General features: G+C 45.5%; 1 protein-coding gene across 1 annotated transcript; it reads right to left on the minus strand.

The window, feature by feature from the left end:
* Positions 1–13,527: 13,527 nt before the first annotated feature.
* Positions 13,528–34,769, minus strand: LOC147981466 (F-box/LRR-repeat protein At2g43260-like). Its single transcript, XM_087515980.1, has 3 exons — positions 34,720–34,769; positions 33,711–33,730; positions 13,528–14,642 (listed from the first exon to the last, which is right to left on the minus strand). Exons 1-3 carry the CDS (start codon positions 34,767–34,769, stop codon positions 13,528–13,530), a joined length of 1,185 nt encoding a protein of 394 aa, XP_087372106.1.
* Between the last annotated feature and the right edge of the window lie 37,320 nt (positions 34,770–72,089).

Consider the following 72,089-nt stretch of genomic DNA (forward strand, 5'->3'; position numbering starts at 1 on the left):
TACCAGTCATTCCCGTACAGACTATGATGCCACGCATAAAAGAGTTAAATTATCGGTATATATTCACCTAATTTACAAATGAAAAATAAACAAATAGAGAAAATCATTTAGATATCATATAGCGAGGAAAAATAACATTCATAATCACCTGCGCAACGTGTCAGACGAGGTATCTCCTCAGACGTGACACCCACACTGCTAGATCGCGTTTGCTGAAGGTCGGCAACGCTAATAGATGGAGCATTCGAACACCTGACAAGTTATTATTTGAAAAAGGATATAGTGCACGTGAGAAAAATGTTACCGTAGACAAATAACACATGCTTACCAGCATATAACTACTAAAATTATCATGCAAACAAAGTTAAACTACATATTGTTCAAATAAAAAACTGAAGTTATTATCGTGAAAATAGCTACTGAAAGTTATCAGCCTTACCATGATATAATTACTATCCTTTATAGAAAAAAACACAAGCTTGATAAGAAATAGAAACTATCCAGACATATTTACTACTAATTATCAGAAGCTAGGTGCTAGGAAAAGTGATAACACAAAAGAGTAACAACAAGTAAGTATGTACACAAAGAAAAATAAACATGGACATCACCAGCTTATAAAAAACATTAGTTACCAGCTTATATTAACATTAGTTATCAGATTATATTTGCACACAACAACTAAAATATAACATTAGTTACCAGCTTATATTGACAGAAGTTACCAGCTAAGAAATGCAATATAAGAAATGAAAATAAAAAGAAATCAACTAGCAGATGATAAGAAACTCACTTGCGAGGATGTTGCTTCTTCCGCGTGGGATTGGCAATTACTGAGTTAGTGCCCTTATCAGGGCCTACAGTGCCAAGCTCATTGATGACTATTGCCTTGATAGAACGATGTGTATCATCCAACGACGGCTGGTTAGAAACAGTTGTACCAGTGGCCATGGGCGGAGAAGGTAGGCGTAATTTCTTGCGACGCCTGGAATATTGCTTTTCCAAGTTACGGACGAGAGAAGAACCGCACCTCTTCACAGAAGCATCAACAACAGCCTCGTTTTGAGTATCCGTCATATCTGGTTGGTTATGCAATCCATCACTAGATACATTCCCGGAACGTGCAGTAAGCATAATCTGAGACTCGAGAGGCTGATCGGTTCCTGCAGTAGCAGTTGCATCAATTCCAGCTGACCTTACCGACACATTGGCAGTTGCAAACATGGTTGCACCCACATCTGCATTCGCTGCGCCACTACCTGAAGCATCATGGGCATTCAGTCCAGCACTACCCCCACTACCTGAAGCCTCATGGGCGTTCGGCCCACCTCAAGAACCATGGTAATGAACGTGAAAATCTAGATCTTCGTCAGAGTGACCATCACCGAACCATCACTATCCTCATGATCAGAATCTGAAACTTCGACAGCTTGCTTGTCGGTACCTTTTACTTCACGCGAGCGGGATGCAGGACGGGTGCTTGCAGTCTTCCCGGCAGTCTTCCCAGCAGCAGAAGATAAACCCTTTAGTTGGTTCTCTAACACACGGGACATCCATGAGCTGTCTTCAACATCCAAGGACATGAACTCATTAACAAGACCACCCAGGAGGCCAACCATGCCAGACGAAAAGCGACCCACAATAGCAGAAGCTTTAGCAAGTTTCTGATAGAAAATCACGAATGAAAAAACAAATAATCAGGTTGTGAGAGACATTAAGTACCATGCAAAAACAACTAAAAATACCACACAAAGATAAGTTAAAATGAAGTTATTCCAAAGTGAGAATCTAAAAAATAAAAAAGTTACCATCCTAAAAACAGAACAAGTTACCAGGTCTTTATAACAATATTTACCAGGAAAAGGAAAACAAAAATACCCAAACGCACTAAAAAGATTAAAAATACCTGTTCAGAACAGTTTTGCGGTGCATGAACACGCATGAATTTATCTAGACCTTGTAAACCACCAAACAAGCAATATTCTTGACCATATTGGGGCTTAAGCTGAAAAAATATGATAAAAAACAAATTAAGATCTTGATAAAAAAGATGGCAATACATAGAAGGTAAGAAAAATGATGAATGGGAAATCACCGGTAATTTCCCATAAGAAAGCTTGTCCCTCTGGACATCCATCCGGAGAACTTTCGATGCCAACTCATTCATCCACACATTAATTGCAAAAGGACCATTAGGCAATATAATATCAAGGCCAGTTAAGTCAATAGCATCTATATACAGAAGCTGGAAAAACAGAAAAGGTCGTTACAATCTAGTTGTTTGGCGGAATAAGACGTACAATCCAAATATCATGGGAACAAAAAAAGAATAGGGGGACTAACATTGTAGAATAGGAGGCAACCCGTGTAGGCTTTCCTTTTGAAAGTGCTTTGTGAAGCTGATCCGCAATAAATTTGCACCAGTTGAGGTTTTTTACATTGCCAATATTTTGCTGCGAAAAAAAAGAAAGCACATGAAACCTAGAGGAATGTATGCAGACAAGTTAGCAGGGGACATAACTAGATACTTATAACACTGTTAAAGCATTGAATCACCAAGTACATAAGCACACAATTACCACATTATTGAGAAGTAAGTCAAAATTACCATATTGCAAGGCATAAATAAATTATCAGGTGCATTACTAAATAATTACCATACTTTCAGAAAAAGTTATCAGGCGCATTACTACATAATTACCACACCATCAGAAAAAGTTATCACGTGCATCACTATGTAATTACTACACCTTCATAAAATTATCCGGTGCATTACTATATAATTACTACACCTTCATATAAAGTTATCAGGTGCATTACTACATAAATACCACACTTCAGATCACAGGAAAATCAAAGGGACAGAAATTACCACACTCCAAAAATCAGGGAAAGTTATCAAAGTGCATATGTGCATAATCATCAGACTAAGAAGCAAAAAATTACCAGGTAGAAAATCAGAAAAGAAAAGCGATACAAAGCATGAACTAGAAAGATAGCCAGATGTTCTTACCAACACAGGATACCATTTGGTGCTGATCTTGTTCGAAGTCGTCTGCGCCATCACGGTGCTGGCAGCAAGCACAAGCCACAAGCGCTTGAAATTGTCGTCATGACGGTTAGTGCTCAGGATAAGGTTTAATACATCCACAGTTTTAGGAGCATGTCCAAGATCACCAAAAAGATCTCTCACAAGCTTAAGCTCTGCATCTGTAGGAACCTTGAAATCCACCGCAATATCACCTCGGGGCACACCCATTATACGATGCACAGACTCTTCACTGACCGGTAACCTTCCGTGACCGGGTACAACAACTTCACGGGAATCAGGGTCGTATAGACCAGCAAGCCATTGAGAAAGCCGATTGAACAGATTATCACACTTGATATTCCGCAGACTAGTGAAATCCATGTCATCGATCGCGGCCATTCTCTCATCTGACATATCCTTACAGGCAGTCACAAGAGCACTAGGGGAAGCCCTATTCCGATCTGCGGGAGGCTTATGCTTCTTTAAGGGGTTCACCTCCTCAAAGTCATCATCTAATTTGCGCTTCCTTGGCATCTTGACCTGACACACAAGAATAACAAAGAGAAAAAGTGAGCATAGAGGATGCATAGCTGTTGAATTAATAGTCACACACCTATTCTTATGATACATTGGTAACTTGTGAACATACAACAAGATAACTCATCCACAATAGAGAAGGACGAAAAAAAGGACATGTCTGCTTCTACTAGATATTGAATACCTGATTTTTTTGCTTACGATACACCGATAAATTGTATGTATCAGGCAAGATAACTTATGCAAAATAGGGATGGCAACAACTTACACACAAACACATATATTGGACATCACATCACTAAGTATTAAAAAATCAGTGACATGATAAATTTTACAGTGGACTCCTGATAAATTATTCACACCACTGATGGTAATATTCACAATTAAAGTTCAGGTAAGTTAAATGATGGCACATTCATCAGTTAGAAACACAAAATGCATCATGAAACGAGACAGCACTGGTAGTGCTAGAACAAACAATCCATCATGACAATCTAAACACAACGAGATGAACTGCATATAAAACACACAAACAATATGGGATTATCATCAGCAACCTAATTATATTGGTGGTAATTCAATGCCTTCACTGCAACCATAAGAGCATGATAAAACGGAGCCCAACATAGATACAGAGTGAGGAGAGTCGTTGTAAAATCCCCGCACCAAACCCTACCGGCGACCAAAATAACGGCAGAAATCATCATAGGATAACGCCGTCGAATCATGAACAGAGACATAATGGTTATGCATCTAGAGAAAACCCTAGAAATCAGAATCAAGCCGCGTAGCAGAGGGGACCAGTTCAAAAATTACGGCAACTACCCACGACATCAAAAACGGCAAATTAAGCATTAAAACGATGTGCATGCGAAACAGGGACTAACAAATAGCAAATGCACCACGAATTGAACGTATTGGGCGCATTCCTTGTCTGTTCTAACCTGCGACCAACACGACGAACATCCCACCACTAATGGCGTCGAGAAACAAAGCACGAACTACTCGGGCGGATGTGGGGGGAGGGGGGATTGAGTCGAGACTAACCAGTGGAAAAGAACACTGGCGTCGAGAATCGGACGGAGAAGGAGTCGCCGCTCGCCGTCGACAGAGAGAGAGCGCTGGCGGAGCGGCCGAGAACCAAAGAGCGGAGCAGAGCGCGGTTGCCGAATGAATTGAGGGAGTGGTGGGGGAGGGAGGAGTTAAGTCAGCGCATCGGGGGGGGGGGGGGGGGGAGACGGTTCGAGCGATGCGGGCGTGGAGCGATGGCCCACGCAGCAGCGACAGAAAAAAAGAAATGGCTCGCTGGAACGCGTAGCGCGCGTTGGATTAAATTGGACGGCATCCAGGTGGTGTGGCGTTTTTGCAATCTGTCACAGGTGTGCCAAATACATTTTTCGTATATATATATATATATATATATATATATATATATATATATATATATATATATATATATATATATATATATATATATATATATGGACTTGATTGGTTTCGTTTATATATGTATAAATGCACAGAACGAGGCCACTTTTTCACTGATTTCATGTACGTTAATTGTTTTCCAGTCATAACACACATATTTGTATTGCTCTTCCAAGTATTTACGTTTATTTTCTACAACAGGAATGCAGGCACAGCATCCAAGACGGAGGACGGACTCAATGGTAGAATCGCCAGACTCGAGTCATCATTGAAAGCAAAGGGCGGCTGCGTAGAAGGCTTCCGTGAAACTGTAGAGAGTGGATGAATAGACGTCAGTGAATTATCCAGATTTTTTCTTCTTCTTCCTTTCCACGCACACCACACATACATTGCTCTATTAGAACCATCATTGTTCCCCTGCTGAATCGTGTTCGTTAACCGGTTAGAGCTGCTCGAGCCGCGGCTGTGAAAGTCGATGAGCTCACATGTGCCATCGAGGAGGAACTGTTTGGGGAACTTCCCTATCCACCTGCTTCCGGCAGTCCTTTTGTGGATAGATCATTTAGCCGTGAAGTTGCATGTGGTCAACAACGCTATCTGACCAATGGCAATGTTTCTTGAGATTTGTCGACTTTTTTTAGAGAAAAGACACAAAGGCTTGACTTCAAATTAATGAAGCCATCAGCCGGCCGACTAGGATACAAGTGTCGAATTATAAAGTAAAAGACTTGACCAAAAACTAAAATATTACATGCCAAATTCACTACGACCAGGAGTCGCATAGTAAACTATGATCAAGCCACCGAAGGCCTCGCACGGCAAGAACAATAGGGCGGAAGCCACCCGATGACAGAAATTGCCGTGGACATGAAGATCCAAACTGCTTGAAGGAAAATATCGACTCCGCCGCCTGCCGCCTCAGGCCACTGCTGGAGGGAGACCACTATCTCCCCTTTGTCACGACCATGCCAAATGTGCAAACGCCACCATCAGTCGGCAACCAACCATCGAACAAGGCGAGGAACCGCTGAAAGATGCGGAAGAACCCACACGCCACCACCAACGCCAGCAACCAAGGGAGCCGAGCACTGCCGCCCGCCACCCACCACCACGCACTAGACCCACAACCCCCAACCACCCCTTGAACGGCACCTGCAAGGAAAACCGAGCCGCCAGAATGCCTCCTCCGTCCGGTCAAAGACTTTCGCCCAGAGAAGAAGGGAGACAAACTTGGAAGCTCGACCCACCCTCAAGAGGGGGAACTGCACCAGAGCGTTGCCGGCATTGAGGTCAACGAGAAATCGACCAGGGGTTTCCCCCGTTCCAAGACACCACCCCCATCCTTGATGGCCAGATTTGACAGGCCAACCACCAGATCGGCGAGAGGAGACCACCAAGAGGGGAAGGGGTCGGGACGAAGAAGAGATGCTCGCTGTTGTAGCAAAACCTCGCCGCCCACATGGCCAGAAGGGACAACCAGTACCCGTGCTCGCCATCCACCGGAGAGATAGGCGCGATCATCTCCACCCAAGGCTGCCGGCCCGCCGCCCTGGCATACAGAGCCCCTCACACCGGCGCGATGCAGCAGATCCTCGCCGCCACCTTCACGAGAAGACGCGCGCGCGGCAGCTGGCGGGCTCCTCTAGTGGCGGCGTGGAGACGGGAAGGAGGGAGGAGAGAAGGTGGCGTATATGGTTTGGGGCCGCTCCCGTGTTGCCCGTGAGGGGTGACGCAAGACCCAGGGGTCGGTTATTCTACTGGGATTGAAATTTGTCTTGTATTGTCGTCTCGAGGAACATTGTTTCTTATCTAACCAATGCCAATGATACCATAAGCTTATGAAATTTTTGATGATCTGAATCATGATGTTTCGCAGGAGATTAGATGCCATTTGCATGACCGGGCACCTCTACCACTAGGAAGAGCTGCACTACGGCTAATAAGATTTGTGACTTAAGCATGTTTGGCTACTACATACAATGCTAATAGAAATAGAGATGATGATTAGAGGGTTGTGTTGTGATGCTGATCATTATGTTTTCCATTTTGCTTTGTTTTCATGGTAAATTTAAGTCATTAATGCTATCCTACTTTTATCACTAACAGGTCAAAGTGCACCTTCTTGATAATACTATTATTGATGGGTTTTAGGTCTATATGATCAACAAATTGCAATTGTCAAGACCTTGGAGCTACCATCTCTCTACCCTTAGATCTGAATCCTTGTGACCCGGCTCCCTCTCGTGGTGACCGACTAGCTGTCAGGCATGCCTTCTCGCTCAGAACTTTGATGGCCACACATGGGTCTCCACGTGGGTTTCTGATGATCCAGATATCACAGAGGTATGCTGTGGATCCATAGCACTGAGTTTGGAGAGGTGAAATCCATGCTGCGCTCTAGTCTGGGCCTTCGTGAAGAAGTCTGCTAGTTGTAACTCGGAAGGCACATGCTGAAGGCCAATAACATGATCCTGCACAACAGCGCGAACAAAGAAAGCATCAAAACCAATATGCTTGGTAAGCTCATGCTTCACCGGGTCCCGCGCAATACTGATAGCACCTGTACTGTCTGACAAGAGGGTGGTGGGTGTAGTAACAGAAATGCCAAAATCCTCCAGTAACCACCGTAACCAAGTCACCTCTGTCGTCAGAAGAGCCATAGCTCACAACTCGGCCTCTGCACTCGAACGAGAAAATGCAGTTTGTTTCTTCATCTTCCAGGCAATGAGAGAACCACCAAGAAAAACACAGTAAGTAGAAAGTGAACGGCGGTCCGAAGGATCACTAGCCCATGTAGCATCTGAATAGGCCCGAAGCTGTAACGAGCTGGAACGGGGGAAAAGGAGACGACGAGAGATTGTGCCACGAAGATATTGTAGAACACGAAGAAGGTGACTATAGTGAACTGAAGTGGGAGTAGAAACAAACTGACTCAGAATATGGATAGGATAGGAGATATCCGGACGTGTGACAGCAAGATAGACAAGACTCCCAACAAGATGACGATAACGCGTCGGATCAGACAAGGGCTCACCATCAGAAGCACGAAGGTTAAGATTGAGCTCCATAGGAGTCTCAACAGTGCGCTCATCACTAAGAGCCGCACAAGTAAGAAGATCCTGGATATACTTTTCTTGTGAAATAAAAAAGCCATTGGAGGTGGATGAAACCTCAATCCCAAGAAAATAACGAAGAGGACCAAGATCAGACATAAGAAACTGCTCACTGAGGCGGGCCTTGACAAAGGCAATGTACTCAGAATTGTCGCCAGTGATGATCATGTCATCAACATATAGAAGAAGAAGAGTCTTACCACGAGCAGAAAGGTGGACAAACAACGCTGGATCATGAGCACTGGGCAAAAAACCAGCGGCAGTCACCACAGAGGCAAAGCGCTCAAACTAGACACGGGGGCTTGTTTAAGGCCATAGAGAGAGCGACGAAGACGACAAACCATGCCATCAGGAACAGAATACCCAGGTGGTGGCTGCATATAAACCTCCTCGCGCAACTCACCATTTAGAAAGGCATTCTTCACATCAAGCTGAGACACGGACCAATGGCGAACAGAGGCCACGGCGAGAAGTGTACGGACAGTGGTCATATGGGCCACAGGAGCAAAAGTCTCATCGTAATCACGACCATGCTCTTGCTGAAAGCCACGAGCCACAAGACGAGCTTTATAACGCTCAAGAGAACCATTAGAGCGAGTCTTTATCTTATAGACTCACTTACAAGTGATGGGACGAACACCGGGAGGAAGAGAAACCAGATCCCACGTGTCAGTGCGCTTAAGGGCAGCAATCTCCTCTGCCATCGCAAACTGCCATTCAGGATGCACAATAGCATCTCGATAAGAAGTCGGCTCAAGAACGGTCGAAAGACCATAGCGAGAAGGAGAATATCGGTCAGGGGGCGGACAAGGCCGAGAACGAAGACCATAAGTCGGTTGAGAGGAGGAAGACGACACACCAGTAGTGGGCACATCAGTAGACTCATCCACAATACGTGGACGGCGAGTATAATGAAAAGGAAAGGAGGGAAGAGGTGGAACCACTGGAGATGGAGACGGGGAATGTATCGATGAAGGTGACGAAGGGGAAGGTATTGGTGATGAAGGTGTAGAAGGTGAAGATATCGATGATGAAGGTGGTGAGTCATGTGATGAGGGAGGAGAAGAAACCGTAGGAGAGGACGGCATCGAATCTGCAACAGCGGGACGAGGAGTAGGAATAATGGGCACAGATGGAGGTGTATCTGGAAACGTAAGAAAAGAGATATCCTCTGTGGAAAAGGCTGAGGAGGATGGGCGCGGGTAGAAGGGACGAGACTCATCAAAGGTCACATCCCGAGAAATACGCATCCGACGACCGATGGGATCCCAATACCGATAGCCCTTATGCTCATCATTGTATCCGAGAAAGACACACTCAACAGACTGAGCGGTCAGTTTGGTGCGTTCACGAGGAGCAAGCAATACATAGCAAACGCACCCAAACAAGCGAAGCACCGAATAATCAGGAGAACGACCATAAAGACGTTCGAGAGGAATTCCGCCCTGTAGGGGAGCAGATGGCTCAATGTTAATGAGATACGTGGAAGTGGTAACAGCTCAGCCCAGAAGTGAGGCGGAAGAGAGGCAGCGATCATCATCGCGTGTGCCGTCTCAAGAAGGTGACGATGCTTGCGCTCAGCCACACCATTCTGAGCATGAGCACCAGGGCAAGAGCACTAAGGAAGAGTACCTTGCTCAGCAAGGAATCCTCGTAGCGCATGGGAGATATACTCACTAGCTGAATCTGCGCGAAAAACACGAATAGGAGTGGAAAACTGGGTTTGAACCATGGCAGCACATTTTTTGTATATAGATAAGACCTCACTACGAGGAGACATGAAATAGATCCAGGTGTACCGCGAAAAATCGTCTATAAATATAATATAGTAGCGGTGACCCCCTTTTGAAGCAAAGGGAGCCGGACCCCAAACATCAGAGTGAACGAGGTCAAAAGGGCGCTCGGACATCGACTCACTGTGAGGATACGGTAGTTGAATCTGCTTACCAAGCCTACAACCCAGACAATCCAGCGAAGCATTACCGGACACAGACCCCAGAACACCGCGCTGAACCAAAGATGAGAGACGAGAACCACATAAATGGCCAAGACGATGATGCCACTGCTGAAAGGAGCTAGTAGATGCAGCAACAGGGGCTACGGAACTGGCAGCGGTGGCAGCGGAAGGAAGACGTGGCCAGTCAAGCTCCCAGAGACCATCAGAGCGTCGAGGGCCAGCACCAAGTAGAGCGCCCATGCGACGATCCTGGACGGAACACGAATCAAAGTCGAGGATGACCCTACAACTAGAGTCAACAATCTGACCACCAGATATGAGTTGCATGGTAAGTCGAGGAACATGAGCGACAGAGGGAACATTAAATGAAGAAGTGGTAAGAGTGCCTCGACTAGCCACAGGGAGGGGAGTGCCATCAGCTGTAAGAACATGAACAGGAGACTCAACAGGTTGAACGGAAGTCAAAGTGGAAGAATCATATGTCATATGAAAAGATGCTCCGGTATCAAGAATCCATGGGGATGTACCTGAATGAGTAGAAGATGGTTTCTCAATGCCAGAAGAGTCAGTCACGGAACCTGCAGAACTTCTCGGTGAAGAATCCCAAGTAGCAAGCAGAGATTTCAGCTGCGCAATCTCACACGAAGACAAGGATACGGCGGAAGGGGTCGAGGTAGAAACACCAGCCGATAATAAGCAGTCTCCACCACCCGTAGAAGCCGCATGTAGAGTCAGCCCAGAGTGGCGAGTCGACGTAGAGCCATATGTGGGAGCCACTTGGGGAGTCGACATAGAGCGATCACCACCGCGCGCAGAAGCCGCAAGAGGAGTCGATGTAGAGCAGCCAACAACACCGGTCGAAGTCGCAAAAAGTGTCAAAGTAGAGCGACAACCACCATCTCCAAGCGGGTTTTTCTCTGTCTCTTTTACTCTGTCTCTTTTTTTTTCTCTCTCTCTCTTTTTCTTTTACTCACGTGCTAAGGAACCGTGCGGGTCAACTCCCGATGGGATCGAGTGACCGAGAAGCGGACACGCTCGGGGCGACCAACACCAGACAATAGCCACGGCAGAATATGCCACGAACGGCCAGCGGCAGTGGCCGGAATCGGCCGGCGGAGCAGTCGCGGCCGGAGGACGAGGGAGCCAACGGATCGAGGGCGGGGCCGGACAGGCGGCTGGCGGCGACAGGCGGACGGGGCCGGCCTGGGAGCGCCCGCCCGCGGAGAGCAGCGGGACCTGCGAGAGCTGGCCTCCGGCGACAGAGGCCCGACCAGGGAGAGCCAAAGGCCGGCGCGCGGCGGCCGGACCTCAAGCGGTAGTCAGAGACGAGACGGCGGCGGCCCGAACCAAATCCCGGCGGAGGGCGGTAGTGGAAGCCGGCAACGGCCAAATGAAGTCAGTGGCGGACGTCCCGGTCTGGGATGCAGCGGGCTGCCGGAAGCACGGCCGGAACCGACGAGGAACGGCGGCTCGGGTGGAATCTGTGACCTCCTTTGTCCAGATCGAGACCGATCTCGCACGGACAGAACCTGGGAACGATGGACAGGCAAAGTAGAGGAGCGGCAGCAGAGGAAACTGCACGCGTGAGAGGCAACAGCCAAGCGGAGGCAGGAGACGATTTGGAGCAGTGCAGCTGGGAAAGGATGATCACGGCGGCGCGATTGGATCGAGCACGAGTTGCAGCATGCAAAAAAAGAACCAAAGCTCTAATACCATGTTAGGGAATTATGCAACTTGATATTATTAGGAGGCCAAAGCCATCATATATACATGTACAAAGAATGCCAAGAGACTAGAATACAAAAGGCCAAAGGCCATCCTCAATATAACTCTAACAATTTTTATGTTACTTTCTTCGCATGATTGAGAACCTGAAAAAATTTAGTGCATGCAGATATATGTGGCCTTGCTACTTTATCACTGTGTGAGCCAAAGTGAAGATACCATCTTTCCTTTATAAACCCTACCACTTTACTTTTTTTCCTTGGTTGTATTTGGAGGGCCAGTTATAGGAAATGGTGATAGATTTATTGGGCCGAGCCTTCATATTAATGATTCCGATGATTTAAATGGGATTGATGTATACTGGACTACAGATCAACAAAGAGTATGTTCTCAAACGTACGGAGTTGCCTAATTAATCATGGATTGCCTGTTCAAAATCAAATAAACCACCTCACAGCTTAAACTTTTGGGCAAACTGCACCCATAATATCATACAAGATCAATTTGTAGGTCTGTATCAGGTTAGTCGAACTGGGTGGAACCAGGGTGGAGTGAAGCTATTTAATTTGCAGACGATATTCGACATGGAACCTCGCAATCAGTCGTGTTGGAAATAAACCTTGTGGCTTCAGAAACTTCAGTTCAGTAGGTTCAGGTTGAGGTGTCATTTTCTTCAGTTTCATCATTTGGTGGATTAGTTAATTAGTTAGCTGGTTTAGCTCACAGGCTTAACAATCTGGAGTGAGTGTCAGGCTACGTTGATCTGATTGTGCCCCATTTCTACTTTTCTGTAATCTGAATAAATAGAAGAGAAGAAAGAGCAGAAATGCCACGGAAGTTTGAGCAGCACAAATCCTTGTCTTCCACCTTGTTTCACGAGTACGTACCTTTGCTTTGAAAGCAACAAGGAGCTTCTTACCCCCAATGCACTCCTCCCAAAGGTTTATGTAGTAAAAATTGGCAGTTGAGTAGCCTAAATTTGAGCAGCGGAACAATTACCCCTGCACTAGCAAATGATCAGCCAGCATTCAACGGCATAATACAACTGCATCGTCTCATAGTTCCTGGTGTTCTCCCCTGCTTGAGACAAGTAGAAGACTTCCCTTCGATCAACGGTAGTAGAGATGGCCTTGTAATGCCAACAGAGAAATATGGACATGACTTGCAATTTCAATATCACAAGAGGAACACATCGTGGGACCTGCCAAACCATTCTTCGGCTTACCAGTACAGCTTTTACTGCAATTAAATGGTTTGCGGCTAAAGGAAAATGATGGAGATAGCACCTACCGATTCAACAGAAAGACATAAATAGAGCAGAAGATTTCAGTATGTATCAAGAATAATCAAGTGCAACTTGTTGGTCCAACAAGAGTAATGTCGGCTACAACAAAACTTGGAACCAAGAAATTAATTTATGTTGCTAAATGTATTACTAAGAGAACGACTGGATAATCTCCAAAAAAGTAGAAGACCATGATAAAAGCCAAATACATTATTCAGATAAGAAAAAACAGAGACATGTGGCAGATCAACTGGCAAATATTTCAACCACTGACGAAAATGACTTGGTAGCATCAACTTGCACGGTAGCCACTTTAGCACAAAAGGATATTTAAATAAATATGAATGTCATGCAAGATGCAGTCATAATTTTGCTCTCATAATTTTGTATATATCAATAGGTGTCCTTAGTGGATCCAATCCATGCATATTGAAGATCGAGGATATGCTGTTTAGAAGCACTGACGGTTCACAGAATAACCGTCTAGTGTCGTAAAGAAGGTATGTGGAACGAGAGTTTGCTGGAGCTGATGTTGACCGAGATGGAGACCTTCGTGATTGAAACTGGCCACCAACCTGCTATTGGTATCAAAGTGAAGTAGCCACTCGCCAAATCTGACCAGCACGAGCACATCACCATCGCAAGAGTGGACTGCCACTTTCCAATTTTCAACAATCTTACCAAACCGCTCATTGAGATATGCAACCGGCAATTCAACCTGATATTTTAAGGCCCAAACCTCACTTTTGTAATCCTGCATCATCCAGATATCAATGATTTTCACTTCACCATTAAAGATTGACATGCCGAGCTTGTCATGCATCTCAAACAGATTAGCACGCTTAGGATCAAGAACAACCGGAGCATGCATCTCACGGAACGACTCGGCTGTGGTGTCGAATACCATTATATGGCTGCTTTTGCTCTCATGTTTCTGTAGGTGCCAATGCAGGCTACCGCGGAGCAGGACATCATCCCCCCAGACACTCACCTTCTCCCTCGGCCACCCCCCGATGTTCCTCGGTGGCTGGGCTGAGCCCAATGCAAAGATGAAGAAGGCGTTGACCGCGGGATCATCCTTTTCCTGAGTCAGCAGTATCCGGTACTCGCTTGTAGGACGGTGCCGGTACATTCCGAACGGGAGGAAGGCAGAAAGCATGGGCAAACGAGCATGCTCACGAGTGGTCGGGTTGCAGATGGAAAAGCAGGTGCCATACGTGCTGCCATTTTGTTCGAGCTGACTAATCGAGTTGTCAGTGAAAAGGAGGAGGCCGTCACAGGAGGCATCTAGATGGATCGTGTCAGCAAGCTGCACCCGGGCAACGTCTTGGACCTGGGCGTCGGTGGCCCGATTGTTGAAGGTGATGATGTTTTGGTAGTAGCTGTCGCCGCAGTTCATGCTTTGCGAGGCGAGGGGGAGAGCGGGCTGGCGGCCGTGGTGGGCGAGGAGGAAGTTGCGGACGGAGGTGGCGCGGCGCCATGCACGGCAGACGGCACGGCAGAGGAGGAGGGCTTTGGGGGGCAGGCGGACGAGGATCTCCCATATCATGATCTCCTCCGGAAGGCCTTGGTGGACACGCGTCGATCTCGATCTTGCTGTTGCAGGATCCGCCATGGTCGCCGGCTGGATGAGCTCTCGATGTGTTGGTCCGTGTTTCTCTCTGGCAGACGAACAAACAGCGAGGTGCGAGGAGATGTATTTGGGCTGCCAATCTCGAACATCGAACAACGCTTAAACGGGCTGGATAGGAGCTCTCGATCCATGTTGGTTTCGATCGATTGCCTCAGTTATGATTCCCTTGAAACCCCAGACCCTATCTCGCCGGCCGCCGCGGGATCAGTTGCATGCGCGATGTATGTGTCGATTCTCTCGTCTGATTTTTGTTCCGTACTTTCTTTTCATGATAATATGTGTCTTATTCATATCATAAAGAATAAAATACAAGTCACGTAAAAATTGACATGACAAAACTGAAAAGATAGTAGAACATCTCTGAGCTTGACATCAACGTCTGTCACCTGCCTCCGGCACCACCACTGCAGCTACCAAAGAAAAAAACGACGGATCACTTCCTCACTCGAGTTTGACGCGGCTCCATCGCTGATATACAGCTTTGCAGACCTCCAAGATGGCTCACCAAAAGTGAAGCAATTGCCGTTGAACCAATCAGACCGGGGCAACACCCCGGACACGCCATCGAACTCCAGATCTGGCATCCCACTATGACTAAGACGCCGAAGGAGGAAACCATATCTGCCATCCACGAACCACGAACCCAGCACATGTTCCGTCTTCCAGATGTCGTCGATGCAGACCACAATCTGCATCCGCTCCTGGACTACCTTTCAAGCTCCACGCCGACGCTGGAGCAAACGCCATTGCAACGACGAAGCCCGAGGACATAGGTCCACCATGAGGATGCCGCTGTCGCCACATCATCCTTGCTTGAATAGACTAGTTTCCAAATCCATCCCCAACCATAGGACCGATGGCCTCGTTAGAGAAGTAAACGAATAATCTTTATTCACCGCCATCATCGTTGTCGCCGAAGGCAAGACGATGAGCAACCTAAAAACCTAGACTATAAGGAAGTAAAAACGATCCACGCACGTGCATCCAGCAACCTCCCTCAGCACCGACAACCGAGGTCTCCATCGGAGGAGAGCCGCCAGAGGACGGTGCTGAAAGATGGCCTCTTCTGACGGCAGTTAGGGTTCCAGCCGCTAGGAAGGAGAGAAAAACGATCTGGTCTATCGGTCCGCTTCCGTTTTGTTGGCTCGTATACGTTTGAACGCTGGCCGCGTGGATTTCTGTTCTGTACTGCATGGTTTCGTTTTCATATAGATGCACAGAACCAGGCCATATTATACTGATTTCTTTTTTCTTTTGCGGGAAATATTATACTGATTTCATATACATTCTTTTCCCAACAAAGTACATATTGTTTCACTTTTTTTTGCGAAATCACATTTTCGAATTACTGAACCTAAAAACTCATACATTTTTTTGTTCCCAGTTGATGTTTTGGCATTACAATCAAACCCTGCACAAGGCCGGCTTTATGTATTTCCTCTCCAAAGTATTTACGTTTATTTTCTACTACTACAAGACTGCAGGCACGACATCCAAGAGACCAAGACGAAGGACGCACTCAATGATAGAATCGCCAGACTCGGGCCATCCTTTTTTTTAACCTAGACTCGGGCCATCCTTGAAATCAAAGGGAGGTTGCGTAAAAGGCTTCCGTGAAGCCATAGAGAATGGATAAAAGTCAGTAAATGATTCTAGGTTTTCTTTGCTTCTTTCTTTTGTGACGCAGCGGCAGCCCGTTGCTCGATCGGTGGAGGGGTGCACTGAATTCGAGGACAGGGCGGTGGCGGCCGGCGTAGGTCGATGAGCAGTCCAACGCACGGACGACAACCGTGAGGGGCCGCCTGTCGCGCGAGGCCGCCTGGTCGGTGTAGAGGCCGGCCGGTTGCGCCGGTGTCGGAGTAGAGACGCACGATGGTCAACGGCGGCGGTGGATGACGCAAACCGATCAAGCATAGATCAGAAAACCAAAAAAACACCGATCAAAACGACCAATGAGAGAGCGAAAAAATCCGAAGCAAGGGCTCGGGAAAAAGACTCTCTAGGACAGCCGGTCAACACGACCGGCGGACGAACCCTAGGCCGCCGGGTCGGGACGACGGGCGGGCAGATGCACGGACGAGATGGCCGTTCAGGGCCGCCTGTCGCGCGAGGCCGCCTAGTCGGTGTAGAGGCTGGCCGGTTGCGCCGGTGTCGGAGTAGAGGCGCACGGTGGTCGACGGCGGCGGCGGGCGACACAAACCGATCAAGTATAGATCGGAAAACCAAAAAGGAAAATGCCGATCAAAACGGTCGGTGAGAGAGCGAAAAAATCCGGAGCAAGGGCTTGGGAAAAAGACTCTCTAGGACTGCCGGTCAACACGACCGGCGGACGAACCCTAGATACGGGCGGCACGGCCCCCGACGGCGGTCATGGAGGCCGACCGTACCGGGGGCTGCGCGCGGGTGCGGAAGCGGCGGCGGCTAGGGTTTAGAAGCCGGAAACTGATACCATGTTACAAGGGATGAAGAGAATTGGTGAAATAGTTGTTGTATTGCTTGAGCCTCGTGGGCATGTATATATATAGGAGTACAATCATTTACTTGTAGTACAAGACAAGTCAGAACAATTCCTAATCTATCTCGTCTTTTTTAATAAACATTATACTCAACACTCATGATCTGAATGATGATTATTTGCAGGAGATAAGATGATATTTGCATGCTTGGGCATACTATACCGCCAAGAAGAGCTACACTACGACTAACAAGATTTGTGACTTCAGCAAGTTTGGCTACTGCATATACAATGCTAATAGAAATAGAGATGATGATTTGAGCGTAGTGTGTGCTAATCATTATGTTTTCCATTTTGCTTTGTTTTTCAAGCTAAATTGGAGCTCTTTTACGGTAGCCTTGTACTCCACCGGGAGGGTTGGGAGTACCAACTAAATCTGGCCATCTAATGTAAGGGGTATCTTAGTCATTTCCCCTCGTTACTAAAAAAGATTTCATGCTTAATCTCGTCTGATCTAATCTAATCTAATTACCAAAATTAACATGAACCCTTATCGACGTCGTCGTTGTCTCTTCATTGTCCGCCCGGAGTCGCCACCGTCTGCTCCTGGCCAGAATCAATGCATCTGGCGTGCTCGCCGCATGCCCGAATTGGCAAAAGAAAATGGCCTAGTTGATCTTCGTGAAACACACAGGACCGGCTGCGGGACCATGACTAGAGGATACATATCTTCGTCATTAGGAACGAACAAACTCTAGATAGATTATGATGCGGCTACGAGACTGTTCGTCATGTATTGTTTTTGCTGCATCTGTTTGTTGTAAACTGAAATAGCAGTGGATAGATTGATAGCTTGGTACTTGTGTTTGCATATCATGGATTACGAGAAAAGAATACACCGATCGTTTGGGTGTCTCTCGATCTATATACCCAGTCCAGCCATGTCGTCGCCGCCATAAGATCGGAAAATATGGTTTTGACAGTGCGAGGACCACACCACCACAGTCGCCGTCCGTCTGCGCGGCGGCGCCGCCAAGCAAGACTCGTGTTAATTAGCACATCCGGAGTTACAGCTTTACCAATCAAGCCATGATACACCATGATTTTTTATGTTAGTACTCCAAATTAGATTATTGGAGTACCAATCCATCTTATTCGTCAGATTAGAAAGAATAGACGGTCCTGTTTAATTTAAGGGTACTGTAAAGAGCTCACCCGGCATTCTAAACCGATGTATTGCATTTATCACTAACAGGTGAAAGTGCTCCTTCCTGATAATAATATTGCCGACGGGTTGTTGGGTCTATATGATGAACACATTATATGATGAACAAATTGTGATTGTCACGACCTTGGAACTCCCAACTCTCCATGCCGTAGATCTGAATCCTCGGGACCCGGCTCCCTCTCATGGCGACCGTATACTAGCTGTCAGGCGTGCCTTCTCGTCAGGTGGTTTGATGGCCACACGTGGGTCTCTCACTGAAAAACCTCCCACGTGTGTTTCTGATGATCCAGATATCACCGAGGTATGATATTGATTTGTATGTTACTTTCTTGCCATGATGGAGAACTTGAAACAAATACTTGCAAGGTGACATATATGGTCTAATTTATCACTGTGTGCACCAAAGTGAAGATACCATATGTCCATTATGAGCCCTACCACTTTATTTTTTTTTTGTCTAGGTTGTATTTGGAGGGCCAATTATAGGAAATGGTGATAGATTTATTGGGATGAGCCTTCATACGGACGATTCTGATGATGTTGACGAGAGAAATGTTGTCTTCCTTCGACGAGAGATACTTCGTAAATGCTTGAAGAAGTTTGGGATACTCAAGTATGTCTTTCACGCTTCCGGTATCTATGATTCTCCCTAGCAGGCCTATTTCTCTTTGATCCAAACCCATATTGGTGGCATTTTTAGATACCAACAACATTTAACCAAAGGTGTTTCCACATAGTAATATGTGGATTGAAAACTATCTTGTTCTTGGTACCTATATCTTGTGGATACCAGCTTCAAACCACATATTTGTTGTTAATTTAGTGCTCTTTCTTAATATTGAAGCAATATTTCTCTAGATGAGGAGTTAAAATTTTCATTTGGACAGTATGGACATTGCAACTGCATCATTCCAAATGTCTGGATACTCGAATTTTCATTTAAAAAATCAAAATCTGTTCAATCCTCTCATTCTTTTGTCGAATGCTTATGAGGCTGATCCCTGTGTATTTGTTTATACCTTGTTTTCTTTTATAAGATTTAATTGTTGTGTTTGTATGACTGTTGTTCCATTGCAGTCTTAAAAAACTCGACTTCCATGGATATTCATTGCCTTCAGGTGTATCAAGTGCAGTCCCTTCAGGTGTGAATAACCATGCAACTGCATCATTCCAAATGTTACCTAGTGATTATTATGTGAGAGATATTATGTGAATGTTATCACAAATATCATTTGAATACTAAAAGTAATCACCTTCTTGCGGCAGGTTCATGAGAACTATTAACCATTTAAAAGCCTTGAGCTATCCCATGCCACCACCACTTGCGCTTACTTCTCCTTTTGCTATTGCTTACTTCTCCCTCATTTAATTTTTTAGGTAACTTATGATCTTACTTCTTTGACCACACAATGGTCAATTGCTTAATCAATTTAAAGGGTATTTTGGTGAATTGCTAGCGTAGGATGGATATCCTTCCGGTGCTCCCTTTATTGATAATAAGGGAGTCTATGGGCTACTTCATATCCCATCTCGTTTTCTCACTCAAATCATTTTGTGGTGATTTTCATAGTTATATGCTATTTATTTTCCATGCCAGTGTTTCTTCTACATTTACTAATGATAAATTATGATACATAGGACATACGAGGTGTTTTGCATGCACAGGCTTGCTTATATGGTGGCCTGAAAGTAGTGGAGTGGGCTCTATCATTTTGACTTCGGCCAGTTTGGTTAGATGTCATGATAGCGCAAACCATATTGATAACATGATCGTTGTTGATCATAATCCTTTCTCTTGGTCGTTTAAGTTGTATGATGGTCGGGTTAGTTCTTGTTTTTATGATTACAGATTGAAGTGCTTGTCCCACCGAATGAAACCGTCATTGACACATTGGAATGGTATAATTCAAACTATAATATCGCTATTGTCAGTGTCGAGAAGAATTTCGGTGATGGTCGTCCAGAAAATATGTTTGATAAAGTGTGGATGGCATCTCGGAAAGACTTTCCTTTAGGTCAAAGAGAAGTGCCTATAGGGCATGGAAAAGTAATAGCTATAGGGCGTGACGTGGACAAAGGAGTACAAATGGTCTCAATGGGTGAAGCGGAGAAACAAGGGCACCAAACTTGACTGCAAATATCTTAAGATTTCCACTTGTAAAATCAATAAGGTACAGTGTGGTGAAATTCTTTTACTGTTACTTTACATAATAGTGAGTCGAGATAGTCGCCTCACAACTGAGTCATCTCTTTAATCATATTATACATGCATGAAACTTTATCTTTGGAATTATAACTACTTCATCAGTTACTTAGGGATTTTATTTCCATTTTAATGTTGACATAGGCTGGGATTGGAGGACCTCTTATTGATTTTGGTGGGAGTTTTGTTGGAATGAACTTCTATGATGGACGTGAAGAAGTAACATCGTCGAGCTTTTAAAGATAGTGGTTGATCACTCACTACCGTCAAGGTATTCTTCTGCCATTTCTCGGTACTAACTAGGTATGCACCATACTTGCTCTATGAATTTGCAAATGAATTAAATTTGTGTTGTTGACAGACTATGTAACGGTCACAATCCTATGCACATAGAATACGGTTCCCAAGGGAGGACAAGGGAAAATAGGTATACTTTCCGTTTTCAGTGCCCCTTTGTTTGTGGCTGTAATATGGGACAGAGGGAGTACTATTTATCCAACTCTGAATTTACAGTGAAAAAATGTTGTATGATAGGAGGCATGTGCGCGAGCCATATTGATTTCATGGTGAACTTCAAACATATAGGTATTGTGTATCAGAGCTTCCTGGAAGGACTCTGCAATAGACTTTGGTTTTCAGTTCTGATTTAGATGAAGAGCTTTGTTCATACATCGTAATATTTTAGGAAAGAAATTATATATATTACTTTTTTCGCGATTCAAAGATGCCTATATGACAATGTAATGTATGATCTAGGAGCATTCAAAATAGGATGGCCTTAGGCATGCATTGTACCGAACCGCAAATGGACGGAAAGATGTATGGCAGTATTGTCAGATAGGTTCGTGTGGTTGATGTGAAGGTAGGGAGTACTATTTATCCAACTATGAATTTACATTGAAAAATTGTTCTATGATAGGTGGCATGTGCCCGAGCAATTTCGGTTTCATGGTGAACTTCAAACGGATAGGTACTATGTACCATAGCTTCCTGGATGGACTCTGCAATAGACTTCGGTTTTCGGTTTTGATTTAGATGAAGAGCTTTGTTCATATATCATAATATTTTGGGGAAGAAATTATATGTATTGCTTTTTTTGCGATTCAAAGACGCCTCTATGAGGATATAATGCATGATCTAGGAGCATTCAAATTATGAGGGCCTTAGGCATTCATTGTACCGATTCGCTAATGAACGGGAGATGTATGACGGTATTGTCAAATAGGTTCGTGTGGTTGATGAGAAGGTAGGGATAGGCCAGTGGTCACGGAATGGCTCTTGGCTGATGTCCTGCCTTTAAATATGTTGATACATCTGGCATTATCCCCTGATTACACAAAAGCAACCTATATTGGGAGCGACTAACTTCCGAACGTTCCGGTTTTAGCGATAGATCAAAACAACCTTCGGTCGATCCTCCCACTCGTCCCGTTGCAGGTCTCCTGAATAGCTACTAAGCCAACTAACCAACTCAACCATCTTTGTTTGTTGTCCACAATACATAACGAGGCTATTTGAACCCTTCTTTCTACCATATTAGCAAAAATAGTCTTGATAACTTTGGCATCAGCAACGTGATAACTAGGACATGACCATCCTGGTAACTTCAACATTAGCGCCCTGATAAAATTTAAAAATGATAAAAGAAGTTTGATAACTATATCGTTTGAAGGCTGATAACTAGAACGCGAGAAGCATGATAACTTTAGCATGATAAGTGATAACCCACAAGTATAGGGGATCAATTGTAGCCTCTTTCGATAAGTAAGAGTGGCGAACCCAACGACGAGCTAAAGGTAGAACAAATATTCCCTCAAGTTCTATCGACCACTGATACAACTCTACGCACGCTTAACGTTCGCCTTACCTAGAACAAGTATGAAACTAGAAGTACTTTGTTGGTGTTGTAGGCTAAGTTTGTAAGATAATAAAGAGCATGTAAATAAAAGCTAGGGTCTGTTTAGATAAAGACACAACTAAATTAGATTTAGTAGAAAGTTCTTTGTCACGAGAAAGTTATTTGATCCCTAGACAATTGATAACTAGACCGGTAATCATTATTGCAATTTTATTTGACGGAGAGGCATAAGCTAACATACTTTCTCTTCTTGGATCATATGCACTTATGATTGAAACTCTAGCAAGCATCCACAACTACTAAAGATCATTAAGATAAAACCCAACCATAGCATTATAAGGCATCAAGTCATCTTTACTCCCATACACAAACAACCTACTTACTCAGGTATGTGCTTCTGTCACTCATGCCACCCACCATAAACAAATCATGAACATATTGAAAACCCTACAGTGGGGATCCCTCACGCTTGCACGACACGAAGATCACCATTGGACAGCACCAATAATAAAACATGCAACTCAAACCAATCACGATCATCAATTAACCACCCATAGGACAAAACGGATCTACTCAAACATCATAGGATAGCCATACATCATTGGAAAATAATATATAGCGTTGAGCACCATGTTTAAGTAGAGATTACAGCGGGTAAAAGAGGGGTTACACCGCTGCATAGAGGGGGAAGAGTTGGTGATGACGGCGGTGAAGTTGTTGGTGTAGATCGTTGTCGCGATGATGGCCCCGGCGGTGTTCTGGCGCCACCGGGAGAGAGGGGGAGAGAGCCCCCCTTCTTCTTCTTCTTCTTCTTCTTCCTTGACCTTCCCCCTAGATGGGAGAAGGGTTTCCCCTCTGGTCCATGGCCTCCATGGCGGCGGAGGGGTGAGAGCCCCTCCGAGATTGGATCTCTCTCTTTATTTCCTTCTGTTTCTAAGCTCCCTTATTCTGCCCTTTCACCGTTTCTTAAATTCCTGGAGATCCGTAACTCCGATTGGGCTGAAATTTTGACACAATTTTTATCCGGATATTGGCTTTATTGCGGCGAAAGAAGGGAACCAACCGCCTTACGGAGTGGCCACGAGGGCCCTGGGCACGCCCTACCCCCTGGGGCGCGCCCCTCACCCTCATGGGCCCCTCGGGCATCGTCTCGCATTGATTCCACTTCCCAAAATTCACATATATTCCAAAAAAATCTCCGTAAGTTTTTATCCCGTTTGGGCTCCGTTTGATATGAATTTTCTGCGAAACAAAAAACATGCAAGCAACAGGAACAGGCACTAGACACTGGATCAATATGTTAGTCCCAAAAATAGTATAAAAACTTGCCAAAAGTATGTAAAAGTTGTAGAATATTGGCATGGAAGAATAAAAAATTGTAGATACGACGGAGACGTATCAGAATCCCCAAGCTTAATTCCTGCTCGTCCCCGAGTAGGTAAATGGTAAAGATAATTTTTGATGTGGAATACTACCTAGCATAATCTTGATCATGTAATCTAATCATGGCATGAATATTAAGACACGAGTGATTCAAAGCAATAATCTATCATTTGGCATTAAGACAATAATACTTCAAGCATACTAATAAAGCAATCATGTGTTTTCAAAATAACATGGCCAAAGAAAGTTATCCCTACTGAGGGAGTCCTGGATTAGGGGGTGTTCAGATAGCCGGACTATACCTTCAACCGGACTCCAGGACTATGAAGATACAAGATTGAAGACTTCGTCCCGTGTCCAGATGGGACTTTCCTTGGCGTGGAAGGCAAGCTTGGCGATGCGGATATTCAAGATCTCCTACCATTGTAACCGACTCTATGTAACCCTAACCCTATCCGGTGTCTATATAAACCGGAGGGTTGTAGTCCATAGGCAATCAACTCCATATACAACAATCATACCATAGGCTAGCTTCCAGGGTTTAGCCTCCTTGATCTCGTGGTAGATCTACTCTTGTACTACCCATATCATCAATATTAATCAAGCAGGACGTAGGGTTTTACCTCCATCAAGAGGGCCCGAACCTGGGTAAAACTTCGTGTCCCTTGCCTCCTGCTACCATCCGGCCTAGACGCACAGTTCGGGACCCCCTACCCGAGATCCGCCGGTTTTGACACTGACATTGGTGCTTTCATTGAGAGTTCCTCTGTGCCGTCACAATCAGGAAGGATGCCTCCTCCCGTCTTTAAAGACGGCGCCGTTGCTAAGGGAGCCTTGGCTGTCGGCCAAACCCTCCGGCTAGGTGGTTTCCTCATGACCGCCTGTTCGGCTATTGCGCCGACGGTGACCTCTCGGGTCATCAAAAGCAACCTGCACGTCAGCTCGGAGCTCCTCGAGCAGCTAGATCCAATGGAGCTCTCTTTCGTAAACGAGCTCTTGGATCGCATCGCCGCCTTGGGGGTCGCTACGGATTACGACCAGGTTGGGCTTAAACCCGATCTAAGAGAAATTAACTCTCCCCAAGTCATCCACCACGTTGCCGTGGTAGAGATGCAGTGCGGTGACCCTTCATCTATTTTAAAGACTAGCTACGTCCGAATTCCCGGCCCCTCCAAGACGGATACCCGCGGAGGGGGAGATGTAACTCAAGACCTGAGCTTAGGATCAGGCAACGGGCCAGATTCACTGGACAACATCCAAGAATCTGAACTTCAGAGTTCAGAAACTCTTCGGCCTCTGAATCTTGGATTGGGTGAGGTTTCAGATTCAACGACACCCGCCCACCCGATCATAAGCGATCTCTCCCAAATCAGGCAGAGGCCTGAGGAAACAGTACATCATTACTGGGCCAGATTCCTCCTGGTTATGAACAAGATAAAGGATTGCCGCGAGGAAGACGCAATCTCAATTTTCTGCAGTAATTGCACGGACAAGGGAATCCTTAACGCCGTAAGTCGTCGTGATATCACACGCTTCGCTGACTTGGCGTCCATAGTACAAAAATACTGTGCGATGGAAAGCGCCTGGAAAACCGAAATAAATTTTTGGGATAATCCGGCCTTGAATAGTAATCCCGTCCGAACTAAGAGGGTGCATCATTACAGGACACCCGGGATAAACACCAAAAAACCAAAACCCTCTACAGGGCATGGAACCGTACTGGAAAGATGGCTTGATGGACCCTGTAGAATTCACAGTACAGAGGACGCCACACCAACTCACAGCCTTAGAGCATGTTGGATACTCCGGCAGGTGGCCAAAATTGGCGAGGACCTCTTAATTCCGGAGGCCACAGAAAGCCAGCCCAAGGACACCAGTACCGTTCTCACAGTCTTCAAGACTTTCGCATCAAACAATGTGCGAAAAAGAACACTCCGCAGCCTCGCTGAAGTCTATCAAGTTGCAACAATAAATCCATGGAGCGACACTGCCATTACCTTCAACGCAAGTGATGAACCTAGATTCCGAATAGCCCGAGCACCAGCCGCATTGGTCCTCAGTCCCATAGTGGATGGCTTTCGCCTCACCAAGGTGCTCATGGATGGAGGCAGCGGAGTGAACCTCATTTATGAGGAAACCCTTCAAAAAATGGAAGTAGACTGGAACCGCGTCGAGCGAAGCAGCACAACCTTTAGAGGAATAATCCCCAGTCGAGAAGCGCGCTGCACAGGAAAAATCACACTAGATGTGGTGTTCGGCACGCCGGATAATTACAGGTCCGAAGAAGTCACGTTTCAGGTGGCCCCGTTTAAGAGCGGATATCACGCTTTCCTAGGGCGGGAAGCATTCACAATCTTCCAAGCAATACCCCATTACGGGTACATGAAGCTTAAGATGCCCGGGCCGAATGGAATTATCACTCTAGCTAGTGATCCGGACATAGCACTCCGCGCCGAAAACAAGACGGCCGCATTAGCCCTTGAGGCGCTATCCGAAGCCTTAGCGGCCAAGGAACTGACTGCGCTGCGCTCCACGGTTAACAGGGATGATGTGATACTCGATAAGAGATCCAAATCCACGTCCTTCATGCCAGCTGACGAAATAGTCAAATTCCAGGTCCATCCAACGGACCCCAATAAAACAGCTTCCATCGGGGCACGACTGAACCCTGATGCAGACGCCGCACTGCGAGAGTTCCTACGAGAGAACTGGGACATCTTCGCCTGGCACCCTTCAGACATGCCAGGGATCCCACGCAGGCTAGCCGAACACAGCTTAAATATCCTAAAAGGATTTAAACCTGTCAAACAAGCCCTTCGGCGTTTTTCCGAACCCAAGAGACAGGCTATGGGAGAGGAGCTAGCCAAGATATTAGAGGACGGATTCATCAGAGACATAAAACATCCGGACTGGCTAGCAAACCTGGTGATGGTACCAAAGAAGGACAAATCCTGGCACCTGTGTGTCGATTTTAAAGACCTTAACAAGGCTTGCCCAAAGGATCCCTTCCCCCTCCCCCATATCGATCAAATTATCGATGCCACCGCAGGACACGATTTGTTGTGTTTCCTCAACGCATACTCCGGTTACCATCAAATCAAGATGGCAGAATCAGACCAAGCTACAACAGCATTCATCACACCATACGGCCCATTCTGCTTCAACACAATGCCCTTCGGGCTGAAAAACATCGGCGCAACATATCAGCGCATGATCCAGACATGTCTGGCAAACCAGATCGGCAAAACAGTGGAGGTGTATGTGGATGATGTGGTCGTCAAATCAAGACATGTCGAATCCCTAGTAAACGACTTGAGGCTTACATTCGATAACCTCCGAAAATATGACATTAAGCTCAACCCAGAAAAATGCGTCTTCGGCGTTCCAGCCGGAAAGCTCTTGGGCTTCATTGTATCCGGTAGAGGAATTGAAGCAAACCCAGCCAAGATACGAGCTTTGTAACAATTGGATGTCCCAAAGGACCTTAAACAAATACAAAAATTAACCGGATGCGTGGCGGCTTTAAGCCGCTTCATCTCCCGCTTGGGAGAAAAGGCACTACCCCTTTATTGCCTCCTTCGGCGCACCGAACACTTCGAGTGGACGTATGCCGCCACGGCCGGACTTGATGAAATAAAAGCCATATTGGCAACAAACCCAGTCCTGGCCGCGCCAATCACCGGCGAACCAATGTTATTGTACATTGCAGCAACACACCAAGTTGTCAGCACAGTGCTCGTTGTCGAGCGGGAAACGGACGGACACAAATTCCCCCTTCAAAGGCCGGTCTACTACGTGTCCACTGTCTCCTCACTCCATGCAAATATGGTACCCGCATTATCAAAAGATTGCATACGCGGTATTCATGGCATCCCGGAAGCTACGACACTACTTTCAAGAGTGTTCCATAACAGTAGCCTCGGAAGTGCCACTAAACGATATTATCAACAACCGCGATGCAACGGGCCGGATTGCAAAATGGGCCACCGAGCTTCTCCCGTTCGATATAACCTATAAGCCACGGCGAGCTATTAAATCGCAAGTTTTGGCCGACTTCGTCGCAGAATGGACGGAGGCCGAGCTCCCTAAAGAGTACGGCACATATTCAAACTGGATTATGCATTTCGACGGCTCCAAATGTTGGCCGGACTGGGGGCTGGCGTCGTCCTGACGTCCCCCACAGGAGACACAGTCCAATATGTGCTCCAGATCGTGTACACGGATTCCAACAATGCAGCTAAATATGAGGCCCTCCTACATGGTCTCCGGATAGCAGTATCCATGGGTATCCAGCGCCTAGAGGTATGTGGGGATTCAAACCTCGCAATATCCCAAATAAATGGAGACTTCGACGCTAAGGACCCAAAAATGACAGCTTACCGCAACGCCGTCCTAAAAATGTTAGCTCGGTTCGAAGGGCTGGAGTTTCACCATATAGCCCGAGAAAACAATCAAGCAACGGACGTCCTGGCACGCATCGGAGCAAAACGCGATGCAGTCCCCCCCAACATCTTTTTGGAAAGATTGTTCAAGCCATCCGTAGCATGGGAGGGGGAACCCGCAAATAACAGCCCGGACCCAGCCGCACCACTCGACGACGAACAATCTGACATAATTGGAGGCTCTGCCAACGAAATTACACCTTAAGCCCATGTAATAATGGCGGTTATCGCCCCGTGGACAGAACCATTCCTAGCCTAACTTACTAGGCAGGAACTCCCAGAGGACCAAAACGAGGCCCGCTGCATAGTGCGGCGATCTAAGGCCTACAGAGTCCATGAGGGAGAACTTTATAAGAAAAGCACTACCGGAGTCCTTCAAAGGTGCATCTCCGAAGAGGAAGGGCGGAACCTCCTGGCTGAAATTCATGCCGGACTCGGTGGTCACCATGCTGCTGCTCGGTCCCTTGTTAGCAAGGATTTCCGTACAGGCTTTTACTGGCCGACGGCCCGAGCAGACGCTCAGGACTTAGTCCAACGATGCGCTGGTTGCCAACTTTTTTCCAACCAAAGCCATATGCCACCCACCGCACTTGAAACTATACCCATCACCTGGCCTTTTGCGGTCTGGGGGCTTGACATGGTCGGACCCCTTAAAGGTGGAACCCATAGGAAAAATACTTACTGGTCATGGTGGATAAGTTCACCAAATGGATAGAAGCCAAGCCTGTTAAAATGGCCGAATCCGGACCTGTGATAGACTTCATATCCGAGGTTGTACACCGTTATGGCGTCCCCCACAGCATCATAACCGACAACGGTACAAACTTTACCGCCGACGAGGTAAAACTCTGGTGCAAAAACATGGGCATCAAGCTCGATTATGCTTCCGTCTATCACCCACAAACCAACGGCCAGGTCAAACGTGCAAATGGTCTTATCATGAGCGGCATTAAACCCAGACTGGTGCGGTCCCTCAAGGAATCTAACACGCACTGGGTAGAGGAGCTCGACTCCGTGCTATGAGGGCTGCGGACCACGCCAAATCGCACCATCGGGTACACACCATTTTTTATGGTGTATGGCGCAGAAGCAGTTCTGCCCTGCGACATAATTCATGACTCACCTAGAGTGCGCATGTACGAAGAAAGAGAAGCCGAGATCGATCGGCAGGACAACTTGGACGCCTTGGAGGAGGAGCGCGATGTGGCAAAAGCCCGTTCTGCATTTTATCAACAGCAGGCCCGAAGATATCAAAGCAGAGAAGTACGGGCCAAAAACTACAATGTTGGCGAACTAGTTCTATGCCTGCCGGATAAGAAAAAGGACAAACTCAAGCCCAAGTGGGAATGTCCATTCATAATTGACCAAGTCCTGACTGGTGGGGCGTACCGCCTACGAGATGCGTCGAACAACCGACTCGAGCCGAACCCGTGGAACGCCACCCGTCTCCGAAGATTCTATGCCTAGCGCCGGACTCTGTGTTTGTCTCCTTCCTCTGTCCATCCCTTTTTGTATTTTTCTGTCTTACATTTCTCTCCTTCCCATTTTTTTCTTTCATAGCCCTTAAAGGCTCATCTAGTGATGCGCCACTCTCGCTCATTAAACCTGGGGGCTTCTTTAACTGAAGCTTATTTATACGGGCTTCACGCCCAACACATGCGTCAAACATCCGCATGTACCTTTTTTCTTCACCATTATATGCATCGATATGACTTAAGTTTTGGCCAAGCTGGTTGCCTGGCTCCTGTGCTTACCCCTACGTTCCCGATTGTTCGGCTAGGCGGTAAAGGGAGCACCTCTGCGATTGTTACTGCCAGGTCAGCCGGATGTGTACCTCAGACTGGGTGAAGCCGAAAGCTAGCGTTCTTAAGGGAATATTCGGTCGGTGAAATAAAAGATGATCTTTTTACTCATTTTATGCGTCCCCAGATGCTTTTTTTTCTGCGTCTCTTCACGCAGTCCGGACATGCACCTTAGGGCATGCCTCCCAGCGAAAGGAACCCTTAACGGAACTATTCTCTCTGGAAGATGTTTCTTACTAACCATGTAATATAACATAACTAGTTGGGCACTTGTCTGGTAAAGCACTGATGACCCCTACGCCTGGTCTCCACGCATACCCCGGTTCTTATATAACCGCTAGGGTATTCGGACACACTCCGGACCGTCAGGTCCCGAGGTTGAAGCGAAAAGGTCGGCAACGACAAACGATCTACAATCCGGCTAGAAGGCATTACACATGTCAATTCAAAATTACACAGTCATTCTAACTGATTGTATTCCTCTTCTATACCATCTAACAGGCTGTCTAATTTACAGTCCTGCTGGGAATACTTCGCGGCCAACTCTACTTGGCCGTATACTAAGCTTACAGGGATCTCCTTCCCGTCAGGCCCCACTGGTCCAACCTCGGCCATGTGGTTTGGGTTAGACTTCGTAAAACGGGTCTTCACCATGGCCCAGGCCTCCCTAGCGCCTTGTCGGCAGGCCGATATCTTCCACAACTGGAAGCGCCGCCGAGCTCCCTTCAGCTTCTCCGCAAGCTCTCCAAGGCCCTCGGGCATGGAGTGGGCAGGCCATAAGGCTTGGGCAATACCCCGCATCGCCTGCCGAATTCGCTCGTGCAGTTGCAAGAGCTCGGGAAGAAGGTCACCCGTAGAACCGGGCATCTCCTCTGCAGGACGACCTGTGAGCATACCTACAGACATTACTCTGTTAGTCGACTTCCTCGCCGAACTCTTTTTTCAAAGTTCGTTCAAGCACTTACTAAAAATGCCGCGTCGAAGCCGCTGATTCTCCTTCGTGGAGTCCGACAGCTGGCCATGAACATCTTTAAGTTCAACGTCCAGCTTGGTGTTGGCATCCTGAAGGTCATTCTTCTCTCGCCTCACCTTTGTCAACATACTCTCATCGGCCTTTAGCCGGCGTAAGAGTTGTTGCTTGTCCAGATCGAGCCCGGCGCCATCTGCAAAATGATTTGTCAGATTTGCACCCACACCGCACAATACTAATCTTTCGAAGTGTATCTTACCTGAGGGGGTCTCTTTGGGCTCCCCTACTGCGGCTAGTGCGTCCTCTAGTTGGGCCTTGCACTTTTCCAGCTCCTGGGACAGTACAGTATTCTTCTCTGTAAGAAGCTGCATATTACATGGTCCTTAAATCAGTTGCTCTAACTGCTTCAAGTCTCGGGGGCTACTGGCATATATATATATTTAACCAAAATTTTCTTACCCGTATGTCTTTTACATACTGCTCCGTGGCTCTGGCTAAACCATTTTGAGCGGCACGGAGGTACGCATCTCCCGAATTAATGGCATCTAAAGCCTCTTGGGAGAAACAAGCGTCGCGTAGAATTGTCCGGCGACGCCTGTGGTTCATGGCACTCTCTGAAGGAAATATGCCCTAGAGGCAATAATAAAGTTATTATTTATTTCCTTATATCATGATAAATGTTTATTATTCATGCTAGAATTGTATTAACCGGAAACATAATACATGTGTGAATACATAGACAAACAGAGTGTCACTAGTATGCCTCTACTTGACTAGCTCATTAATCGAAGATGGTTATGTTTCCTAACCATAAACAAAAAGAGTTGTTATTTGATTAACGGGATCACATCATTAGGTGAATGATCTGATTGACATGACCCATTCCATTAGCTTAGCACCCGATCGTTTCGTATGTTGCTATTGCTTTCTTCATAACTTATACATGTTCCTATGACTATGAGATTATACAACTCCCGTTTGCCGGAGGAACACTTTGTGTGCTACCAAACGTCACAACGTAACTGGGTGATTATAAAGGAGCTCTACAGGTGTCTCCAAAGGTACATGTTGGGTTGGCGTATTTCGAGATTAGGATTTGTCACTCCGATTATCGGAGAGGTATCTCTGGGCCCTCTCGGTAATGCACATCACATAAGCCTTGCAAGCATTACAACTAATATGTTAGTTGTAAGATGATGTATTACGGAACAAGTAAAGAGACTTGCCGGTAACGAGATTGAACTAGGTATTGGATACCGACGATCGAATCTCGGACAAGTAACATACCGATGACAAAGGGAACAACATATGTTGTTATGCGGTCTGACCGATAAAGATCTTCGTAGAATATGTAGGAGCCAATATGGGCATCCAGGTCCCGCTATTGGTTATTGACCGGAGACGTATCTCGGTCATGTCTACATTGTTCTCGAACCGTAGGGTCCGCACGCTTAAAGTTACGATGACAGTTATTATGAGTTTATGCATTTTGATGTACCGAAGTTTGTTCGGAGTCCCGGATGTGATCACGGACATGACGAGGAGTCTCGAAATGGTCGAGACATAAAGATTGACATATTGGAAGCCTATATTTGGACATTGGAATTGTTCCGGGTGAAATCGGTATTTTATCGGAGTACCGGGGGGTTACCGGAACCCCCCCGGGGGTTATTGGGCCTACATGGGCCTTGAGGGAGAAGAGAGAAGGAGGCAGGAGGTGCCGCGCGCCCCTCTCCTTCCCCCCTGGCGCGCCCCTCCTTGGCCGGCCGCCCCCTCCCCTTGGCTCCTTTATATACGGGGGCAGGGGGCACCCTAGAACACACAAGTTCATCTTCGTGATCGTTCCATAGCCGTGTGCGGTGCCCCCCTCCACCATATTCCACCTCGGTCATATCGTTGCAGTGCTTAGGCGAAGCCCTGCGCCGTTAGAACATCATCGTCGTCACCACGCCGTTGTGCTGATGAAACTCTTCCTCGATGCTTTGCTGGATCGGAGCCCGGGGATCATCATCGAGCTGTACGTGTGCTAAGAACTCGGAGGTGCCGGAGTGACGGTGCTTGGATCGGTCGGATCGGGAAGACGTACGACTACTTCCTCTATGTTGTGTCAACGCTTCCGTTGTTGATCTACAAGGGTACGCAGATCATACTGTCCCCTCTCGTTGCTATGCATCACCATTATCTTGCGTGTGCGTAGGAATTTTTTTGAAATTACTACGTTACCCAACACTCTCCACTTCAGAATATGTGGCAGACAGCCTGTCCACATCCTCTGTCGGAGGAGCGTCCGGTGCGCGCCTTGTGCTCGCCTCCGCTTCCTGGCCAGACGTTGGAGCCTGGCTGGTGGAGGCGCGATTGGCAACCTCTCCGGATGTAGTCCGGCGAGGTCTCTTCGTTCTGAAGATAGCACGAACGTTAATATACCCTGACAGAATAACTCCAGGGAAACAAAGGGTGCACTATACCTTTGCGCCGGCACCTCAGTCTGGACTACATTCCTTTTTGCCCCACGGGGCCCTGCGGCCCCTCGTTGGCTAGCCGCCGCAGGTTCGGCCTCCTGCCTCGGAAATCTCCCCTGCAAAACACGGCTGTCGTCGGAAACACCGGGCTACGTAAGGGTGGAATCTCTTTCAAGGGAATAAGACCCCGGTTTCTGTCACCTGGGAGGCCGGGATTAACCCTGGGTAATCCGCCGTAATGGCTACCAAGGTATTATCCTTGCTTAGCTGATGGAACACCCCGTCGATAATCTCCACCGATATGTCCGGATCCTCTTCGGAGTCCGGATTGAGGGACCGTTCTGGGTCCTCGGGCTGTGGAGGGCGGCTGTTTATATCCTTTACCTCCTGTCGCAGTTCCTGCATTGAAGTCGTCAGACTACCTATCTAACCATGGGAGTATAAAACGAACGGGCAAGCGCAATTGTTCACTTACCCAACTTGGAGGATCGTACATACTGAATCCGGCCCGCGGGTTGACACGGAGGAATTCCTCCTTTTATCCCTTGTATAAAGAGGATAAGATCTTTACTAAGGCGGTGGCTGAGGCCGGCCCCTTACGACCGTAACGTGTGGCGTCATCCTCCCCATTGAAATCCCACATGGGGTGGCCTCTGTATTGAAGCGGCTGCAACCCCCGCATAATGCATGCGGCCATGACTCCAATCATGGTTAGTCCAGAATGAGCCAACAGTCTTATCTGGCCCATCAGGTAAAGGACGTCTCTGTCGCTTTCTCTCTGAGAGCTCCGCGGACGCCAGCTCAAGCGTTTCTTCGATGGAGCACTGTTGAACTCAGGGAGACCGACCCGGATAGGGTCCGGTAGCGGGACGTCATCTATGTAAAACCATTCCAAAGGCCAGTCCTCGGATGCCTTCTTTGGGGTTCCGGATAGGTATCCAGTCCCGGCGATGCGCCATACTTCGGCTTCGCCCACTTGGTATATAGAGCCCTCTTGAGAACGGGGCACCAGGTAGAATAACCTCTTCCACAGCGCGAAATGAGCCTCAACGCCTAAAAATAGCTCGCAAAGGGCGACGAAACCCGCAATATGCAATACGGAGGTGGGCGTGAGATTGTGCAGCTGGAGGCCGTAGAACTCTAGAAGCCCGCGGAGAAATGGATGAATTGGAAATCCCAGTCCCCTTATTAGATAGGGGACGAGGCACACCCGCTCTCCTTTAGAATGATTGGGAGTGCTCTCCGCTTGTTTTCCGCCATTGTAGGTGACGAGACCGGCTCGGACCGGGACCATGTATGCCTGAGGGAGAAATCCCTTGGCCTGAAGCGACACTAACTCGCTATGCGGGATGGTGCAACTCTCCCAGTCCCCGGGTTTGGGACCGGAGGGGCGAGGGGAGGATCTGCGACGGCTGGTCATGTTGGAATGGACCTTTGCTGGAAGCGCTCTGATGATAACTCGCGGAAAGGAGAAGATGTGGTTTGGACCTAAATCCCCATCCCGTTAAATAGGCGGCTCGTTTATACGGCTAGGGGTGTGGATGTAAAAACGCCCCGGCTTTTCGCATTCATTTGACACGTGGAAGACGGCCATTATTGGGACATGGAAGCCGAGGAGCACTACATTACAAAAATCGGACATTATTCCTACAGGTACACAAGATTTGGAGAAGAACCCGCGTTGTAATGCCGAACAATCTGCGCGCCGGACTCATCGTCATTGAAGCCTGGTTCGGGGGCTACTGAGGGAGTCCTGGATTAGGGGGTGTTCGGATAGCCGGACTATACCTTCAACCGGACTCCAGGACTATGAAGATACAAGATTGAAGACTTCGTCCCATGTCCGGATGGGACTTTCCTTGGCGTGGAAGGCAAGCTTGGCGATGCGGATATTCAAGATCTCCTACCATTGTAACCGACTCTATGTAACCCTAACCCTATTCGGTGTCTATATAAATCGGAGGGTTGTAGTCCGTAGGCAATCAACTCCATATACAACAATCATACCATAGGCTAGCTTCTAGGGTTTAGCCTCCTTGATCTTGTGGTAGATCTACTCTTGTACTACCCATATCATCAATATTAATCAAGCAGGACGTAGGGTTTTACCTCCATCAAGAGGGCCCGAACCTGGGTAAAACATCGCGTTCCCTGCCTCCTGTTACCATCCGGCCTAGACGCATAGTTCGGGACCCCCTACCGAGATCCACCGGCTTTGACACTGACACCTACAAAATCATATGGTCTGGCTATGCTCCATCTTCATCACACAAAATATTCAAATCATGCACAACCCTGATGTCAAGCCAAGCAATTGTTTCATACTTTTGATGCTCTCAAACCTTGTCAACTTTCATGCAATACATGAGAGTGAGCCATGGATATAGCACTACAGGTGGAATAGAATATGATGATGGAGGTTGTGTGGAGAAGACAGAAAAGGGGAAAGTCTCACATCGATGTGGCTAATCAACAGGCTATGGAGATGCCCATCAATTGATGTCAGTGCGAGGAGTAGGGATTGTCATGCAACAAATGCACTGGAGCTCTAAGTGTATGAAAGATCAACCTGAAACTAAGTGGGTGTGCATCCAACTTGCTTGCTCATGAAGACCTAGGGCACTTGAGGAAGCCCATCATTGGAATATACAAGCCAAGTTCTATAATGAAAATTTCCACTTGTATATGACAGTGATAACTCAAGAGACTCTTGATGACCCACAAGTATAGGGGGTCTATCGTAGTCCTTTCGATAAGTAAGAGTGCCGAACCCAACGAGGAGCAGAAGGAAATGATAAGAAGTTTTCAGTAAGGTATTCTCTGCAAGCACTGAAATTATCAGTAACAAATAGTTTTATGATAAGGTAATTTGTAACGGGTAACAAGTAATAATTGTAAATAAGGTGCAGCAAGATGGCCCAATCCTTTTTGCAGCAAAGGACAAGCCTGGACAAACTCTTATATAAAGGAAAACGTTCCCGAGGACACATGGGAATTATCATCAAGCTAGTTTTCATCACGTTCATATGATTCACGTTTGGTACTTTGATAATTTGATATGTGGGTGGACCGGTGCTTGGGTACTGTCCTTCCTTGGACAAGCATCCCACTTATGATTAACCCCTCTTGCAAGCATCCGCAACTACAAAATAAGTATTAGGGTAAACCTAACTATAGCAAGAAACATATGGATCCAAATCAGCCCCTTACGAAGCAACTCATAAACTAGGGTTTAAGCTTCTATCACTCTAGCAACCCATCATCTACTTATTACTCCCCAATGCCTTCCTCTAGGCCCAAACAATGGTGAAGTGTCATGCAGTCGACGCTCACATGACACCACTAGAGGAAAAACAACATACATCTCGTCAAAATATCGAACGAATACCAAATTCACATGACTACTTATATCAAGACGTCTCCTATGTCCTCAGGAACAAACGTAACTACTAACAAATCATATTCATGTTCATAATCAGAGGGGTATTAATATGCATAAAGGATCTGAACATATGATCTTCCACCGAATAAACCAACTAGCATCAACTACAAGGACTAATCAACACTACTAGCAACCTACAGGTACCAATCTGAGGCTTTGGGACAAAGATTGGATAAAAGAGATGAAATAGGGTTTGAGATGAGATGGTGCTGGTGAAGAGGTTGATGGAGATTGACCCCCTCCCGATGATAGGATCAATGGGGATGACGATGATGATGATTTCCCCTTCCCGGAGGGAAGTTTCCCCGGCAGAACAGCTCCGCCGGAGCCCTAGATTGGTTCCGCCAAGGTTCCGCCTCGTGGCGGCGGAGTTTCGTCCCATAAGCTTGCTTATGATTTTTTTTCTGGATGAAATACCTCATATAGCAGAAGATGGGCATCAGAGGGCTGCCAGAGGGCCCACGTGGCAGGCAGCGTGCCCCCCACCCTCGTGGATGGTGGGTGCCCCCCTCTGGTACTTCCTTCGCCCAATATTTTTTATATATTCTGAAACGTGCTCCTGTGAAGTTTCAAGACTTTTGGAGTTGTGCAGAATAGGTCTCTAATATTTGCTCCTTTTCCAGCCCAGAATTCCAGCTGCCGGCATTCTCCCGCTTCATGTAAACCTTATAAAATAAGAGAGAATAGGCATAAGTACTGTGACATAATGTGTAATAACAGCTCATAATGCAATAAATATCAATATAAAAGTATGATGCAAAATGGACGTATCAACTCCCCCAAGCTTAGACCTCGCTTGTCCTGAAGCGAAAGCCGATATCGAAAAATATGTCCACATGTTTAGAGACAAAGGTGTCGATAAAATAAAATACGGACATGAGGGCATCATGATCATTCTTAGAACAGCAACATATATATATTGTCATATGATTTCTTATGCTGAAGTAACAATTCATTCATAATTTCAAGTATGAATCGGAAACTTCATTGAAAACTAACAAACTATAATCTCAGTCATTGAAGCAATTGCAATTTATCATAATATCGGAAAGAGTCAATATAAGAGCTTTTCAGCAAGTCCACATACTCAACTATCATTTAGTCTTTCACAATTGCTAACACTCACAAAATATTTATGGTTATGAAGTTTTAGTCAGACATAGAGAAAGACAGGGGCTTATAGTTTTGCCTCCCAACCTTTTACCTCAAGGGTAATGTCAACAATAATAGTTCATGAAAACTTACATCCAATTAGCTATATATATCAGGATCTTTCCAACACATTGTGCTTGCCAAAGGATAAAATGTAAAAAAGAAAGGTGAAGATCACTATGACTCTTGTATGAAGTATAAGACAAGAATAAAAGATAGGCCCTTCGCAGAGGGAAGCAGAGATTTTCATGTGCTTTTATGGTTGGATGCACAAAATCTTAATGCGAAAAAACGTCACTTTATATTGTCACTTGTGATATGGACCTTTATTATGCAGTCCGTCGCTTTTATTTCTTCCACATCACAAGATCGTATAAAGCTTATTTTCTCCACACTAATAAATCATACATATTCAGAGAGCAATTTTTTATTGCTTGCTACAATGACAACTTACTTGAAGGATCTTACTCAATCCATAGGTAGATATGATGGACTCTCATGGCAAAACTGGGTTTAAGGATATTTGGAAGCACAAGTAGTATCTCTACTTGGTGCAAAGAATTTGGCTAGCATGAGAGGAAAAGGCAAGCTCAACATTTGGATGATCCATGACAATATAATTTATTTCAGATGTAAGAAAACATAACCCATTATGTTGTCTTCCTTGTCCAACGTCAACTCTTTAGCATGTCATATTTTAATGAGTGCTCACAATCATAAAAAAATGTCCAAGATAGTATATTTATATGTGAAAACCTCTCTTTCTTTATTACTTCTTATTAATTGCAACGATGACCAAAACTATGTTTGTCAACTTTCAACAACTTTTATTCATCATACTCTTTATATGTGAAGTCATTACTCTCCATAAGATCCACATGATCTCTTCATTTCTTTTTATTCTTTCTCTTTTATTTTATTCCCTCAAGATCATAGCAAGATAATCAAGCCCTTGACTCAACACTAATCTTTATTATATATAGCTCACAGACTCGATTACATAGAAGGATCATAAAGCAAAACTCAAAACTAGATCATACTAAAACTTTATTCTACTAGATCAAGATATTACCAGAAGGATCGAACTAAGAAAAATGGTAAAGATAAAGGTGTGATGGTGAAACGATACCGGGGCACTCCCCCAAGCTTGGCAGTTGCCAAGGGGAGTGCCCATACCCGATACTCAGTTCTTCTTTGTTGGTGAAGAAGATATTGGTGATGATGGATAGTCGCACATCGAGCGTAGGAGATCCTCCAATTTGCGGATAATGCCCTTGAGTGCTATGATATGCTCCTTCAACAAAATGTTTTCACTTGTGAGATACTTGTTTTGAATGCGACACTACTACAAAAAGGGCTATAGCTAATATGGACATTAATGGCACACCATGTATGTGGTGCGCCACTACTATATAGCAGTGGCGCACCAGATACAGGCACGCCATTATTGACATCTTTCCCTAATAATAAAGCACGGATTGACTCCGTGGGTTCACCGTCACAATACACTTCTTCCCGTGAATTTACACTTTCAGTTTTTTTCAACACGTCCATATTGTTTTCAAAATCTAAGGTGGTACTAATCTATCCATATTTTGGTACGTTCATATTTTTAGTTTTTTGTACGTTCTTGTACTTAATTGGGCTGGGCCTTCTTTCCCTAAAAGCAATCACGACGCGTTGCCTCACGAGAAATGAGTCTCGGTATCCTTCCTCTTCTTTCATCGATCCTACTTCCTCTCTATTATAAGCAGGTCCACCTCCATAACAAAACACAGGATGTCGATCCGCTGCCGCAGCAGACACGGTCTCCTTCTTCTTCACCTTCCACGCCTTCCCTAAACCCTTCCAATAAATACACTGATCCCGATCTCATGGGGCACATCAAGGACAACTGGACAAGGGAGCCCTCCTTGGACGAACATCACCTCACGCACGTGCTTGCACAAACAAACAATTGATTTCAGCGGCCGGTTGAACCTGACCTTGGGCGCCACCTGCGTCGACTGATTTGTTCGACGACCGGCCGGAGGTTTGCTTCATTGAGTTGCCGAGCAAAAGCATGGTGCCTGCACCTACGCGTACGGCGTACAGGCGATGGACAACTCAGAGAGGACGAGGGCTAGGTGTTGTTCATGTGGGAGAGGGCCAACCATCGGCGCAATCTTGAGCACGATCTCTATGCTTTCATGACGTTCAAAGTCATACCTGACATGAAGTTGTTCGGTCTCACCCCGTACAACCTCGGGTAGCACCAGCAGGACCTAAGCGAGATCTAGCCAGTGGCGTTCTGTGCAGTTGCCAGACGAGAGGGTTGGCTACCTCCCAAAGAGGCCACCTGTGAAGTCCTTGAACAATGAGGATGCTGCCTTGCGTGGCCGATCTGAATCAGGGGACATGCAGGGCTCCATGGCATCATTGCTGGAAACAATAGCGGCAGCAGTACTCGCTTCAGGTACGTGCTCCTCTAATCAATAAATCCACAATTATGTATCGCACAATCTCATCGGTCAACGATGCTGCCAGCATGTCACCCAGGTTGTTGTTTTGGTGTACTACGGTCGGGGTGCCAGACTAAAGCTTTTCCCCATGAATAATCCGTGAAGAAATTATGTAAGCTAAAGATTCATAACTAACGTTTCTTTTGTTTCTTCAGTTCTCCAAGACAAGGCAATTAGGTCATCTGAAGAATCCTCGATCTAATTATTCAATTTATGAATCAACTATGCCTCCGTTCATGAATCATGACTCAAGATAAGACTGATTTTGTTACGCCGGCCAGCTATGGATTACTGTCATGTACACATATTTGATCGTAGGATCACTGTACAACAGGCTTTGGAGCAGGTTCTGATTCATGCAGAGATCCCCAGCAACCTCCTATTTTCAGGATATTAGATGGATACAGAATCCAGTAACCCTTCAATAGATAAAGGAAGTCCCATTTTCTGTTGATAATTTGCACGACAGGGTTCTAGCTAATTTATGATTGTGCCGACAATCGACCACCAATGCCTGAAGATTTGAGGTGTGACTCAAATTTCGTGTTGTTAGAAATCAACAATGGAGATTTCAGTTTTGTCATGTATATTCATACGAATTTCTTATTTAACAGATCATAAAAATTTATTCTATAATCAGATCTTGGTATGTTTTCAGATATTTCAGAGAAGAAAGAAGTGTCTAGAGGTGTGGATGTTTGTCATATTTTTAGGGGGAATCAAGCCTGCAGAATACACACTGATTTTTCGAATTTGAATGTTACCCATGGTGAGACACAGATGTAGTTTATTAGCAAGTATCTTATGTTGATGGTGTGTAAGCATCTCAGCACCCCCCCCCCCCCCGCGCGCAAAAAAAAGCATCTCAGCCTCCCAGTTGCCTATTTCGTTCCTAATAGAACCATCATGGCTGGGCTAAAATCTATACTGAACCTTCGCTACGTAGAAAGCTAGCCAAGAAGCATCATAACGACCCTCCTCAGCAAGCTTTAGATTTGGTTGTGCATCACAAAGATGACAAGATTACAGATTTACTGTACTAATTTCCGTCGATTTATAATTGTTTACGGTCGCCGTTTATGGACGAAAATTACATTACATGTAGGCGGTTTTGTGAGAGATTAATATTTTTATAAAATGTAGCATTGTCCATCTATCTTCCTCATTCTACTCATGACACTTGATGTGGTTTATTGCTAGGCTAAATGGCTTAATGAAATGAATTGATTAAGAGGTGGAGCATGTCTTGCGTTTTAATACCCGATCCATATTTCCGACCAATATTTTATAGCTGGCTACTTTCTAACTTTGCTCATATACATGCTAAATTATACATCATCTTATATTCCAACGAGAGGGATAATGAAAATATATAGAGGAATATAAATCTGCATACATTATTGACATCTTACAGTTTTATATTTGGGATCATGGCCATTTCAATATGATTTTTTGGTGATCTGCAATAGTTCTTTCTTGATGCAATGGGTGGTATATGGTTTTCCCATGGTTGCTATGTTAGTAAAAAGTTATGCAATCTTATATTCATTTTGTTCTCTAAGGAGTATACTAGGACACTCATTTGAATAGGTACTATGCACGTGAGCTCTCAAAAAGCTCTATGAGCAAACTTAATATATCATCATATTGGTATGTGAATCGCATATAGGATTTGTAAATGTACATCACAAATCTTTATTTATTGTAGTGAAAATGGATATGCTATTGTAGATTCTACTTGAGTCTTTGCATCTATAGTGCTATACTCATGTAAGTGATTTGCCTCTCCATAGCTTTTTAGGTCTTAGAGTTTCTCCTTCCGTTTCCAAAAATACATATTTTTCAGTAAATCAATGTAAAAGAATATGTGTTTTGAACATTTACCTTTTGAATATTTAGAGTATGTCAATGCTTATTTTTTATCGTTTAGATAGATCCCCGCACCAAAATTTACCTAATTCTATTGTTAGCTAACACGATTACTTAATCATACTTAGTTGGTTTTTATTTATTTATTTTCATAAGATTTTCAACTTCTGCATATCTTGAGAGTGCTGAATTCGATTTATCAAAAATAGATCCAATAATGAACTCAATGGAAATAGGATAAGTGTCAGAACTGATGGGGTAATACTGAAAAGGAGGTCCTGAATGACCTATGTGTGTGTGGGAGTAGAGGGTTATAAATCATGATTATTGAGTTATATGGCCATTTGTTCTTCCCGTTGCAACGCACGAGCATATTTCCTAGTATTACTAATGGCGCACCTGGTGTGTGGTGCGCCATTACTAGTTTTGAAGAAAAAATTGTTAGCAGTGGCGCACCAGGGGATAGTGCTCCATTACTAGTTTACATAGTAATGGCGCACCTGTATAAAGTGCGCCATTACTATGTGTATGACTGGGTCAAACCTTAGTCAAACTTAGTAATGGCGCACTTTGCATAGATGCGCCATTACTATGTCAAACTTAGTAATGTCACACCTACACAAAGTGCGCCATTACTAACTTTGATCAAGGTTTGACCAAGTCATACACATAGTAATGGCGCACTTTGTGAAGGTGCACCATTACTAACTTTCTTTGCACCCCCCCTCCCCTGTGGATCGCCTTTTCAGTTTTAGAAAAAATAAAAGAAAATGATGGAAATGTCAAAAAAAAAATTCCCATGTGATATGTGGTCCAGTTGCTGGGAAAATTTACAAATATGAATTTCAACTTTATTTGCAAAATCATTCTGGAATTTAGTAAAATGGGCATAACTTTTGCATACGAACTCAGATTAAAAAGTTTTTTATATAAAAAATCATCTACTCGAAAAGTTACAACAAGATTCAATCGGGGGAACCCTGTTGAAGATTTTCAGAACCCCCAAAAACCTAACAGAACAAAAGATACGGGGCTTTTAAGATCTAGAGGAGGGGAATGGGAAAAAATCAAACTTAGTAATGGCGCACCATTTGCTAGGTGCGCCACTAGTAACAGAAAAAAAAATGGTTTCGAATTTTTTTTGGAAAAAATGTTCAAAATATGATACGTAATATGACCGGGAAGTTTGAAATATTTTTTCAAAATTTCATCACACTCGTGAACATGAACAAAGTCATAGACATCAACATGGTTTAATAGGATTGATATGATAGATATATCAACAAGTGCCTGTTAAGTGAGCTGGTGCTGGGGTTGGGTTTGGATAGAACTGCGAAGTTAAGCGTGCTTGGGCTGGAGTATTGTGAGGATGGGTGACCTTTCGGAAAGTTTGACCACGGAGTGCGATTTGACTTGAGATTAAGCATATTGACCCGAGATTAAGCCATAATGACCCGAGATTAAGTCATATAGTAATGGCGCACCGTTGGACATAGTCATGGCGCACTATGTGGTGCGCCACTATTATCTGGTATACTAATGGCGCACCAGGGGTGCGCCATTAGTACTTGTTACTAGTGGTGTGATGATGGTGGCGCACCTATAGTGCGCCATTAATGGCCAAAATAGGTGCGCCACTAACAGGCCTTTTCCCAATAGCACGAGCTAGCTCAATCATCTTGAAAGCTTCAATCTCCGTTGGGGTAAAGAGATTGTCATGAGGTTGAAGGATGTCCTCGTCTACTACTGCCGGAACTTGATCCCACATGGCCTTCTTGATCCCATCATCCCTATTGATCCCTCCGGGATCTTCTCTCTTCTGCTTTATCTTCATTAGCCAAGCATCGTTGCCCTCATTGTTGGAGGAGGAGGGAGATGACATGATGCCTGTCCTTGACAACCATGGCAGAAAACAGCTCGAAACAAAAACATGAGATATTCGCGTGATACGGTGGTCAAAACCTTCGGGAGATTATATAATGAATTTTTACCGACCAAAAGAAGTATCGTGCAAGAAAACGGAGTCCGGAGAGCACACGAGGTGTCCACGAGGCAGGGGGCGCGCCCAGGGGTTAGGGAGCACCCTCCATCCTCGTAGAATCCTCGTGTCCTTCCCGTGCTAGGAAGTGAAATAGAATGAAATAGAGCCACTTTGGTCTTCCCTATGAAATGAGGCATGGAACGGAGCCACTACGAAGAAATTATGGGAGTTACGAAAGAAGCTTCTTCTATCTACTACACGCCGTAGAGAATTGAGAATTTTCATGTCTTTCAATTCTCGTACTCGTAATTGGAAAGTTATGGAAGGAGACCCATCATTTTGCAATGAAAACAACATATAAAACTCTGGACAATTTCGAAATCAGGCCAAGCGTCTTAATACATATGCAAAAAAATTCATTATTGGCCCCCTATCCATTAGTATTCCACATAAGAAATCCATTCTAGAAAAAAATACAATTAGATTAGCTCTTCATAGACAAACTTGGGGTTTGCGAGCCAAGGTAAGATCGGCTCGGGATCATGGGACCCTTTTCTATCAGATAGGAGGGGAAAGTGGAAAGTTTTTTCCTTTTATTTTAGGAATTTTGGGAACAGAACATTTCAACAAAGGAAGTCTTTCACCGGTCAAACAAGACGTAAGACTTAATCTAAAAGAAATTACTAGATTGAATCTATTTGCATTAAAAAACCGATCAAAAAAGGGCGAGCGAAGTAAGTGATCGAAAATCCTCAGGAGGATAGATGGGGCGATTCAGGTGAGATCCCATGTAGATCTAACTTTCTATTCACTCGTGGGATCCGGGCGGTCCGGGGGGGGGGCCTTCAACTTCAATTTTATTAATAACTACTTATGAGACCTTTTTTGGCACATACCCGTTATCTCAAGTTTTTGATCAAACGAATCCAGTAACTAAAAGAATAAAAAAGCTTTTATTGAGTCATTTAAATTATAGAAGAATTCCTGAACCCAAGAATTCAAAATGACAAGTTCCTCTTTACCCAGAAAAAAAGAACCACTTAGAATAGCCAAACAGATTATATTTGTCGAGAAATGCAGTTATTTCACAGCTAAATTCGTGTTTTCCTCGATTTAATAGAAAATAGGCCGAAGCACTTCTTGGATCTGTCAATTATGCTATGGCCGGAGTCCTACTCATAGTGATCTGGTCGAATTGGGAGAAGCCGTAGGTATTATTGCAGGTCAATCCAAAAAAGCCTTTCTAGTTTAAGATCTACATTTCTAGATATTATGGTAGTTCGACCGCGGAATTTTTTTGTTTCGGTATCTCTGGAATATGAGTGTGTAGACGATTTGACCGACCCTGCCCCTGCCACAACATTTGCACATTTGGATGCTACTACCGTACTTTCCAGAGCATCCAAAACCAAAGGGTTTTTCTGGGCAACAAACAAATAATAAGATTTTGGAATAATATGAATTGACTTATCAAAAAAGAATTCCAATTATTTAATAATTTGGATTCTTCTTTGAATGTACTTTTATGTGTCGTGCATTTCAGTCAAATTCAGATCCGTTTTTCGAGTCCATGATATAATATAACCAAATTGGATAGATCTTCCACCTGTTTAAGCGGGTTGACCTCTGTGCTTCTCTCATGGTACAATCCTCTTCCTGCTGAGCCCCCTTTCTCCTCGGTCCACAGAGAAAAAAATGTAGGACTGGTGCCGACAGTTCATCACGGAAGAAAGAACTCACAGAGCCGGGATCGGTAGGAATTTGTCGAACGAACCACACTCCTTCGTAGACGTCAGGAGTCCATTGATGAAAAGGGGCACTTTTTTTCTGTTCTGGCTCGGTTATTCCATCTAGCCGAGCCATTCATTCCTTTTTATGAAAGAAAGATAAGGGACAGAAAAAATAAAAAATAAAAATGAAGATAGAAAGGCCATGAGGATGGGAAAATCAAAATAAAATCTTTTTAATTAGTTCTCCTTTTTTGGAATTTTCTTATTATCCTTTCATTAGGAATGCTTCTTATTTTCCTATTTTCTTAAATATTCCAAAACGGAGAATAATTGCTATTAGAACTGTTTTGGAGTCGGTTTACTTACCGTACCTCATACCTATTCCTTTTCGGAGTCTGAAACGTTCTGGAAAGTGTCCTTTATGTATTCCTCCGGGGTTACGGTTTCATAACATTAGTTTCAACATTTATGGGGTTACCTGAGATATAATGTTTGATTCTTTGACCGTTCACTTTGTGCCTTCGAAGTTGTTGATTTTTATGGCACCGGAACGATAGACCTCCTCAATGACGTAAGGACCTTCCCATTTAGAAAGGAGTTTACCTGCAAAAAAATCTTAAACGAGAGTTGTATAAAAATACATTATCACCTACATTAAACTCACGTTTTTGTATCCTTTTGTCATGCCATCTTTTAACTTTTTCTTTAAACAGTTTGGCATTCTCATAGGCCTGGGTTCTCCATTCATCAAGTGAGCTAATGTCAAAAAGCCTCTTCTCACCGGCAAGTTTGAAATCATAATTGAGCTCTTTAATGGCCCAATATGCCTTATGTTCTAGTTCAAGAGGTAAGTGACATGCTTTTCCATAAACCATTTTATATGGAGACATACACATAGGATTTGTGTATGCAGTTCTATAAGCCCATAATGCACCATCAAGTTTCTTGGACCAATTCTTTCTAGATCTATTAACAGTGTTTTGCGAAAATTAATTTACGCTCTCTATTACTCAATTCTACTTGACCACTAGACTATGGATGATAAGGAGATGCAATTCTATGATTAACGTCATACTTAGCAAGCATCTTACGAAAAGCACCATGAATAAAATGTGAACCACCATCAGTCATTAAGTATCTAGGGACTCCAAACCTCGGGAAAATAACTTATTTAAGCATCTTAATAGAGGTGTTATGATCAGCACTAGTAGTTGGAATAGCTTCTACCCACTTAATAACGTAATCAACAGCAACTAAAATATGTGTATACCATTAGAGGAAGGAAACGGTCCCATATAATCAAAGCCCCAAACATCAAATGGTTCGATAACAAGTGAATAATCCATAGGCGTTTCTTGACGTCTACTAATATTACCAATTCTTTGACATTCATCACAAGACAGGACAAACTTATGGGCATCTTTAAAAAGAGTAGGCCAATAAAAACCTTATTGCAATACCTTATGTGCAGTTTTGTCTCCAGCATGGTGTCTGTCGGTGTCAAAACCGGCGGATCTCGGGTAGGGGGTCCTGAACTGTGCGTCTAAGGCGGATGGTAAAAGGAGGCAGGGGACACGATGTTTTACCCAGGTTCGGGCCCTCTTGATACAGGTAAAACCCTGCATCCTGCTTAATTGTTCTTGATGATATGAGTATTACAAGAGTAGATCTACCATGAGATCAGAGAGGCTAAACCCTAGAAGCTAGCCTATGGTATGATTGTATGTTGTCATACGGACTAAAACCCTTCGGTTTATATAGACACCGGAGGGGGCTAGGGTTACACAAGGTCGGTTACAAAGGAGGAGATATACATATCCGTATTGCCTAGCTTGCCTTTCACGCCAAGTAAAGTCCCATCCGGACACGAGACGAAGTCTTCAATCTTGTATCTTCATAGTCCAACAGTCCGGCTGTCCGGAGACCCCCTAATCCAGGACTCCCTAGGTAGCCCCTGGACCAGGCTTCACTGACGATGAGTCCGGCGCGTAGTGTTGTCTTCGGCATTGCAAGGCGGGTTCCTCCTCCGAATACACCACGGAAGAGTTTGAATACAAGGATAGTGTCTGACCCTTCAAAATAAGTTCCACATACCACCGTAGAGAGAATAATATTTCCAAAAATCTAATCTGCTGACGTGTTTTGGCAGCATGACATCACGCCACGGCCCGGTAATTATTAGAACCGTTTTTCTTTAACCAGCCCCGCACATAACGCGAGGCGGTTTGTTGACATGTCTTGTCAAAGCAGAGATCGTGTTCCCGTTATCACGGGAGTCTCATCAATACAAACATGGGTAACCCAACCGTGCTTGTTGGTATGACTCCTAGATCTTAGATAAGTCTGGAACGGCCACGAGGAGGACGCCTGATATTCATCCCCTTTATAAAGGGACAAGGCCTTTTCTTTTTCCCTCCTGTGCTCAATCGAATCCTCCCCTGCCTCGAGTTCTAACACCCAAAGCTCAGGTCAGGTGCTTCGGACCTTCAATCATGTCCGGATCCAGCCTTCAAGGCCGGTGGGTGCCTTCCTCCGTCACGGTGGAGGACATCAAGAAGTTGAGGGAGGCCAGATATCTGACCGCCGAAATTTCGCATAGGCTGCTTACCCGAGGGCAGGTCGTCCCTACTCCCGAACCCAACGAGAGCGTTGTGTTCGTCTCCCACTTCCTCCGAGGACTAGGCCTCACTCTGGATCTCTTTGTTAAGGGTCTTATGTTCTATTACGGGTTGGATTTTCACGATCTGGCCCCGGATTCCCTTCTTCACATCTCGTCATTTATTGTCGTGTGTGAGGCCTTCCTCCACATTACCCCTCACTTTGGCCTGTGGCTCAAGACTTACGATGTGAAGCCGAAGATGGTCGAGGGGCAGTGCACAGCGTGCGGAGGTGCTTTAATAAGCAAAATTGTTGATGCTCCATGGCCAAAGGGTTCCTTTCCAGAGGTGTCCGGACTGTGGCAACGGGAGTGGTTTTACGTCACAGCTCCCCGAAGTGCCAAATGGGTAGCTGCCCCTACCTTTCGCTTGGGCCCCCCACCACAACTGATGTCATGGATCAGCAGGGGGCTGAGCTGGGGTCCAGCCAAGGACGTGCCAATACTGCAGAGCCGTATCCGAGATCTCTTCGAGGGAGATTTCAGTCTGGTTATGGTAATGCAAGTTATGCTAGTTCGTCAAGTCCAGCCTTGCAAACGCCGGCCCTTCCGCATGTGGGAATTCAACCCGGAAGGACCGCGCACTATTCAGCATTTCCTCGGCATGACGCACGAGGAGATGTACAAATCGTTCTTCGGACCCCAAATAGAGTGTGCGGACACTACCGAGCACGTGTGCTTGAGCTGCAACCGCCTTGCTGCCCAAGTAAGTAATCCCCTGGCCAAACACACTGTCCTTTTGTTTATCATGACATCATTCTGACGAATCGCTCTTTGACCAGGACTGGATAGCAAAGGCGAAGATGACCCGGTGTTCGGCCCCCTTCCTGAAGGCTTGGACAATTTGGTGCTGGAAAAGATGCTCGAGCCAGCACCTCGTCTAGTGCCCTCAAAGGAAGATGAAGGGGGGAATAAAGAGGGCGAAAGCGGGCCTCCATCACTACCTATTCCAATCAAAGGAATGAGCGCCTCCGTGAGGGAGGATAACCAAGGGGAAGAATCTGACATTCTCCCTCCCCGGGGAAGGAAGAGGACTACCTCTGAAGATCCGGAAATTAAGGTTTCCAAACGGGAGAAGAAATCTCCGCCAGAGGGTCCTGCCTCGGAGGGCATTCTTGCCACACAGTGTCCGCGCGGGGATCAGCCCTCTACCGAGCTGTAAGTAATCAAAAAGTACTTAATAGTGAACATATCCTACCTTGCTTCCGAAGACAATAACCGATGCTTGTAAATTGTAGTCCGGATCGCAGCTCTTCTCGACAGAGTTCATCTTCGGGGGATCTTCTTCCGGAGATGATGGAGAGCGAAACGCCTCCCCCGGACTCCCCAGCTCAAGAAGCGGGCGACCTTGAAGTGTTGTCACGAAGGGTATCTCCGGATCCAATATCACCGGAAGATAACCGTTTGGCTGCCCGGCATCCCCAGTATCCGGCTCCTGAGGAGAGCGACAACAAGGGTCCATACAGTGTGCGGTTGGACGTGCTGAAGGATCTTCTGGGGCAAGCTGTCGTCTCGGAAGCACATCGTACGCTAATGGGTACGGTAATTGAAAGGATTTCATCCGTCGAAAGCGGTTTGCACGAAGCTTTTATGAGTCTGCTGAAAGGCTTCGAGGTACGTGAAATAATGTATGCCTTTAACAGTACCGCATATGTTAGGTATGCCCATGCAGATAGTAGCCCCTGAGACTCTGGTTGTCGTCGAGAACGGCGACAAATAGAGGATCATAGTCCCAGGTAATAACCAAACCGCCTTTATGTGCAGGTGGTTGAAGCTCCGGTGGCTAGCCGGACTGATGGGTTTGCCGAACTAAAGCGGTAGCTGGATGCGGCAGATGCCGACATCGTGCTTGTCAACAAGCGGCTTGATGAGGCATAGTGTAACGCCCTCGATGCGACTATATCTCCCACGTGTCAAAGCACAACTTAGAGGCATAACCGCATTGAAAGCAATGTCGCAAGTGAGGTAATCTTCACACAACCCATGTAATACATAAGGGAAAGAGATACATAGTGGGCTTACAATCGCCACTTCACACAATACATGAATATAACATTACATCATCCAGATACACACAAGGTCCGACTACGGAACCCAAAATAAAAGAAGACTACCCCAAATGCTACACAGATCCCCGGTCGTGCCAACTGGGCTACACTACTGATCAACTGGAAATGGAACAACATAACGAACACGATCTTCATCGAGCTCCTTGAGGGAGTCCTGGATTAGGGGGTGTTCGGGTAGCCGGACTATACCTTCAGCCGGACTCCTGGATTATGAAGATACAAGATTGAAGACTTCGTCCCGTGTCCGGATGGGACTTTCCTTGGCGTGGAAGGCAAGCTTGGCGATGCGGATATTCAAGATCTCCTACCATTGTAACCGACTCTATGTAACCCTAACCCTATCCGATGTCTATATAAACCGGAGGGTTGTAGTCCGTAGGACAGAATCAACTCCATACACAATCATACCATAGGCTAGCTTCTAGGGTTTAGCCTCCTTGATCTCGTGGTAGATCTACTTTTGTACTACCCATATCATCAATATTAACCAAGCAGGAGTAGGGTTTTACCTCCATCGAGAGGGCCCGAACCTGGGTAAAACAAAGTGTCCCCAGTCTCCTGTTACCATCCGGCCTAGACACACAGTTCGGGACCCCCTACCCGAGATCCGCCGGTTTTGACACCGACATTGGTGCTTTCATTGAGAGTTCCTCTATGTCATCGCCTTTAGGCCCGATGGCTCCTTCGATCTTCAACAACGATGTTGTCCAGGGTGAGACTTTTCTCCCCAGACAGATCTTCGTCTTCAGCGGCTTCGCACTGCGGGCCAATTCGCTGGGCCACCTTGAGCAGATCGAAAGCTACGCCCCTGGCCATCAGGTCAGGTTTGGAAGCCTAAACTACACGGCTGACATCCGCGGGGACTTGATCTTCTACGGATTCGAGCCACAGCCAAGCGTGCCGCGCTGTCTCGACGGGCATGATATAGCTCTGCCTCCGGACAGCGCCTTGGAGGCCGCACACGCATCGGTTTCGACCATTAATTCGGAACCTACTGCGCTGATCGAGGATCAGTGGTTGGACGCTGCCTCAGGGGCTGCGATCTCAAAGGCGATCGAGCCGAACTCCGGTCCCGCACTCCGCATGGCCCGTGACTCCAAGGAGCCGAATTCTCTCCGAACTCCGAGCCCCCCGCGCCCCTCCCAATCGAATCCGATCGGGCGCCGGTAATGGAGTTCACTGCCGCAGACATCTTTCAGCATTCGCCTTTTGGCGACATCCTGAATTCTCTCAAGTCTCTCTCTTTATCAGGAGAGCCCTGACCGAACTACGGTCAGCAAGGGTGGGATACGGACGGAGAGGAAATTCAAAACACACCCACCACCCACTTTGTAGCCACTATCGACGATTTAACCGACATACTTCACTTCGGCTCCGAAGACATTGACGGCATGAACGACGATATAGGAGACGAACAGGAACCAGCACCTGTAGGGCACTGGAACGCCACCCCATCTCATGATGTGTACATGGTGGACACCCCTAAAGGAAGCGACAACGAGGAAAAAGGGGAGGGGACGAGAGATCGACCCCCCAAAAAGCAATCAAGGCATCAGCGTAAACGCCGACCCAAGCCCCGCCTCGACAAAAACCCAGCCATAGAGCAGGACGAGCCGGTAGACGACGGGCAGGCCTTAGAGCAACCGTCCGAACAGGGCAACACGGACAGAGAAACCGAACATCCCTCCTCAGGCGAAAACGGCATTCTGGACGACCTCACGCCGAATAAACTCATGGAGCAGAATCTCCATGAGAGGCTCGTTGCAACTGCACGCAGCCTAAAAAAGCAGAAGCGGAAGCTAAAAACAACGGAAGACGCACTCCGGATCAGATGGAGCAAGGTAATCAATGCCACAGATAAGTACGGCGACAATCGCCGCACTAGAAGCTATCCGAAAGAAAGCTACTACCTGAATTCGACGAAGAGGCCTCAGAGCCCTCACATTCAATAAATGAAAAAGCCACACGGTCGGATAGACGACCCCATAAAGCGACAAGCGGCGCCGCACCTAAATCGGCATGCGACCCACTTAAGGATCCGCATCATGGCCCAGTCAGGTCCATTTATGGGCCAAGAAAGCAAGCTCTCGTAAGCAACGCTATAAAGCCATCATCAGAATCCGGCATACCCAAATACAGGGGTGCCGCACACCCCCTATGTTTCACCGATGAGGTCCTAGACCATGAATCCCAGAGGGATTCAAACCCGTCAACATAGAGGCATACGATGGAACAACAGACCCAGGAGTCTAGATCGAGGATTACATCCTCCACATACACATGGCTAGAGGAGATGATCTCCACGCCATAAAATATCTACCCCTTAAGCTTAAAGGGCCAGCCCGGCATTGGCTTAAAAGCCTTCCCAAAAACACAATTGGAAGCTGGGAAGAGCTCGAGGATGCTTTCCAAGCAAACTTTCAAGGGACCTATGTCCGCCCTCCGGATGCAGACGATCTTAGTCACATAACTCAACAACCCGGAGAATCAGCTCGGCAGTTCTGGAATAGATTCCTCACTAAAAAGAATCAGATAGTCGACTGTCCGGACGCCGAAGCCCTAGCAGCTTTCAGGCATAATGTCCGAGACGAATGGCTCACCAGACACCTCGGCCAAGAAAAACCAAGAACAATGGCCGCACTAACAAGCCTCATGACCCGCTTTTGTGCAGGGGAGGACAGCTGGTTGGCAAGGTGCAGCCCCAGCGGCCCAAGTACATCCGAAACCAGGGATGGAAACGGAAGACCGCGACGCAACAAGGACCGTCGCCGGACTAGGGACAAAAGTCCGAAGAGCATGGCAGTCAACGCCGGATTTAAAGACTCACGACAAAATCCGGAAAAATCGCCCCCCCAGGATAACAGGGATGATCCATCCAACCTAAATAAAATCCTGGACAGGATATGTCAGATACACAGTACTCCAGCGAAGCCCGCTAACCATACCCACAGATATTGTTGGGTCTTCAAACAATCCGGCAGACTTAATGCCGAACACAAGGGGCTCGGCACACCAAGCGAAGACGAGGACGAACCCCAACAGCAAAGCACCAGGAAACAAAAGAACTTCTCGCAAGAAGTAAAAACAGTGAACTCACTTCACATACCAAAACATGCGGTGCCCGTAAAGGTACGCACCACACGGCCCATCCCCAAAGGATCCCGCCACTGGTTGTCAAAACCGATCACCTTTGATCAGCTAGAATATTCTAGGAATATCAAGAACATAGGATGGACTGCCTTGATACTCGATCCAATAATTGGCGGACTCAAGTTTTCAAATGTCCTTATGGACGGCGGCAGCGGACTAAACCTGATATATCAGGATACAACACAACACATGGGGATAAACCCAGCAAGAATCCACCGCAGCAAAACCTCCTTTCAAGGGGTAATACCGCGCCCGGACACCTATTCTACGGGTTTTCTCCAGCTCACAGTCACATTCGGCTCCGCCGATAACCTCCCCGTGAAAAGCTGACCTTCCACATCGTCCCGTTCTCAAGTCGCTATCAAGCACTTCTGGGACGCGAAGCTTTTGCTCGATTTAACGCAATACCGCATTATGCATCTCTTACGCTTAAGATGCCCAGTCCACGAGGCATCATTTCTTTGACGGGAAAGCACTAAAGTGCGCCTCCCTAAGCGGAGGACAGTGCGGCCGCTTTAACAGCCCCATAGAAAAATGGCCTCACCGGCCAAAGAACTTTAAAATAGGTCATTTCAAGACCGCGAACGCAGATAGACGAGTTCGGTGCAAAATCATCATTGATGCAGGCCTAGAAGCCATATACCCCCGCACAAGGGGCTCCACGCATATACAATAAGAGATAATAAAGCTCAAACTTCCATATCTTACTTTATACTTTGCTTATTTTTTAAACTTTTTCCGCACAACCCGTTTTCAACTCAGTTCCTCTCTTTTACAGAAGAACGTCGTGCGGCGCCCGTCCAGGATACGGCACAATGGAGACACAGGCGCAGACGTGCAGTAGGGACCCGTCCTAAAGGATTCTTTTTAGATTAAGACCCTGCGTAAACCTTTTTTACTGTCTCTCGTTGCTACACTTCCCCTGGTTTTTTCTTTCCAGTATAACCAAGGAGGAGGCTGGCGTCTTGGCATGTGGCCACGTCAGAATTTTCGCACGTACCCGGACGCTAGGGGCTTTTTTAATAAAGAGTGTTGTTTGGCCCGCACTCATAAAGACCGAACACCTTAGGGAGTGTTCGGCGTCGCGAGTTTTGGCATTATATGCATCAGCTCCGAATCATGTCTTTGGTCAAATGTTGGGTTGCCCGGCTCCTGAGTTCGGCTACCTTACGTTCCGCTCTATCGGCTAAGGTAGCACCAGGAGAACTACTGCGATGGTGCCCCCGGTTCGGCCAGGGCGAGCACCTTAGTAGAGAAAGCCGAAAACTGACTGTCATGATGTAGCGTGAGACTGGTCAGCCACTCGATGACCGATCGGAATCTATCAGATTCCTCCGCTTTAACGAAGGATCGTTTCCCGGCCAGGCACATACGCGCCCCGAATTCGGACGAGCGTAGTTGCCACCAAGGAGCTACCTAAAGAGTCTCATTTTGAAACTCCTATGGCTAAGTGAAAGTGTTAAAGCATTATAGTTCGGTTGCCTGGCCCGCTGCGCTATCACCTCCTTTGTAGGACCAAGACATTGGGTTAAGTGTGAAAATGCGTCTTCTGCGAGCACCCCCACACTATGTGCGTGGGGGCTGAAGCCAATGACTGCCATCTTTTAGATTCTATACATATATATATATATATATATCTTAAAACGGCCGCATAGAAGGTGTTTACAATACTTGGAGGCACAAGTATAAAAGGCCATCAAAATATTACTTTATAATTACATATGCTATCATAACATAGCATCTTTCGGGCACTGCGTCTCTATTACACGAGCGCCTTCAAGAACTTCCTGAAAATAGTGCTCGAAGGGTACTCGGCTTTGGTCCGAATCTTGGGACGCAACAACGGTGGTCTCCATCTCTGCCCACTATGTCTTAACACGGGCTAGAGCCATCCTAGCGCCCTCTATGCATGCTGACCTCTTAATTGCATTTATACGCGGCACCGCGTGAAGGAATTGCTGCACCAAGCTGAAATAACTCTTTGGCTCCGAACTCCCCGGCCAAAGGTGACCCACGACATACTTCATGGCGAGTCTAGACAACCTATTCAGTTCGGCCCATTGAGCCAAACGATCATCCACCGCCAGTGGACGCTCTGGATTGTGAAACTGCGACCAGAAAAGCTTTTCCACTTCACGATCATTTTGATTTCGAAAGTGTTCAGTCGCATCAGCAGCACTCGCTGCCAAATCCATATAGGTGTCCTCCACACTCCACATCCGGTCCAACGGAGCAAACTTCGGATCACAAACCTTCCTTCGCAGCATAAAGGGCTTTCCAGCCACAATCTGTTCGGCCTGACGCAGCTCCTCCTTCACAGCTCTCATCGCAGAGCGAGGAACCTTGGCATCAGCGACGGCCTTCTCTAAGTCCGTCTGTTTCGCCTGGCCTTCTTTTTCAAGAAATCAGCAACGGTCGGTAGCGCTTTTTAACTTTTTGGCCATCTCGGCCATCTCCTCTTTGCTTCGGCAATGAGAAGCCTGTTCGGCTCTCAGCTCTTCAAGGGCTTTCTTGGCAACCGCATCACTTTCTCTAGCTTGTTCTTTAGCTCGGGCAAGTTCTGCCCTCAGACTCTCCGTGGCGGCCGCACCATCTGCGTCAAGCATGCACATAGTAAGACACTGGCATAAAACTCTTCTTACCTGAAGCCGCCCGAAGAATTGCATACCTTGAGCTTCATCAAGACACTTATTAACAAGCATGATGTCGGCATCTGCCACGTCCAGCTGCCGCTTTAGTTTGGCAAAATCTCCAGTTCGGCTCGATTCCGGACTCCCTGCCGCCTACATTCAAAGGCGACATCTTAGACCTGGGATTATGATCCTCCGCGTGCCATCATTTCTTGACGACGCGTAGAGTCTCAGGGGCTACTATCTACATAGGGCGCATCTTATTCATGCGCAACGGACCAAAGGGAACATTATCTAACATACCTCAAACCCCGTCAGTAAGCTTTTGATGGCCTCATGCAATCCGCTTTCTGCGGATGAAATCTTTTCAATCACCGTACCCATCAATGCACGGTGCTCCTCTGAGATAGAAGCTCGCCCCAGCAGAATCTTTAGCTCCTCCAGCCGAGCACCAGACGGTGCCGGACTTGTCCTATGGCCTCCTTCGAAGGCCGGACACGAAGGACTTCGGGGGGCCGCACTGCCACCTTCCGCCCTTGCCGGATTCGGAGAAACCCTCTGCGACGACACCTCAGGGTCGCCCGCCTCGCTAGGCGGCACGGCAGGGGGAGGCGTCCCGCTCTCCATCATCTCCGGAAGAAGATCCCCCGAAGACGAGCTCTGCTGAGAAGGGCTGAGGTCCGAGCTACAAGGTAACATTTCGGTTAATCTTCTCAGATATAAATCAAAGATTTCTCTCATCCCTCAAAAGGAAAACCTCTCTCTACTTACGGCTCACTGGAGGGCTGATCCCCTTGAGGGCGTAGTCTGGCCGAGGGACTCCCCGGCGCCAGGCCCTCTGACGAGGATTTTTCCCCCGCTTCGAGACCATGGTTTTCGGATCGTCAGAGGTAGCTCTTTTCTTCCCCTTAGGAGAGGAATTGTCGGTTCCTCCCTTCGAAGCAGCCTCCTTTGAGGAGGCCATAGCTTCCTTGTCCTCCCCCTCCAAAGGCATTATTTCCAGCATCCTGACTAGCACGGGATCCGACCTGGTTTCAGGAAGGGGAGCCGGACACATGATCAGCTTTGCCTTCGCTATCCACTCCTGTTTAAAAGGACAGCTCTTTTAGGGGCAAGTTTATTATACGGATAGAAGGTCCGGGCACAAGATTGCTTACTTGAGTATCCGGGCGATTGCAGCTTAGGCCTGCGTCCTCGGTTAAATCCAGACACATCTCTTGTGATCCGAAGAACAGTTTATACATCTCCACGGGTGTTGCGCCCATGAAGTTCTGGAGAACTCGCGGTCCCTCCGGATTAAACTCCCACAGGCGAAGGGGGCGACGTTTGCCGGGCAATGTTATCAACCCTTTGTCCTAAACCAGCCGCTACAGCATAATCACTAGCATCACACATAATTTCAAATGGTAGATTCCAATCAGGAGGCTGAACAATGGTTGCAGAAATCATGGCTTTCTTAAGTATTTCAAATTCTTCTACACAATCATCATCAAAAACAAAAGGAACATCTTTTTGTAAGAGATTAGTCAGAGGCCTGGAAATTTTTGAGAGGTCTTTAATGAACCTCCTATAAAAACTGGCATGACCAAGGAAACTTCTTATACCTTTAATGTCCTTAGGACACGGCATCTTTTCAATAGCATCAACCTTAGCTTTATCAACTTCAATACCTCTTTCAGAAATTTTATGCCTCAAGACAATACCTTCATTAACCATAAATGGCACTTCTCCCAATTCAAGACAGGATTAGTTTCTTCACATCTATGCAAAACTCGATCAAGGTTGCTTAAGGAATCATCAAAAGAAGTTCCATATACAGAAAAATCATCCATGAATACCTCAACAATCTTTTCACATAAGTCAGAGAATATAGCAGTCATACATCTTTGAAAGGTAGCAGGTGCATTGCATAAACCAAAAGGCATACGTCTATAAGAAAAGGTACCGAAAGGGCAAGTAAAAGTTGTCTTTTCTTGATCCTCTTTTGACACAGGTATTTGAGAGAAACCAGAATAACCATCTAGAAAGCAAAAATGTGTATGTTTGGATAATCTTTCTAGCATTTGATCAATAAAAGGTAAAGGGTAATGATCCTTTTTAGTAGCTTTATTTAATTTGCGGAAATCAATTACCATTCTATAACCTATAACAATTCTTTGTGGGATCAGTTCATCTTTATCATTAGGAACAACAGTAATACCTCCCTTCTTAGGGACACAATGGACAGGACTTACCCACTAACTATCAGCAACGGGATAAATTATACCTGCCTCCAGAAGTTTTATTATTTCTTTTCTTACCACTTCTTTCATCTTAGGATTTAACCATCGTTGGTGATCAACAACCGGTTTCGCGTCTTTCCCCAATTTTATTATGTGCTCGCATAGAGTGGCAATGCCCTTAAGATCATCAAGAGTATATCCAATAGCAGCACAGTGCTTCTTTGGAGTATTCAATAGTTTCTTTACTTTATGCTCTGAAAGGTTAGCACTAATAATAACAGGATATATCTCTTTCTCATCAAAATAAGCATATTTAAGAGTATCAGGTAAAGGTTTAAGCTCAAACACGAGATCACCCTGTTGGGGAACGTAGCAATAGTTCAAAATTTTCCTACGTGTCACCAAGATCAATCTAGGAGATACTAGCAACGAGAGAGAGGGAGTGCATCTTCATACCCTTGAAGATCTCTAAGCGGAAGCGTTCAAGAGAACGGGGTTGATGGATTCATACTCATCGTGATCCAAATCACCGATGATCCTAGCGCCGAACGGACGGCACCTCCGCGTTCAACACACATACGGAATGGAGACGTCTCCCGCGCCTTGATCCAGTAAGGAGGGGGAGAGGTTGAGGAAGAGAGTCCAACAGCAGCATGACGGCGTGGTGGTAATGGAGTGGCAGTTCTCCGGCAGGGCTTCGGCAAGCTCATGCGGAGGAGGAGAGGTATTGGAGGGGAGGGGCTGTGCCAGGTGCAAGGGTATGGCCTCCCTCCCACCCCTCCACTATTTATAGGTGGGGATAGAGGGGGCGGCCCCCCTAGATCCCATCTAGGGTTGGGGAGGCGGCCAAGGGGGGAGGAGTGCCTCCCAAGTCAAGTGGAGGCCCTCCCCCTTAGGGTTTCCCCTCTCCCATGCGCATGGGCCTTGGGGGGGATGGTGCCCCTAGCCCATTAAGGCTAGGGAGCCCCCCTACAGCCCATGTTGCTGTATTGGACGTGGTGGAACATTTTCCGGACCTCCGGACCCCTCCGGAATCCTTCGGAACCTTCCGGAAGCTTCCCGGTACAATACCGGAAAAACCGAACTTCTCCTGGAACCTGAACAATAACTTTCCATATATAAATCTTTACCTCCGGACCATTCTGGGACTCCTCGTGACGTCCGGGATCTCATACGGGACTCCGAACAACATTCGGTAATCACATACAAGTCTTCCTAATAACCCTAGCATCATCAAACCTTAGGTGTGTAGACCCTACGGGTTCGGAAACCATGCAGACATGACCGAGACATCTCACTGGTCAATAACAAACATCCGGATCTGGATACCCATGTTGGCTCCCACATATTCCATGATGATCTCATCGGATGAACCACGATGTCAAGGATTCAGTCAATCCCGTATACAATTCCCTTTGTCTATCGGTACGAAACTTGCCCGAGATTTGATCCTCGGTATCCCGATACCTCGTTCAATCTCGTTACCGGCAAGTCTCTTTACTCATTCCGTAACACATCATCCCGTGATCAACTCCTTGGTCACATTGTGCACATTATGATGATGTCCTACTGAGTGGGCCCAGAGATACCTCTCTGTTACACGGAGTGACAAATCCCAGTCTCGATTCGTGCCAACCCAACAGACACTTTTGAAGATACCCACAGTGCACCTTTATAGCCACCCAGTTACGTTGTGACGTTTGGTACACCCAAAGCATTCCTACGGTATTCGGGAGTTGCACAATCTCATGGTCTAAGGAAATGATACTTGACATTAGAAAAGCTTTAGCATACGAACTACATGATCTTGTGCTAGGCTTAGGATTCGGTCTTGTCCATCACATCATTCTCCTAATGATGTGATCCTGTTATCAATGACATCCAATGTCCATGGTCAGGAAACCGTAACCATCTACGATCAACGAGCTAGTCAACTAGAGGCTTACTAGGGACATGGTGTTGTCTATGTATTCACACATGTATTATGGTTTCCGGGTAATACAATTATAGCATGAATAATAGACAATTATCATGAACAAGGAAATACAATAATAACCATTTTATTATTGCCTCTAGGGCATATTTCCAACAGTCTCCCACTTGCACTAGAGTCAATAATCTAGTTCACATCACTATGTGATTGTAATGAATCCAACACCCATGGGGTTTGTTCATATATCGCTTGTGAGAGAGGTTTATTAGTCAATGGGCCTGAACCTTTCAGATCCATGTGTGCTTTACAAATCTCTATGTCATCTTGTAGATGTAGCTACCACGCACTACATGGAGCTATTCCAAATAACTGCTCTACTATACGAATCCGGTTTACTACTCAGAGTCATCCAGATTAGAGTCAAAGTATGCATCGACATAACCCTTTACGACGAACTCTTTTACCACCTCCATAATCGAGAAAATTCCTTAGTCCACTAGTTACTAAGGATAAGTTCGACCGATGTCATGTGATCCATTCCTGGATCACTCTTGTACCCCTTGACTGACTCATGGCAAGGCACACTTCAGGTGCGGTACACAGCATAGCATACTGTAGAGCCTATGTCTAAAGCATAAGGGACGACCTTCGTCCTTTCTCTCTCTTCTGCCGTGGTCAGGTCTTGAGTCTTACTAAATGCTCATACCTTGTAACACATCCAAGAACTTTGCTGATCTATTTTGAACTCCTTCGAAATCTTGTCACGGTATGTATTCATTTGAAAGTACTATTAAGCATTTTTTATCTATCCTTATAGATCTTGATGCTCAATGTTCAAGTAGCTTAATCCAGGTTTTCCATTGAAAAACAATTTTCAAATAACCCTGTATGCTTTCCAGAAATTTTACATCATTTTTGATGAACAACATATACTCATAAAAAATTCTATAGTGCTCCCACTCACTTCTTTGGAAATACAAGTTTCTCATAAACTTTGTATAAAACCAAAATCTTTGATCATCTCATCAAAGCGTACATTCCAATTCCGAGATGCTTACTCTAGTCCTTAGAAGGATTGCTGGAGCTTCGCATACTTGTTAGCATCTTTCAGGATTGTCAAAAAACTTCTGGTTTTATCACATACAACCTTTCCTCAAGAAAAACATCGAGGAAACAATGTTTTGACATCCTATCTACAAGATTTCATAAATAATGAAGTAACTGCTAACATAATTCCAACAGACTCTTAGCATCGCTACGAGTGAGAAAGTCTCATCGTAGTCAACTCTTTGAACTTGTCGGAAAACATCTTAATGACAAGTCGAGCTTTCTTAATGGTGACATTTACCATCATTTTCCATCTTCCTTTTAAAATCCATCTGCACCCAACAGCCTTACGACCATCAAGTAGTTCTTCCAAAGTCTACACTTTGTTTTTATACATGGATCCTCTCTCGGATTTTATGGCCTCGAGCCATTCGTCGGAATCCGGGCCCACCATCGCTTCTCCATAGCTCGTAGGTTCATTGTTGTCTAGCAACATGACTTCCAAGACAGGATTACGTACCACTCTGAAGTAGTATGCATCCTTGTCGACCTATGAGGTTTGGTAGTGACTTGATCCGAAGTTTCATGATCACTATCATAAGCTTCCACTTCAATCGGTGTAGGTGCCACAGGAACAACTTCCTGTGCCCTACTCCACACTAGTTGAAGTGATGGTTCAATAACCTCATCAATTCTCCACCATCCGCCCACTCAATTCTTTCAAGAGAAACTTTTCCTCGAGAAAGGACCCGTTTCTAGAAACAATCACTTTTGCTTCCGGATCTGAAATAGGAGGTATACCCAACTGTTTTGGGTATTCTATGAAGATGCATTTATCCGCTTTGGGTTTGAGCTTATTAGCCTGAAACTTTTTCACATAAGCATCGCAGCCCCAAACTTTTAAGAAATGACAGCTTAGGGTTTTTCTAAACAATAGTTCATACGGTGTCGTCTCAACGGAATTGTGTGGTGCCCTATTTATAGTGAGTGCGGTTGTCTCTAATACCTAACCCATAAACGATAGTGGTAATTCGATAAGAGACATCATGTTATGCACCATATCCAATAGGGTGCAGTTGTGATGTTCGGACACACCATCACACTATGGTGGTCCAGGCGGTATTAGTCGTGAAACAATTTCCATAATGTCTTAATTGTGTGCCAAACTCGTAACTCAGATATTCATCTCTATGATCATATCATAGACATTTTATCCTCTTGTCATGACGATCTTCAACTTCACTCTGAAATTACTTGAACCTTTCAATAATTCAGACTTGTGTTTCATCAAGTAAATATACTCAACATCTACTCGAATCATCTATGAAGTAAGAACATAACGATATCCACTGCATGCCTCAGCACTCATTGGACTGCACACATCAAAATGTATTACTTCCAACAAGTTGCTTTCTTGTTCCATCTTACTGAAAACGAGGCCTTTCCGTCATCTTGCCCATGTGGTATGATTTGCATGTCTCAAGCGATTCAAAATCAAGTGAGTCCAAACGATCCATCTGCATGGAGTTTCTTCATGCATATCTACCAATAGAGACGGTCCACATGTCTCAATCTTTTCAAAACAAGTGAGACCAAAGATCCATCAACATGGAGCTTCTTCATGCGTTTTATACCAACATGACTCAAATGGCAGTGCCAAAAGTACATGGTACTATCATTACTATGTTATATCTTTTGGCATGAACATGTGTATCACTACGATGGAGATTCAATAAACCATTCATTTTAGGTGCAAGACCATTGAAGGTATTATTCAAATAAACAGAGTAACCATTATTCTCCTTAAATGAATAATCGTGTGGCGATAAACATAATCCAATCATGTCTATGCTCAACACAAACACCAAATAACAATTATTTCGGTTTAACACCAATCTCGATGGTAGAGGGAGCGTGCAATGTTTGATCACATCAACCTTGGAAACACTTCCAACACATATCGTCATCTCACCTTTAGCTAGTCTCCGCAGCCTTTTATTTCGAGTTACTAACGCTTAGCAACCGAATCGGTATTTATTACCCTGGTGCTACTAGGAGTACTAGTAAAGTACACAATAATATGACGTATATCCAAAATACTTCTGTCGACCTTGCCAGCCTTCTCATCTACCAAGTATCTAGGGTAGTTCAGCTTCAGTGACCGTTCCCCTCATTATAGAAGCACTTAGTCTCGGGTTTGGTTCAACCTTGGGTTTCTTCACTAGAGCAGCAACTGATTTGCCGTCTCATGAAGTATCCCTTCTTTCCCTTCCCCTTCTTGAAACTAGTGTTTTAACCATCAACAATTGATGCTCCTACTTGATTTCTACTTTCGCGGTGTCAAACATCGCGAGTTGCTCAAGGACCATCATGTCTATCCCTGATATGTTATAGTTAATCACGAAGCTCCAATAGCATGGTGGCAATCACTATGGAGAACCATCACTCTCTCATCTGGAAGATTAACTCCCACTCGATTCAAGCGATTGCAGTACTCAGACAATCTGAGCACATGCTCAATGATTGAGTTTTTCTCCCTTAGTTTGCAGGCTTAAGAAACTTTTCAGAGGTCTCATACCTCTTGACGTGGGCACTAGTCTGAAATTCCAATTTCAGTCTTTGGAACATCTCATATGTTCTGCGACGTTTCAAAAACGTCTTTGGTGCCACAATTCTAAACCGCTAGCATTACGCACTGAACTATCACGTAGTCATCAAAACGTGTATGTCAGATGTTTCCCAACATCTACAGAAGACGCTCGAGGTTCAACGCACTGAGCGGTGCATTAAGGACATAGCCCTTCTGTGCAGCAATGAGGACAATCCTCAGTTCACGGACCCAGTCTGCATAATTGCTACTGTCAACTCTCAACTAAATTTTCTCTAGGAACATATCTAAAATAGTAGAACCAAAGCATGAGCTACGACATAATTTGCAAAGACCTTTTGACTATGTTCATGATCATTAAGTTCATCTAATCAAATTATTCAATGAACTCCACTTAGATAGACATCCCTCTAGTCATCTAAGTGATACATGATCCGAGTCAACTAGGCCGTGTCCGATCATCACGTGAGATGGACTAGTCATCATCCGTGAAGATCTTCATGTTGATCGTATCCACTATACGACTCATGTTCGACCTTTTGGTCTTCCGTGTTCCGAGGCCATGTTTGTACATTCTAGGCTCGTCAAGTTAACCTAAGTGTATTGCGTGTGTAAATCTGGCTTACACCCGTTGTATGCGAACGTTAGAACCTATCACACCTGATCATCACTTGGTGCTTCAGAACAATGGACCTTAGCAACGGTGCACAGTTAGGGGGAACACTTTCTTGAAATTATTGCGAGGGATCATCTTATTTATGCTACCGTCGTTCTAAGCAAATAAGATGTAAACATGACAAACATCACATGCAAATCATAAAGTGACATGATATGGCCAATATCATCTTGCACCTTTGATCTCCATCTTTGAGGCGCGGCATGAACACCATCGTCACCGGCATGACACCATGATCTCCATCATCATGATCTCCATCATCGTGTCTTCATGAAGTTTCCTCGCCAACTATTACTTCTACTACTATGGCTAATGGTTAGCAATAAAGTAAAGTAATTACATGGCGTTTTCATTGACACGCAGGTCATAAATAAATTAAGACAACTCCTATGGCTCCTGCCGGTTGTCATACTCATCGACATGCAAGTCGTGATTCCTATTACAAGAACATGATCAATCTCATACATCACATATATCATTCATCACATCCTTTTGGCCATATCACATCACATAGCATACCCTGCAAAAACAAGTTAGACGTCCTCTAATTGTTGTTGCATGTTTTACGTGGCTGCTATGGGTTTCTATCAAGAACGTTTCTTACCTACGCAAAACCACAACGGTGATATGTCAATTGCTATTTACCCTTCATAAGGACCCTTTTCATCGAATCCGATCCAACTAAAGTGGGAGAGACAGACACCCGCTAGCCACCTTATGCAACTAGTGCATGTTAGTCGGTGGAACCTGTCTCACGTAAGAGTACGTGTAAGGTCGGTCCGGGCCGCTTCATCCCACAATGCCGCCGAATCAAGATAAGACTAGTCACAGCAAGCAAATTGAACAAATAATCACCCACAACTACTTTGTGTTCTACTCGTGCATAGAATCTACGCATAGACCTAGCTCATGATGCCACTGTTGGGGAACGTAGCAATAATTCAAAATTTTCCTACGTGTCACCAAGATCAATCTAGGAGATACTAGCAACGAGAGAGAGGGAGTGCATCTTCATACCCTTGAAGATCTCTAAGCGGAAGCGTTCAAGAGAACGGGGTTGATGGAGTCGTACTCATCGTGATCCAAATCACCGATGATCCTAGCGCCGAACGGACGGCACCTCCGCGTTCAACACACATACGGAATGGAGACGTCTCCCGCGCCTTGATCCAGTAAGGAGGGGAAGAGGTTGAGGAAGAGAGTCCAACAGCAGCATGACGGCGTGGTGGTAATGGAGTGGCAGTTCTCCGGCAGGGCTTCGCCAAGCTCATGCGGAGGAGGAGAGGTATTGGAGGGGAGGGGTTGTGCCAGGTGCAAGGGTATGGCCGCCCTCCCACCCCTCCACTATTTATAGGTGGGGATAGAGGGGGCCGGCCCCCCTAGATCCCATCTAGGGTTGGGGAGGCGGCCAAGGGGGGAGGAGTGCCTCCCAAGTCAAGTGGAGGCCCTCCCCCTTAGGGTTTCCCCTCTCCCATGCGCATGGGCCTTGGGGGGGATGGTGCCCCTAGCCCATTAAGGCTAGGGAGCCCCCCTATAGCCCATGTTGCTGTATTGGACGTGGTGGAACATTTTACGGACCTCCGGACCGCTCCAGAATCCTTCGGAACCTTCCGGAAGCTTCCCGGTACAATACTGGAAAAACCGAACTTCTCCTGGAACCCGAACAATAACTTTCCATATATAAATATTTACCTCCGGACCATTCTGGAACTCCTCGTGACGTCTGGGATCTCATTCAGGACTCCGAACAACATTCGGTAATCACATACAAGTCTTCCTAATAACCCTAGCGTCATCAAACCTTAAGTGTGTAGACCCTACGGGTTCGGAAACCATGCAGACATGACCGAGACATCTCTCTGGTCAATAACCAACAGCGGGATCTGGATACCCATGTTGGCTCCCACATGTTCCACGATGATCTCATCGGATGAACCATGATGTCAAGGATTCAGGCAATCCCTTATACAATTCCCTTTGTCTATCGGTACGATACTTGCCCGAGATTCGATCGTCGGTATCCCGATACCTCGTTCAATCTCGTTACCGGCAAGTCTCTTTACTCGTTCCGTAACACATCATCCCGTGATCAACTCCTTGGTCACATTGTGCACATTATGATGATGTCCTACCGAGTGGGCCCAGAGATACCTCTCCATTACACGGAGTGACAAATCCCAGTCTCGATTCGTGCCAACCCAACAGACACTTTCGGAGATACCCGTAGTGCACCTTTATAGCCACCCAGTTACGTCGTGACATTTGGTACACCCAAAGCATTCCTACAATATCTGGGAGTTGCACAATCTCATGGTCTAAGGAAATGATACTTGACATTAGAAAAGCTTTAGCATACGAACTACACGATCTTGTGCTAGGCTTAGGATTGGGTCTTGTCCATCACATCATTCTCCTAATGATGTGATCCCGTTACCAATGACATCCAATGTCCATGGTCAGGAAACCGTAACCATCTATCGATCAACGAGCTAGTTAACTAGAGGCTTACTAGGGACATGGTGTTGTCTATGTATTCACACATGTATTACGGTTTCTGGTTAATACAATTATAGCATGAACAATAGACAATTATCATGAACAAGGAAATACAATAATAACCATTTTATTATTGCCTCTAGGGCATATTTCCAACACACCCTTGGGTGGAGGAGGATCCCCTAGAATTTCAACAGGCAAGTTGTGTTTCAAAATAGGTCCTTGTTTAAATAATACTTCATCTATTTCCCCTTCTTTCATTCATGAACATATCATTTTCATGGTCTAGCAAATATTGTTCTAAAGGATCATTAGGAGGCACGGCAATAGAAGCAAGACCAATAATTTCATCTTTACTAGGCAATTCTTTATCATGGGTTTGTCTATGAAATTTAGCAAAATCAAACTCATGAGACATATCCCCCAAACCAATAGTAACAACATCCTTTTTGCAATCAATCCTAGCATTAACAGTATTCAAGAAGGGTCTACCAAATATAATGGGAAAAAATTTATCTTGTGGGGAACCAAGAACAAGAAAATCAGCAGAATATTTAACTTTCCCACACAAGACTTCAACATCTCTAACAATCCCAACTGGTGAAATAGTGTCTCAATTTCCTCTATCTCAGCAGGTGCAATATCATGCATAATTTCTTTATATAAGGAATGAGGTATTGCACTTGCACTATAACCCATATCACATAAGCCATGATAGCAATGATCTCCTATTTTAACAGAAATAACAGGCATGCCTACAACAGGTCTATGTTTAGTTTTAGTATCGGGTCTAGCAATTCTAGAAGCTTCATCACAGAAGTAAATAACATGCCCATCAATATTATCGGCCAAGAGATCTTTAACCATAGCAACACTAGGTTCAACTTTAATTTTCTCAAAGGGAGTAGGTGTTCTGGTATTACTCTTACGAACTACAGTTGAAGCTTTAGCATGATCCTTTATTCTAACAGGGAAAGGTGGTTTCTCAATATAAGCAGTAGGAACAACAGGATCATTATAAGTGATAGTCTTTTCTTCAACTTTAATAGGTGCAACTACCTTTACTTCAATGTGAGGATTATATTTAAACCACTTCTCCTTAGGGCGATCAACATGAGTAGCAAAGGATTCACAGAAAGAAGCTACTATCTCAGAGTCAAGTCCATATTTAGTGCTAAATTCACGAAAGGCATCAGTGTCCATAAAAGATTTAACACAATCAAACTTTGGGGTTATACCTGACCCCTTCCTTCGTTGAGATCCCAATCTTCGGATTGCGTTTAATTATTTCCAATAAATCCCACTTGAATTCAATAGTCTTCATCATAAAAGAACAAGTACAAGAAGTATCGAGCATGGAGCATTTATTGATAGAAAGCCGAGCATAAAAATTTTGAATAATAATTTCTCTTGAGAGCTCATGATTGGGGCATGAATATAACATTGACTTACGCCTCCCCCAAGCTTGAGCGACGCTTTCTCCCTCGCGAGGCCAAAAATTATATATATAAATACGATCACGATGAACAAGATGCATAGGATAAAACTTCTGATGAAATTCCAATTTCAATCGGTTGTAGTTCCATGATCCCATATCATCACATATCCTAAACCATGTCAATGCCTTTCCCTTCAAAGATAAAGGGAATACCTTCTTCTTGATAACATCCTCGGGCATACCTGCAAGCTTAAATAATCCACAAACTTCATCCACATAGATTACGTGCAAATCGGGATGTAATGTTCCATTACCTGTGAAAGGATTAGCTAGAAGTTTCTCTATGATACCTGAAGGAATTTCAAAGTAAACATTTTCAGTAGGTTCAGTAGGTTGAGGAGCAACTCTTTGCTCTAATGGTCGGGGTGAAGATACCTCGAATAAGCCCCTCAAAGGATTATGTTTCATAGTAACAAGTGACAGTAAATTTCAGCACACTCTCTAAATTTTTCCTTACCAAAGGCACTTCACTCCCTGGCAACGGCGCCAGAAAAGAGTCTTGATGACCCACAAGTATAGGGGATCTATCGTAGTCCTTTCGATAAGTAAGAGTGTCGAACCTAACGAGGAGCAGAAGGAAATGATAAGTAGTTTTCAGTAAGGTATTCTCTGCAAGCACTGAAATTATCGGTAACAAATAGTTTTGTGATAAGGTAATTTGTAACGGATAACAAGTAATAATTGTAAATAAGGTGCAGAAAGATGGCCCAATACTTTTTGTAGCAAAGGACAAGCCTGGACAAACTCTTATATAAAGGAAAATGCTCCCGAGGACACATGGGAATTATCGTCAAGCTAGTTTTCATCATGTTCATATGATTCATGTTCGGTACTTTGATAATTTGATATGTGGGTGGACCGGTGCTTGGGTACTGTCCTTCCTTGGACAAGCATCCCACTTATGATTAACCCCTCTTGCAAGCATCCACAACTACAAAAGAAGTATTAAGGTAAACCTAACCATAGCATGAAACATATGGATCCAAATCAGCCCCTTACGTAGCAACTCATAAACTAGGGTTTAAGCTTCTGTCACTCTAGCAACCCATCATCTACTTATTACTCCCCAATGCCTTCCTCTAGGCCCAAACAATGGTGAAGTGTCATGTAGTCGACATTCACATGACACCACTAGAGGAAAAACAACATACATCTCATCAAAATATCAAACAGATACCAAATTCACATGACTACTTATAGCAAGACTTCTCCCATGTCCTCAGGAACAAACGTAACTACTCACAAATCATATTCATGTTCATAATCAGAGGGGTATTAATATGCATAAAGGATCTGAACATATGATCTTCCACCGAATAAACCAACTAGCATCAACTACAAGGAGTAATCAACACTACTAGCAACCCACGGGTACCAATCTGAGGCTTTGGGACAAAGATTGGATACAAGAGATGAACTAGGGTTTGAGATGAGATGGTGCTGGTGAAGATGTTGATGGAGATTGACCCCCCCCCCCCCCCCCGATGAGAGGATCAATGGTGATGGCGATGATGATGATTTCCCCCTCCCGGAGGGAAGTTTCCCCGGCAGAACAGCTCCGTCGGAGCCCTAGATTGGTTCCGCCAAGGTTCCACCTCGTGGCGGCGGAGTTTCGTCTCGTAAGCTTGCTTATGATTTTTTTTCTGGATGAAAGACCTCATATAGCAGAACATGGGCATCAGAGGGCTGCTAGAGGGCCCACGAGGCAGGGGGCGCGCCCCCCACCCTTGTGGATGGTGGGTGGCCCCCCTCTGGTACTTCCTTCGCCCAATATTTTTATATATTCTGAAACGTGCTCCCGTGAAGTTTCAGGACTTTTGGAGTTGTGCAGAATAGGTCTCTAATATTTTCTCCTTTTCCAGCCCAGAATTTCAGCTGCCGGCATTCTCCCTCTTCATGTAAACCTTGTGAAATAAGAGAGAATAGGCATAAGTATTTTGACATAATGTGTAATAACAGCTCATAATGCAATAAATATCAATATAAAAGCATGATGCAAAATGGACGTATCAACTCTCTATATGAAGAACATGGTGCTACTCTGAAGCAGAAGTGTGGTAAAGGGATAGTGTCGGTGTCGGTGTCAAAACCGGCGGATCTCGGGTAGCGGGTCCCGAACTGTGCGGCTAGGCCGGATGGTAACAGGAGGAAAGGGACACGAAGTTTTACCCAGGTTCGGGCCCTCTCGATGGAGGTAAAACCCTATGTCCTGCTTGATTAATATTGATGATATGGGTAGTACAAGACTAGATCTACCACGAGATCAGAGAGGCTAAACCCTAGAAGCTAGCCTATGGTATGATTGTCTTGTCCTACGGACTAAAACCCTCCGGTTTATATAGACACCGGATAGGGTTAGGGTTACATAAAGTCGGTTACAATGGTAGGAGATCTATATATCCGTATCGCCAAGCTTGCCTTCCACGCCAAGGAAAGTCCCTTCCGGACACGGGACGAAGTCTTCAATCTTGTATCTTCATAGTCCAGGAGTCCGGCTGAAGGTATAGTCCGGCCAGCCGGACACCCCCTAATCCAGGATTCCCTCAGTAGCCCCCGAACCAGGCTTCAATGACGATGAGTCCGGCGCGCAGATTGTCTTCGGCATTGCAAGGCGGGTTCTCCTCCAAATTCCATGTACCTGTTGAATAAAGTTCGGTTTCTTGTAAATGTTGCGCTCCTTGGCTTCTATGCCCAATAATGGCCGTCTCCCACGTGTCAAACAAATATGAAAATTCTGAGTGTTTTTACATCTACACCCCTAGCCACGTAAATGAGCCGCCCATTTAAGGGGACGAGGATTTAGATCCAAACCACACCTTCTCCCCTTCGCGAGTGTTCATCAGAGCGCATCCGACAAAGGTCCATTCCACCATGGCCAGCCATCGCAACTCCTCCCCTTGCCCTTCCAGCCCTAAGCCTG

The sequence above is a fragment of the Triticum urartu genome, chromosome 3A (genome assembly GCF_056163025.1).
Source record: "Triticum urartu cultivar PI428250 chromosome 3A, HENAU_Tu73, whole genome shotgun sequence".
Taxonomy (NCBI): Eukaryota; Viridiplantae; Streptophyta; class Magnoliopsida; order Poales; family Poaceae; genus Triticum; species Triticum urartu.

Coding starts and splice junctions, on each gene's coding strand:
- LOC147981466 (XM_087515980.1), bottom strand. CDS start 34,769: ATGGCGGAAAACAAGCGGAGAGCACTCCCAATCATTCTAAAGGAGAGC. Junction 33,731..34,719: donor ATCATTCTAAAGGAGAGCGG/GTGTGCCTCGTC, acceptor CGGATTACCCAG/GGTTAATCCCGGCCTCCCAG. Junction 14,643..33,710: donor GGTTAATCCCGGCCTCCCAG/GTGACAGAAACC, acceptor GTGTCCACCAAG/GCCTTCCGGAGGAGATCATG.